This window comes from Stegodyphus dumicola, chromosome 1, assembly GCF_044657685.1.
Source record: "Stegodyphus dumicola isolate Sdum_Otavi_A_Nest chromosome 1, ASM4465768v1".
Lineage (NCBI taxonomy): Eukaryota > Metazoa > Arthropoda > Arachnida > Araneae > Eresidae > Stegodyphus > Stegodyphus dumicola.
Genome location: NC_140768.1, coordinates 218,505,122 through 218,577,210, shown reverse-complemented (window position 1 = coordinate 218,577,210; position 72,089 = coordinate 218,505,122). Strand labels below are relative to the sequence as shown.

Sequence of the window (72,089 nt, the reverse complement as noted above, 5' to 3'; positions counted from 1 at the left end):
AGGCTTCGTCACCATAAACAGCACATAAATTTTTATGAGCTTGCGATGTGTTTTTCCCTTTGCGGAAATAAAAAAGTAAAATATGACAAAAATGTTCCTTTTGATTTTCCATTTTTCAACGAACGCCAAATGAAAACTACGCAACCGATCAAAAACTTTTTTTACTGATTGACAGCTGAATTGCCAACTATCAAATAACAAAACGTGTTTTACATTTGTACTACGTCTGCAACCCTAAAAATTCAACTGAAACCATCTATGAGTGAAATCTGAAATTACTTAGTTGCCAACCTGATATATATGTGTTATTTTCCTATCTTTGTGAAGTCCTTCATTTTGTCTACATCTATTGAATGGTTGAATTATAAAGTAATAGACTATCTTGAAAACAGATCACATACTTTCTCTTCTCAGGGGCCCATTAGTGCTCAAGTGGTAAAGTCACCGAACACTGATAATTCAAATCCAAGTGAACGGGCTGGCTGCATGGGTTTTTTTGTGGTTTCCTATTTCCCCAGAAAGTCTTCCAGGAAGGCATCCCTCCCCTTAGGCAGGTAGCCCTTGCATAGTTTTCCATAATCAAATAATACCAAAGAAAAATTCTCTTTCAAGAATATAAATTTCTGTAACATTTTGAATATTTTATATATATGATAAATTAAACCAGAAACTGCAAATTTCAGACACACAACTTCAGCAGTAGCCATATATAGAAGAGAAATGTTTTAAAAAGACAAAGAATTGTCTTTATATAGTAAAACCAGAAATTACTTAAACTTACAATGTAACTGAATAGTAAATGGCAACACATTCGGTGAAATATAAACTCTGTATTTTATATGATTTATTCTGATAAGTTTTCGTGGATTTTTTTTTTTTATTTTATATATTTATTTTTTGTTCAGTATTACAAGCAGGCCATCATTTTTCATCAACTGTAAAAAGCAAGAAAATTTGGAATTTTTCCCATTATGCATTTTAATTGGGTTTTTTCATAAATAACATCTAGTAATAAATAAAAGTAGTTGATAGATAGCACATGCATATACACACAGTATTTTTCCATTATGCACACACATGCCAAAATGCATGGCAGATGTTAACGGAAAAGTAACAAATGTTTAAACTCCCTTATGCACATATGAAAATTTTGAAGATAAAAGGTTCATTTTGCAGTAGTGCTCAGGATATTGTTTAGGTCCAAATGCCAACTATTTGGAAGCAAATAAGTTTCCTGTAAATTCTACTGAAGAATGGGAATTTAAAAAATATTAATTATATAAAAATTTGTCAGTTTAATTCTTAGCACTGTGTTATGAGTTTCACATAAAGCTTTGCTATATCAATTTAAACCACAGCTTTCTAAAATTAGAGGTGCTGAAGCCATATGGAAGACTGTCAGGAAAGAGGAACAAAAATAAATAAAATGACCAATAGAATAATTAATAAATTAATTATTAAAATAATTAAAGTTTAAAGTAAATAAAGAATTAAAATTAAAAAAAATATATAAAAAGATAAATTAAAATTTAATAAGCAATTTTGAATACAACTTTATTACAAAAAATAAAAATTTTTTAGGTCAATTTTCTACTGCAACTGTTGTTCAGTTACGAAACAGAAGTGCCGAAGTATTCTTATTTAAAGCTCCAGCACAATTTAAGCTCTGATTTAAACAGAAGAAATAAATGCAAAATGGGCAGAAAGGCCAACAAAATTCTGAAGCTGCTGGATGGCGAAACAAAACTAGCACTACGACTAAAAACAGGTACACCTTTGGTGGGGGGGGGGCCCATCTATTATGTATTTACTGGTTTATTAAAAATTCAGTGTTTGAAGTAGTTATGTCTTTGTCTGCTATTTTTTTTTTTTTTTTTTTAATTTTCTTATGAACAAGACTGAAATTAGATGTCAAATTATAAATTGATACTTTAGTTTCTTTTCTTATCTCTAAACTGTTTTCTATACAGTTTCACTTACATATGTAATAATACTTCAAAACAAATATTTTTAAAACATATTTTTATTTCAAACAAATTTTCGTTTACATCAATTCAACTTTGATTTTATGAACTCTTAAGATATATAATCTAAATGCAAAACTGCCCTACATTTAGTTAATCAGAGTAAGAATAATAAACTGCTTTTCATGAATGCTTAATAAATACATAACAGTAAAAAGTTCTTTTGCCAACTCTGGTGCAGATTCCAAATTATAAGATTGAATATTTATATCAAACAAACTTGCACCTTGCATCATTACTGAATGTAGTTAACGTATACATTTAATTTTCCAGAATGAACTTTGGAATACGTTAGATATCAAGATTATTTTGCAAGAAGCAACAGGCACATTTTTTACACTTAACCACTAGGATTTTCATAACAAGAAAAGTGAAAATTCAATTCTACTTTTCCCAGATTATATACCACAGATTTTCCAGTTATGGAGAAATGTATTCAATTTGATGAATGATAGTATTTAATCTTTAACTTTCTCATGTATGCAATTAGAAATTATCTAGAACTGTGTACAATATGCCTTATAAATGTATTATGTGCTCATCTCCATTATTAATAATTGAATAGATCTGATATATATGCTATGTTAGTGGGGCATACTTCCCATAGCCATTATGAGATAATGTAAAATATAAAATATCATGGTAACGTTCACTTACTTTTCAAAAATAAAACATCATAACACATAATGAGCTGCTAGCAGACTTACCATCTTATTTACTTCTTACTGAGTCCAGAGATTTATAAATATCCTTAACTTTGTGAGAACACTTAATTTACAATAAATATATTTAAACAATATGCTATGTCGAAAAATTATACATTAATTCATATATTTTAATATACTATGTTAATATGCCTAATGCTATAAACAAAATCTTGATATATTTGCTTGTATGAAATAATACATTATGTTTTTGTTCTACTCCCAGTTGAAGGAATAAGAAAGATTTCAATATCAGTACTTTAAACTGGGTTACATTTTAACATAACATTCTATGTTTAGCATAATTTTTGTATACATAGTAAAATATCTCTGTTCAAAGAAAAACAATGTAAAGTATTATTATTCATACATAGTGGTTAGACAAGCATAATCAACGGTAAGAATGTTTTACATGCCGTTTCGTTACGAATTTATTTGAAATTTGATGAAAACGGCTGGTCAGTAGTAAAGTAATTACAAAATACCTATATATGACAATACAGTATTACACTAAAAAAGTTAGCAGAAACCGAATTAAAAAAAGTAAAATCTCAAAATAAAAATTTAACAATGCACTACGCTTTGTTCTGATCCACACGTTGCAAAGCCTACCACGTTTGCTTGGCGTCCTTAACAAAGCCTACAGGTGAAACGCAGAGCGATTACTCGCCAAACCAAATATAACTGCCATTTTAGCAGTGCCATCCAATCAGAGCAAAGCGTATAAGAAAAGGTCTGTAGGCTTTGTGAATATGCTTGTGACGGACTAATTTGCACTAAGGCTACTATAAAGCCACTAAGGCTCTAGTAGCTCTAATTTGCACCAGAAGCTAGACTCTGCGCCGTACCCTTCTGATGTTGGCCAATTATGTTTGACTTGAAAATGACGTCATTTATAGGCGGAGTAATCGTGAATGGCTGACGATATAAACGTGAAAGTGTTCAGATAGTTTTATAGTCTAATCTTACTTTCTTTTATAATCTCAAGTTTTCCATACTATATTAGATTATTATGCCTTCTGAAAGTATCTCCTGGTGCTGCTTGTTTTTGCATTTTGGCGGTTGCTGAATCATTGATTATTTAATCCGAGTTTCAAAAATAATATTTTTACATGTCAACTTTTATATTAACATACATGAAATAATTTATAGGACATCACACTGTTTAAGCATCTGTGCCATATAAAAAAATATCTGTACAATTAGTTATTATTCTATCAGTTTATGAATGCAATTTATACAGAATCACTATCAAACTTCAGTTAAAAAAAAAAAAAAAAAAAAAAAAAGATTTATTGCATAATGAAAGTTTATAAATGATTAATTCTGAACTGCAGTTCAGTGCCACATGAAGTTGCTGTTTTCGTTCTTGAGATAACATAAGGAACTATTTTGTATAAGGAAATAATTTAACTAATTTTAAAGCTATAGGAAAATATGCATTGTTTGTAATAAGGATGACTTTTTGGAGCATTGTATGAATGAACAGCTTAATGAGCTTTTTTGTTAATAAAAAAAGGAAGTAGATGACTGTGAATACATTTACAAGTATGTTTAATTCTAGATAAAATTTTTCTATGAAATTAATAAAAAGTTGGATACACATTATTATTAATAAATGTTAAGTTTTTTTCCCTCACAAATCTGAATAAAGAATTAAAGTTTTGGGATGAAGCATTCGAAATTACCTACAACATTAAGCGCATGCACAAAATTTTCATTATGTATTTTTATTATCTATAAAATATTCAACAAATAATATTTACAGCAAAATTTTTTTTAAAAAAGTAAAATCTTTGTTATTATGTGATTGACAATACATATTACATTAGTCAGATATTATTTTCAAAAGTTTGATTATTTACAAATGTTTTCTTTAATCATAGCACACTTTCATTTAGCAAACAGATTTCCTGGGTGAAATTAGCCCTTAAAAAAACATCTTAAAAGTTCTAAAGCCACTTGAAATAATAATTTAAGCTCTCATAGTTTGTTCTAAATTATTAATATAGAAAGAAAGAAACTTACAGGAGCAGTTAACAGTAAAAGTAATTATTAGATTGTATGATTAAATTTCTTTATCAAACAATAAATACAGTCAAAAGTCGTTAATTCGGACACCCATAATCCGGAACTCAAAGCTAAAATCTTTCTGCGCATGCGCCGCATTGACGCATGCTCATAGGCGTTTTACGCGTGCGCGCAAGACAGTTACGACGGTGCATATGCGTCTGCGCAAGCGCAGAATACGTTTTCGCGTGCGCGTTTAATGTATAACGGACGGTATAAGCTAAATTTATCTAATTATCTATTTCGGTTAATGTTGATGGTTGCGTTGTTCCTTAATCTTCGAATTGGATCCGGCTTATTATTTTTTGCAGACTGTAAGAGCAATTTTATAAAAGTAAGCTTGAACTTTCGATTATGTCAAATAGAATTTCCGATGCTGGAGCTCCCAAAGGATCTAGAAAACGAAAGTATGATTCGATGTCCATCAAACAAAAAACGAATTGCTACAAAAAATGGATAAAGGTATATCCTTTGTTTATCTAACCGTTCCGAAATCTGTTTATCAATTTCACGCTGCTCTGCGCGGGGGGGGGACGTCGCGGCGCGCAATGAACTGGAAGTTGATCTGTCACCACTATCGTTATCTTCAGGGCAGGTGTTTTTATTTTATTCGGCTTATAATTCCTTACTAAATGTAGTATGTATTTAATCTCGATGTACTCCGTCTTTGATATGATTTAAATCAAATTGCTCGTCATTATAAATATCACGAATACAAATCAAATAGTATTCTGGTTGCAATTTTCTAATTTCGGCTACGCACGCGCGCGTTGAAAGAAATGTTTAATAAAGTAAACAAATAAATATTAAACTTCTTTTTTTGTAAATTTTGATACCCTTTAGATCATAATTGCTCATTATTTTATAAATTACGATTTCATATTTTTACTTTTATAATTTCTGCATGCCATCTTACCAGATTTAAACTGATGATCTATAATCCGGAAAAATCGATAATCCGGAATAGCCGAAGTCCCGACGAGTCCGGATTAAAGACTTTTGACTGTAGTAATAAAGTTCACTTATTAGTGATGTTTCTGTATTGAATTGTCATGATAATTTCCTTTGCTAATGACAGGCTGTCCTAATAAAATATCTGTGAACTTTTCAGTTTCATTTGCTGTAGGTTTGTTCAGTTCTCATTTTTTTACAAATTTTTGTTGAGAAAAATATTTTTTGTAGAATAATCTTGTTACTTTTTAGATTTAAATTTAGTGCATATGTATTTTTTGATTTGTGTTGCAATTTTCTGACTACTGTAATAATTTTTGAACAGCATTTAAATGTTGCATGATTTGCTGCTGTTAATGTAGTCTGCAAATTTTTATTTTCATTCCCCAATTTTTGGATTTCATTTACTAGTAATTTAAAAAAAAAATATGATAGTTGATTTCTCAGAAGTGAAGTTTATGTGTGGTTTTTCTAAATTTTGTACTCCTTCTTTTCATGATTGCTCCAGAATAACCTGTTTCACTTCTGTTGTACATTACTGCTGAAAGAATGTGTTTGCACAAATTATTTTGAATACTAAGGTCAATACATTCACAAATATATGCTTGCATGCTAATATTACACTGTGTATACATTTTCAAACAGTGTTTGTTACAATCACGCTCTGATTTTTTTTTTTTTTTTACCTAATAGATTCTTCTTGATGATCTGCTTTTAAATTTAAATATTCTGTCATCAATCTTCTTAGACTGTAAACATTTTTCATCTTTGTGTAGCCTTAAAAGTATTTGAGATTTTTGTTGTAATTTTGCCTTTGTGCTTTTTTTTTTTTTTTTTTTTTTTTTTTTTTTTTTTGTGCCAAGGCAGCAGAATGACCTAATAGGCAATGAAAAACTGTTGAATATTGTGATCACATTGAAACTCAGCAGCAGGCTATCCTTGAAAGGGAGGGAAGACAACAGGGCACAAAATTTTAAGATGTAGTGATTGCTGCTGTGGGTGCCTGTAATGTAGTATATTAGGCATGAGTAACAGTGCTAATGGTACCCTAAACTATAACCATTAGTGATAGACTGATAGGATAATTCATAATGCAAGGGTCATGATATCTGTTATTAAAATGTCACCAGACTAAGATAAGACCATCGTAATGGTAAGGCAAAAATGAGATTTGTCTGAAAAGAATGCTGTGCCATGCTGAAACTTCCCACATAAAGAAGCACTGGCAAAACATACAATCAAAGCAAAACATATTCCATCAAAGTCTATGCTAAGTCATCTAACAGGAAGATTTTAAGATTATTGGATCCTTCATTCATGGTGTTGCATTTTGAATACCAGCAGCATAGAAAGTGAGAAAGGGAAACAGATACATATTATGACGGAAAAAACTTTAATATATTTTAGGAAGGGATTTTTGAAATAAACCCTGATAACTACAAAGAATGAATAACTATTACATTAATATAGAATAAAAAAGATTAAAATCATTACCAGCAATATTTTTCTTTTTGAGGTTATGGAATAAGAACATGACCTAAATTAAAATTGTGCTTGTAGTACTCGTATGTGTTGTAGTACTGTATTGAAATTTTATTTTCGTAAATTTTAATATTTATGCTAGCTGTACATGTCTGTCCACACTTTTTAAACCTTGAGCTTTTAGTTGCCATATTCTTTTCCCTTCAGATTTATAAAATCCACTTCGGCTACCTGTCATAGTTAGAGAAGAATGGATTTTGAATTTTTTCCCCCATGAGCTATTTATTACAAAGGATGTTCTGGTATTTCTTTCCTCATCATGTAACCATTCATAAAAAGCTCTATAAAAAATTAAAAGCAATTGATAATCCATTATTTCTACAAAATTTTAGACAGTAAAAATTTATCTAATAGCAATATGTTGATTTCATAATATGTAATAAACATATATTGTAATTTTGAATCAGCATCTTGTTAAAATATATGTAGTATTATAAAAACCAATTTTAACCTGTATATGTTAAAAAAGAATAGGAAGTCTATAGTTGTTTTTAACATAGTGGGTCATTTAAAAAATTCCGTCATTTTTAGTGGCTGAATTTAAAATTACATCATACAGAAAGCACCCACAATGGATCACTTATGTAATCGCTATCATTCTCACATTTTCTCATCTGGAAATCAGCTTATATGTGACTTAGAAGCCAAATATTGTTCAATATACTGTTTAACATGTTTCAAAATATTTCACAGCTAAGAAATGTTAGAAGTACTGAAATATTTTAATGCAATGTTATTGTGTCTAAGATGTAAGGCAGATGAACTAGAACATGCAAAACAAGTATCCTGTTTTTTTGTTATGTGTTTCAAGAGGCACGTAGGTAATAGTTATCACTCAACAGTAAGAACTTTTCTCTATTTATAAATCCAAGCAGCCACTTGTAGTTAGTTTGATCCAGTTCAAATCCCTGCAAAATTGCTAACTGCACAGTCGTTCATGTAATTTTCTAAATGTGTAATATGAATATACAACCAGCTTCCCTTAAGAGGCCCCCATGATTATATCTCTGTCCTTTATCAGATAGTCGTAATGTGCTTTATCTGATCAATCCAAATTAATCCTGAAAAATGATTTTTGAATATTTCTGAGGGCAATATCTACATTTAACATTATTTCTTTCAGACAACTAACTACCTACACAGAAGAAAAAAATATCTGGGACCATGGGTGGTAATTTTCCAGAGGGTTCATTGTATATGTATACTTTAAAGCTTTGCCAAAGACAGGGGTTATGTCATTAACACACTGCACATACAGCAAAATTACATTCCGCAAAGACCAACTTTTTATGGGAAAAAAATGGGTTAGGTATATTTCAGATTAAGAAAGCATGAATACTTAATACAAACCTTAATATTATTGTAATTAAAAGGCAAAGATGAAACAAATGGTAATTGAAATAATTTCTATTACTGCTTAATAAGTAGGTACATGATACAATTATTTTTTTAAATAGCTGCTGATTTTTGTTTGGGACAATACTTGATACAACTTATTAAATATATTGTGATAAGGAGTGCAGTTTTTGAATTCCTCTCAGTGTTTTTTTCTTTCTTCACTTCGGTCAATCTGTATTCCAAAATCGGACGTTTCCTGTGTCTTTTTTAACAATTTGCTTAACTTCTTGTACATTAAAAGCATTTCATTTTCCCCTCTATTGCTGCTTTCATAGTTCAGCTGCTGTTTAGTTAATAATAAAGTAAAATCATTCACTTCTTAATTTGTTATTTCAGAATTATCATTCTTGACTAGTGTTTCTATTTCTCCTTCCATATATGAATATTCCTTTTGCAGTTTTTATGATTTCCTTGGCTTCATTTTCACTCGATGGAAATCCTTTAAAATTGTTCATTGGCCAGAGCAGAAGCCAGAAAACATTCATGGTCGATGAATTCACTTATTCCCATGGGCCTTCTATCATTTCTATGCAGTGTCTTATGTTGAATTCGCCAACCAGCAGCCGAGCGGTAAAGTCGCTGAACACTGGTAATTCGGTCCGAGGTTCGAAGCCCGCGAATGGACTGGCTGCATGGGCGTTTTCATGGTTTTCCCCATGTGTAACGTGTATACGAGCCAGTTTCCCTTAGAAAACCCTCCACGAAGGCATCCCTTCTCTTAGGCATATAGCCCTTGAGACTTTTCCATAATCACACACTTATGCTGAATTTCTTCCAAACATGCCATTAGTGTGCTTTCTTTCGTCTAGTACTTTATTTGCAAAGATGTAAACATGCCTCTTGTAACACGCTTTGAATGTTCTTATAATTCCTTGATCCATTGTTTGGATTAAGGGAGTTGAGTTTGGTGAAGAGAGGAGAACATTACAGTTCAGGTTTTGTTATTCTATGTAATATCTGACTTTTTTAATGAACGAATTTTCAAACCAGTCAAACTATTGCAATGCTGCCAATATTCCGCAACATGCTGCATGTAATTGGAATTCTCACATTGGACAAATTAAATTGATACAATTAAGATAATGCATATAAGCAAATTTGTGTTCTCAGTGTGTTTACTATAATAACAAGGAAATGGGAAGAATGCATTGAAAGAAAACTTGAGCATTCATTTTTCTTTCATTAAAGATTATTTTGGAAATATGCTAAAGATTAAGATTACTTAAAACTCAGTTTTTAATTACAAATATGAAGGGGGAAAAGTTTGTTAGACAGTAAGTTCTTTAGTCCACTAACTTCACATTTGTAATACTAAAAGGAGAAAGGCATGTATTATAAAAGGACTATTTTTCCAATTTCCAATAAATTGTTTATGAACATATCTGTTCAGTTTGATTCTTTAAAATCCACAAAACATGTTATGTAAACTGAAAGGTAAATATACTGAAAAAAATTTAATGCAGATGACAAAAATCTAAGTATGATCAGTTTTAGGTATTCAAAATAAGTAAACAATCTAAAAGAAAGCAACATATATGAGATAAGAAAATTGTGAAACAATGTAAAATGGTATGTACATTTTAGTGAATGAAAGCAAAAAAAGAATTAATACAATTAAATCTCCTTGCATCATGTCTAGCAGGGAAATTTAATGTATCGATACCAGTTTTTGGTGCTCTTCGGTTATTGGGACCAGATTCAGAAATGTATGGATGTATGTGTTCATGTGCATATGTATGTATGTGTGTGGTATAACTTCATCACTCAATACATAAATTTTAATAACTGTATATATTATATATACAGTATGTATATTTATCAGTATATTTTTCAGTTTCGTTGTCTTAGTTTTTAAAAATTGGGTACTCGTCTATAATTGGGATCAGATTCAGAAATGTATGTATGTGCATTTCAATCAAAAGAAACAATTCAGCAACAATCTAAATAATGCAAACAATAATCTAATAATGCAAACAATCTAAAAGAAAGCAACATATATGAGATAAGAAAATTGTGAAGCAATGTAAACTGGTATGTACATTTTAGTGAATGAAAGCAAAAAAAAAAAAAAAAAAAAAAAAAAAAAAAAAGAATTAATACAATTAAATCTCCTTGCATCATGTCTAGCAGGGAAATTTAATGTATCGATACCAGTTTTTGGTGCTCTTCGGTTATTGGGACCAGATTCAGAAATGTATGGATGTATGTGTTCATGTGCATATGTATGTATGTGTGTGGTATAACTTCATCACTCAATACATAAATTTTAATAACTGTATATATTATATATACAGTATGTATATTTATCAGTATATTTTTCAGTTTCGTTGTCTTAGTTTTTAAAAATTGGGTACTCGTCTATAATTGGGATCAGATTCAGAAATGTATGTATGTGCATTTCTGAATCTGATCCCAATTATAGAGGAGTACCCAATTTTTAAAAATTAAGACAATGAAACTGAAAAATATACAGTGTTATTAAAATTTATGTATTGAGTGATGAATTTATACCATAAACGTAGTTTTCAAGGAGCATAAATATGCAAGAGATGCAAAAAGACTAACTGGTACGTTAATGTTTCAATAATTTTGTAATTTGCAAGTGGAATGTCGGTAAGTCTTTTGGTATTACTGATAATAAAAGATAAAGAGCAAGATTTATAACATTTCTCACATCGTTAAGATCCGAAAAAGTTTAACAACGATTAATTCAAGCATAGCAAAGAAGAAAATAGCACTTTTTCAGTAATTTTATTTTCCTTAAAATGAGAGAAAAAATTAAAGTACTGCGTACTCAAATAAATGTAAGGTGAGGGTGACAATGTCTTCATGGGAATGACAGATCTAAACTTTTACTTATAATTTCATACTTAAGCAGATTGTCTAAATGTTCTCTATAGTTCATTATTGTAGAGAAGCTTCCAAACAACCTTCTTCTCCGCATTTAATGTGATTCAGCTCACTTCAAAATTTGTGCATGTTGCGTAAATGTTTTCTAAGTTGCACCCACGGAGTATTAAAGTATACTCCATAGTTGCACCCTATTTTTAAAACTTTTTTCGCAATACATGCAAAGCACACACTCTTCCGAAGAAGACATGCCGTACGCATTCAATCACTGACAGACAGACAGACAGACAAAGTAGACAGATGTCTTGTTTTGCACCCGCTAAGTCTTTCTGCACCGATTGGCGAAAAATCAAGCATAGGTGCGAAGGAAAGGTATATAGAAAGAGGGGCAATTTCGTATTTGAGGAGAGTAAAAAGGAACTTCGTACATCTTGTACGAGTTAAAAAGGCCAGGAAGAAAAGATGGGACAAAATAAAATTTAAAATAAATGGCCCAAAAACAATAGAGGGAAAAAAAAAAAGGGCCTATAGAAAGAAAAGGAAAAGAAGTAGAAAATATCCTAAATACGATTGTGTCCATGAGTGTAGTTAAAAGGAGAAGAAACTGTCTTCATTTGCAATAAATAGTGTCTCACAGGTGTGTTTGTGTAGTGAGTGTGTTTGGTAATGGTGAATAGATGTGTTACTGGAGAAAAAATAAATATTGACGGTGTTAAAATGCTTCGTATCAAGGTATTTAGCATGGAATATAAAGTAATATGTACGCTTGCATCCTGAGATATCAACAAAGGTCATCAAACAAAAGTATATATTAATTTAACCAAAGTAACTTATGCTACTTTCATTCTCAACATTTTCATACATTTTTCAAAAAGCAGCAGCAGACTAACAACATAGAATCATATACAATACAAGACCACAACCGCACACACCCAAATAAATAAATAAATAAATAAAATAAATATATATATATGTGTGTGCGTAAATTACTGAGTATATGTATTAAAAACACAAATTAAACAGTATTTATTAATTTAACTATCATAATTTATTACAAGATTAATTATTTTACTATCATAATTTATTACTAGTTAAAAAATGTTAATATAACACAATGAGGCACACTGTTATTTATATAAGCTCATAGTTCTAAAAATTCATTTAAGGCGGTGAAGAATAAACCATCCCTTACATATGGACATTTAACAGATAGCAAAGAACAGTATGAGAAAAAATCGGTGAGGTATAATATTATTTAAAGGCGAAACTATATTCAAGCGATCTAGAAAGAAAAGAGAATCCAGAAGATCCGAGAGGGAAATAGCGCGATGCCCAAATTATCCCTCTCATCCCCAAATTTTCCCTCTCTCGAGATTCCTTAAGGGCTTTGTAAGTGTTGACAGACGTGAACTGATAACGCTGGCGTCTGTTTCGAGTTGATACACAAAGGAAGCCACAAGCAATGGCAATTTCAAGTATTTTTTAATGCTTTAAACTGATGAAAAATTAAGATTTATTGATTTAAAGGCACTTATTTATAGAAATTTGATTTAGTTTAGATGAAAGAAAAGTACTTATCTTAAAATTCCAGGCTTTTGGAGTATATCCTTACATTGTCCGCTGTTTTATTCTCGTCAACATCGGAGCCGAAATTCATTGGAATGATATAGGTTTTGTAGGAGAAAAATAAACATTTTTCAAAGAAATTTAATTGATAATCACCAAGAGGAAAGGAAAAATTTTCACTTTTTTACGGAGCGCAGCGATTGTGCTGCCGCTTGCCTCGGTGATCACACAGCCCTCCCGAAATAAACAAAAAACGCATTCAATCACTACCAAAACATACAACTGTCAGATAGATAGTCAACAGTTAAAATGGACCATCGCGTCAAAGAATATGTTCAACTTTCTTTGATCGCGACACGTAACAGAAGACCACGCCCACAAGCTGATATCATCGAGAAGTCTAATTTAATTGGCTAGCTATATGAGGGTACAGCGCGGAGTCTAGCTTCTCGTCTAATTTGCAGCTCACTGCAGTTGCCACAATATGATTGCTAACATTAAATAGATTCATTACGAAATGCAGAAATTATTATAAATTTATCAGGCTAATAGTTTTTAATATGATCTGTTCAGAAATATTGATTTTACCTTACCCTTTAAATAAATTTGGATCTTAGTATACATTCCATTGAAATGTGTCATTTTCTACAGCTTTGACATCTATTGGCAAAAGTTTTGTTTAATGGAAGTTCATTGGCTGCGGATAGATTAACTGTTGTAGCATGTGACGTAATTTTATTTTCTGCTAGCATTGCCGGCATTGCGCGCCAAGTTTGAGAAGTTTGATTTTCACATTAAATGAATTATGAAACAAGTGTCTGGTAGAACTTTTATTTTTTTCTTGAAAATTAGTGTTAGTAAGGTAGTGAAGCAGTAGTTGGCTGTTTTAGTTACTCAAGACGCTGAGTTAATTATAAACTGCCCTTGATAGGTAACTTTTTATTGAAGTATTAATCTAAATATTAAAACTTAGTATTTCACTAGAATGACGCTACTCTTTGACTTACTTTTATATATGTAAAACGAAAATGTTTTTATGTATGTAATTAATCATGTTCCTTAATTTCTTTTAGATAAGAACATAAGAGAATGAACTGCTACTTACAATTATGAGATTTAGTTATATGTCTTTAAAATGAATATGTTTAAACTACTGTTAGTTTCGCCTATTTTCTGTCTTTGTTGCATTGAGATATCTTTGTGATGTCCGTAACTTAGTCAGAATTTTTTTTAAACAAAGTGTCACATTTTTCATACTTGAGATTATGAAATTTTCTTAGAGTATATTATTGATTTTGGGTGGCTATCATATTCACACTGATTATCAGGTGTAAAATTCACTTAATTTCCTCAATCACTTTTTGATATTTATTGCAGTGAAATACATTAGGTTTAATTTGCAATAAATTTTGAGCTTGCATTTTATACATTTCCTTAGATTAATATTATGATGCAAGTGTGTCTTTAAAAAAAAAAAAAAAAAAAAAATACAAACAATATTAACATTAAAAATTCTTCTTGGCTATGTACTTATCAAATGATATTAGTGTTTTTTTATGAACAATGCAAGAAGAGACATTGTATTTGAGATACTTTCTTTTATTATTGCATAATCCATCTACTTTCATGAGTTAGAATTCCTTTTGAAGATCAATGTTGAATACATGCTTTTGGCTATTTAATATTTTCAATTAGTGACCATAAAACATTGTGCCACCAATGGGTGAGTGGTAAAGACTCTGAACACTGATAGTTTAGTCCGAAGTTTGAATCCCGCTAATGGGCTGGCTGCACGGGCGTTTTCATGTTTTTTCCCATGTATAACGTGTATACGAGCCAGTTTCCATGAAGGCATCCCTCCCCTTAAACAGATAGCCTTCAAGGCTGTGCCATAATATCATAAACCATACCAAACCGCAAAATATTAGTGCAATAGTTATAGTCTTTGGCAGATGAACATGTCGATACCGTCAGTGATATGTATTTTTGGACCTACCAACGAAGAAGTTCATTTAAACAACATTTATTAACTATATTTGTATAATTACTTATTTAATGTAAGAAAGAAAAATAGCATAAGAAAACAATATTTTTAGCAAGAGTTCATACATACTAAGTGACAGAAAATCTAAAGATTGGTAAAAGTTATACTGGGTACGAGTTCGAGACTTTTTTTTTTTTTTTTTAAATGTCACCAAGCTATCAGTATTTATTGTAAGTTGGCAAATGTCATCAACATAATCAAAATAAAACACACTTTATCAATTATAAGGTATCATTAACTCTTATTTGATAATTAAAATATTAATTTTAATTATTAATAAGGGTTAATGACGCATTAAAAAATAAAATACTTATCTTCAGGATATATACTACCTTCAGTGGAATTCCTTAATTTAGATTTTCTACTTCATTGTGTTAATGTTTAAACTAATTATTATTTTATTCATTAAATGAACACTGGTTTATTATTTCATGTATCAGTTTTTCGAATTTTACAGGCTCTAAAGGTATTATAAAGACAAATGAATTCTACATTTCCGTAAGACAATCATTAAAATGAACATCTACAATTATAGATGTAGCACATTTGCTATCATTCTCAATTGTTTTTTTTTTTTTTTTTTTAAAAAGATTAGTTCTTAACAGCATTCAGCAGCTGCTATGAACAGTGAATCTTGGTTCAGGAATGTAATTCATTAGGCCACTCGTTATCCCAGATGTAAACCAAAAACTGTTTTTCCACTTAGAAATTATTGTAAAATGGATAAAATTGTGGCTAATCTTTGGAATATGGTAACAGGAAGTTTGGCGACATTTTGGTAGGCGATAAAGGTAGGACTCTGGGAATAATGTGAGAAGTACTCAGTTCCGATTACGCATTATTTTGTGTGAGGGAAATGAGAGATCATGAGATATGTCATGTGACATTTATGGACAAATTACAGTTCTTTAATCGGAAAAGGGGGGGAAATTTGGAAAAATATCTGCAGTACTTTATAGCATTTTGTATTAGCTTCATTGTGTGTTGTGTGAAAGAGTGTTGATTAATTTTTGGATCCCATGGCCCTATCTAAAGTGAATTCTAAATTTTTATTGTGTTTATCTGATAATCCAAAAGAATTGCTTGAATGGTGTATGAGTGTAGGTTTAATTGCAGATAAGTATGAATGTCCAACATGTGGGAATGAAATGAGATTGTGTGAAAGGAAGGATATTACAGATAAGTTTGAATGGCGGTGCAAGAAATCTGGTAAAAATGGACATTTTGTGAAACGGAGTGTAAGGAAGGGTACGTGGTTTGCTGAAAGTCGTTTGAGTATGGGTGAAATTTTATTAATTTCTTACTAGTGGGAGAATAGACTGCCAGTTGACTACTGGATTTCGGATTTAGAAATTAGCAGTAGTACTGCAGCCGATTGAACTTAGGTAAGTTAGTATTTTTAATCATTTGAGGATATTATTTTATGCATTGTTCTAAATGTAAGGAATAAATAAATTAATATGGTATTATTGGAAAATTGTTATTAGCAATGAATTAGTTTAAAGTAATTAGGATTTTAAGCTAATTTTGATTAATTTAATGTATGTGCTTATTTATATTTTAAGTAGTGTTTTTTAATTTAATTATATTTTAATTTAATGATCGTGATTTTGTGAGTTATATGTTTGTAGCATTTTGGAATACGTTTGAGTAGAAATAAATGCGCATGGAAATAATTTAAATATTTGACACTAAGTATTTGGAACCATTTTTAATGTTTGCATTATAAATTGGCAGGTGACGTTTATAATAGATAATTTAGAGGGAAAAGTTTTTGGATATTTTATTTATTTTATACGTGCAAATGTTCATTCTTGGAAAGAGTATATACTTTTTCACGATCAGGTAATTTCATATATGTGCTTTTTACCGACTTTAATGATTCACAAAATTTTCCTGCATTTTCGTGCAAATTTTTCTAATTTATGAGGAAAAAGCAGTGTACATGGATAAAGTCAAGAGTGTGCGCAATGCCATTTTTGTGCAATTCTGGGATTTTTTTTAAGTAAAAATAAGTCTATGTGTACATGGTTACTGTGTATATGCGATTCTGAAAAACGCGGCAAGGAGTTTACGATTCTGCACTTTCTCCCAATTTTGCAGTTAATATTCGTCATGATTAAGCAGTTTTGTTCGATAAAATTTCTAGCATAAGCGTAATTCGGCTAGCAGATTGTTGGAAAAAGTGTTGAGTAAATACAAAGAAAAGAAACATGTCTTTACTTCGTGAAGACAAAATGGCGCCGAAAAAAAAGTAGAAGGTTGCTGTAGCAGAGTTGGTCGCCAAAAAATCGCCACGTTACCATAATCAAAAGATTAACCAAAATTACATCTAAACCCTAGACCAGTGCTCTCAAACTCAAACTTCACATATGCCAAATTCTCGACCAAAACATACCTAAACATAATAATAATGCACACAAAAACAAAATTCAAATTTATTTCTTATCTGAAATCTAATGGTTGATATCTGAAAGAAATATTTGTTGATTACCCTTTGTAATTTAAACACGCTGACAGCTAATATTAAATTTTAAGACTGATGTTTATTTCAATCATTAACTTACTTTAAATCAAACTAAAAGTAAATTATGAAAATGTTTTGGGTTTTTAGAGAAAAATTTTCAAGTGGGAAAAAATTTAAGAATAAATAATTATAACCTTGTCTCTTCCTCTTATTCAGTAAATTTTTCTTCGGCACAAAAATAAAAGTACACATGTATATAAATAATTATAAACTTCTTAATTCCTATCTACAGCTTGACACTTCACTGCATATTGATACTGATAAAGTTTGTAAAAAATTTACTAGAAATTATCTTCATCACATATTGAAGATGCTCATCGGTCAGTTGAATTCTTATTAATTTTCTATTGTAAGGAAAAAATGTTCATGTATAAATGTATTACCAAACAAAGCAATTATTCTTAGTGCAAAAATTCGAAACTGATGATATTTATTTTTTGACAAGTATGGATAGAAATTAATCAAATCCATATCTTTGAATAAAATTTATATTGCATTGTAAAGTAAATCTTTATAGATTTCTCATGCGTTATTCATATTTATTTTTAATGGTAATGAAAATAATGTAAACTTAGATTTCAAATATCTAAAATCTTGATGAAATCTTTACATCACATTTGTAACAAATACATAATTGAAATGTCTTCACAGGCTGCATAAAATTGCTTTAAGTGCCACAGAAAAGAATACATCAGGTCTGAAAAGAATTTTTAGATGTTCAAAATGAATTAAAGACTTGAAATTATTTATAAATGTTAAAACTATATCCTGTGATGGAATTATACTGGAAGTCCAGAAACTTGTAAAAGTGCTACGGCATTGTATAATGATTTTCTAGAGATCTAGTAAGCTGGTGATTTAAGAAAACAACTATATTAATATCAAGCACTACAGGAACCAAGCTATCTGTGATGTAGCTACATTGGACCTACAGCAGAAGTGAATGATCTGGGGAGTAATTTCTTATAAAAGCAGGAGCACATTTGTTATCCTAAATACCTTGACACTACTATCTACTATAATACGCGATAGCAAAATTTTACATTGGACTGGTGATGCACCCATTGTGCTTCCATTATTGAGCAATATCGAGGAACATTTTCCAATAGTATGGATAACAATTCCAATGTTATCTACAAGGCATGGACTGTTGGTGATCTGACTAAGTGCAACAGGCTCTGAATATCATCCCACAAAATGATACATGGCACCTGTACGACACAATGCATTTCCATACTTTCATTTAACATCGGAGTGATTATGTTAGTTATTAATGTACCATCATTTCACATAACATTGATAAATTAAATATGTTACCCAGATAAATGCTTTGGCTGTATTTCATTTGTCTGAAATGATTTCTTGGTGTTGCAACTTCTTTTTGCATCACTGTACATATTATTAAAGGGTTACGGCAAACTTATAAATGAAGTTAAATGTACATACAGTGAAAATGTTTGAATTGATCAGTAATATATAAATATAAAACAAAAAAATCTGAAATGTTTCAGATTTTAAATTACGTCCAAGGGGCATTTTTTTAACGTTTTGTGTGTTACCTTTATTTATTAAATATCATGTTCTTTGCACTTAAACCATAAAATTTAGTTTAATAGCAATGTCACAAAATAATTTTAAAATGAGCATATCTTTAGAATTTCCGATACATAATTCGACGCGCTGGAGATAAAAAGGTACCCCCCAGTACAGTGTTGCCTTTGTTGCTTGCTTTTAAATCGTTGAGTTTGTTACTCAAAAATTTGTTAAAGTTTTACAAAATTTGAAATCAATAATAAAACAAATTTTGGATTTCAGATGCCCATATTCGCAGTAGTATTACGTCATTCAAAATTGGATGGCTCTAAATACCATTGTTTTATCACAATGCGAGAAATATACACACATTTATGCAGATTTTTCATTATTTAATTTCTTCAAATATAATGCAGGATTGTAACATTTTGTGGCAACAGTTTCAAAAGTGAACCGACATTTATACGAGTCCGATGCAAAATGCCAAAACGAAAGTAATAGTCTTTCGGGACTCAAATCTCTTTGGACTAATAATAACAAATAAGTAAATTTCTCCCTGCTGAGTTTCTCTACCACTGAAGAAACTTGCCAACCCAGCTGAGAATACTTTCTAAAATCTTACCTTATCCTGATGTTACTTGCAGTTCCTTCGTATGGTAGATGGGAATATGCTCTTTCTGAATTCTTTAATATCCAATTTCTGTAAGAACAATTTTGGTTTTTTAATGTAGAAATATGTTTAATTTTTTATCATAAGAAAGGGATCTTGAATTCCATATTCAATTTTTCCTTGCATATGAATTATTTTGAGTAACTAAAATTAAAGCTGATTTTTATTTCTTTGTAAGAAAGTTTTTTCAGAATGACTCCTTTCACATATACTGGATGAGGATAAAAGCTTTATCATTTTCAGAGATTTAAATTTTGACTGGATTTGATGTACATGTCACTATTGTATTATTTTAATATATTAGATAAGTGCTCAGTGATGGTTACGTGATGTACACAAACATCGTTTATTCTACATTGTTACTCTACTAATCTATATTGCTGTTATGATTAACAATAATAATAGATACAATTACATATATAACAACTATGATGACAGGAATTTTCAACCAATGAAATACGTAGGCAAACAACATGCAAATTATATATACATATAAATTGTATAGTCTTTTCAGGATACAAAAGGGGTGGAATTTGGTGCAAATTAATGAAAGTCTCTAGGGATAAATCACAAAATTCAGTGAGTATTTAACAGCCAAAGATTTTCGCTTACAGTCCCAAAGAACCTGTCGATAACGATGTACTAAGTTATATTTATTTTCAAACAGCCAAGCTTTGTAAGTATAAATAGAAAAACGGAATTGCTACAAGAGATCAAGATCTTGATTTAAGTTGGTAGTATAATTTGGTATGTTATATGCACATAGAATTTTTTTTTAAATTTGGTTATCTATTATCATGGTTGGTTTGGTTTATTTATTTAATTATTGTAAAGCACATGGGATTATCTGCATAAGATGCCTTCAAGGAGGACTTTCTATGGGAAATTGGCTTATCTCTGCTACAATTGGGGAAAAACACCTATATATCCAGCTCATTCCCTGCTATTCGAACCCTGGTCAAGCTATCACTATTCAGTGATAGTAGGTAACCAATGGCATCACACAGCTATTGGTGGCTATCTGCTATACGTAACATGGTTTAAATTTGAAAATGGATTGTTCTTAAATGATGGAATCTGTCTCGAAATTTCAAAAGAATTCAGAAAAATTAGAGAATTATTTTAATGTTGTAAAATCATGAAAAATCCCTTAAAATTTGCTCTTCAATAAAGCGAGTCTGTGTAAGAATTCAAAAAACAGATAATAAATTTCTTTTAGGTATTCTGTCTGCTTTGTCAACTCTTTGATTATAATTGTGAAAATTTTCAGTTATCTGATATCAACAGAAATATCCATTTTGACTAATTCTTTTTTTGGCATGTAAAATACTCTTTATTACAAAGCGGAGTGTGAAATGGGTTCATTTCATCAGCGACTGAGTAATAAAGTTGCTGAACACAGGTAGTTCAGTTCAAGGTTCGAATCCCACAAATAAGTTGGCTGTATGGACATTTTTGTAGTTTTCCTCATGTGTAACATGTATACAAGCCAGTTTCCCTTAGAAAGTCCTCTATGAAGGCATACCTACCCTTAGGCAGATACCCCTTGAGTTCTTTACAGTCATCAAATAATCCAAAACAAACCGAGTAAAAATGGATTTTTTTTTTTCATGATATCTGTAACTACTTATGTATGGCGTATCACATGTAACTCAAAAATGACTAGCCAGAAAACATTGAAATTTTGCATACTATAACAGAGCTGTGCACCCCTCTTTTTTGTTGCAATCATGAGTGTCGTACTTGTCGGGATGGCAGAGACGTGACACAATACGTGATTGTAAATTTGCCAATTTTATTATCCAAAAACATGACTTTTATGTACAAAATATTTACATGTTGATAGATTATGATTTAAAAAATAACTCCGTTGAAACTCGGGTGTTCCTAACACCTTACAAATTAAATCAGCCACACTGAAAAAATAGAAGCTCGAACTCAGACGTAAATGCCATACCACACGCCCTGCAGACAACTCTCGTCTTGTTGGAATCTTGCCATAAAGGAGGCAGCTGATTGGCTAACCACAGCCAGATACTTGATAGTGAGCATCACAAGTGTGTGTATATATATATTATATACCAACTCTCCTTACCTTGCTTTTATTTTCACAATCGTGGGTCGTAGACATATACTTCCAACTAGAGTAGTGTTTTAAATTACAAAAATATTAACATTTTCATATTTCAGATTAAAAAAATTTTTTTTCGACAGATAATGAAATTTAACTTTTTAATGTGGTATTCCTGTTCCTATACTAAAGGAAAGTTTTATACGCATCATGAAAAAATAAAAGTAAAAGAAGTTTGAATCCCATACGACAAAAATTGACCTAGATTTTTAATTTCAAAATTTGAAATTTTTGATGTCCTTTTCAACTTGCCTTGACAGCTTGGTTAATTAAGTTATAATTCGAGAAAATAAGTTTAAAATGAAGTTTAGCAAAAATGTATATAATTTAATAGACCAAGGAAGTCATATAGTGTCCATATCATATTTTTTTCATTATTGATTTCGGTCCAAGTTAGAAGTGATTTTCCGTCTCTCGATGAACTGAAATATGCAAATCACATACAGTAGCATAATAACAAAAAGTTAATAGATGGAAATTAGTAATAGTTTCAGAATACGTTTTTAAACTTCATTAATTTTATTCCAAATAAAACTTTGAAATTTTGAATTGAAACTATTTCTCCCTATAGCTTTTAAACATTATTTTGGACTGGATTATTTTAGTTACAGCGAAGCATTTATGAAGGATATTTGTCTAAGGGAAGGAATGCTTTCCTGGGAGACTTTCCAAAGGGAACTGTTATATATGTAAGTGTAACTGTATCTATTATTATCTTTAACCATAACTGTTGAGCAATGTAGAATAAACGATGTTTGTGTACATCTTGTAATCATCACTGAGCACGTACCCAACACATATAAAATACAACACATGGCGCAGCCCGTCGTTGATTAAAAAAGAAAATCTTTTTTCAAAAACCATGCAGCCTCGGTAAAGATGTTCTAAACAAAAACATCATGGGAAGTTGTTTACTGTGAAATCGAAACTTATATCGCTGGTAAGTGAGTTGTTTATTTTTATTGGAAGTGGCTAAAAATACGTATATATAAACTATTTAAAGTCCTAAATTAAATATGGATGGATTAAAGCCACCAAGTAATCTAAGTTTCGAAGGAAATTTAAGCGAAAATTGGAAGAAATGGAAACAAAAATTCCAAATTTATATGTTAGCGTCTGGTGGTATTACTAAATCACCTGAAATTAAAGTAGCTATTTTATTGCATATAATTGGTGAAGAAGCACTTGAAAAATTTAATACTTTTAATTTAAGTGAAGAAGATAAGAAGGATGTTGACAAAGTAATTGAAGCTTTCGAAAATTTTTGCATACCGAAAGCAAACGAAAGTGTTGATAGACATATATTTTTCTGTCGAACACAACATGTAGGTGAATCGTTTGATGATTTCTTAACCGATTTAAAGAAATTAAGTAGCAACTGTGGATTTGCAGAATTAAAAGATAGTTTAATAAGGGATAGAATAGTAAGTGGAATTCTAAATAAAAATCTCAAAGATAGATTATTAAGGGAAGATCAGTTAACATTGGAGAAATGTATAAAAATGTGTAAAGCTTCTGAATTAGCAGAACTTCAGCTGAAAACTCTAACTGAAGAAAATAAAATAGAAGCTATCAAACGTAATAAATTTCGACCTTCAGAGGAAAAAAGTCAGCCTTGTAAGAAAGACTATCATGTAAAACAAAGTACTAAATCTTCTTCAAACTATCAAGGAAATAAGTACAATAATCCAAAACCATGTAGAAAATGTGGAACTTTTCATAAGTTATACAACTGTCCTGCTTATAATAAGATATGCTTGTACTGTAAAAAGAAAAATCACTTTTCTAAAATGTGCACTTTTAAAAATGTTAATGTTGTACAGAATAATTTAGAGCATGAGTTACATAATAATGGTAATGAATATATTTTAGGGTCAGTAGAAGATATAAATCCATTTTCTAAAAATAAAACCGAATGGTTTGAAAAACTAAAAGTAAACATATCTAAATATTTATTTGTTAAGTTGGATACTGGAGCTCAGTGTAATGTGCTACCATTGCCTAAATTTAAACAATTAAATTTAAGAGAGAAATGTTTGACTAAATCAAAAGTCACTTTAAATAATTACAATGGTACTACAATTGATGTAGTTGGAAAATGTAAATTATTATGTGAAACATCGAAAGGGGACAAGGATGAAATAGAATTTCAAGTCGTAGCATGTGATAAAACTGTTCCAGCTATTTTAGGTTTACCTACATTGCAAAAATTAAACCTAATACAAAGGATTTGTACAGTAAATCCTGATTCTAATGAAAAGTTACCAGAACTTTTAAAAGGATATCAAGATTTGTTTAAAGGAACTGGGAATTTAACTGGATATACATATCATATTAAATTAAAACCAGGAGCTGTTGGTAAAATAGAACCATGTAGGAAAATTCCACTTAGCTTATTAAATCCATTAAAAAAGGAATTAGCAAGAATGGAAAAAGATGGTATTATAAAGAAAGTTAACCAACCAACAGAATTCGTGAATTCATTAGTGGTACTAAGGAAAAAGGGTGGAAATTTAAGAGTGTGTTTAGATCCTCAGCACCTTAACCAAAATATACTGAGAGAACATTATCACACACCAACCTTTGAAGAAATTTCATCTCAAATGACAAATGCAAAGGTCTTTAGTATTTTAGATGCAAACAAAGCATTTTGGCAAATTAAACTGTCAGATTCAAGTTGTGAATTTACTACATTTAACACTCCGTTTGGTAGATATTGTTTTTTGAGGTTGCCATATGGACTGAGTTCATCACCAGAAGTTTTCCACAGAAGTTTTTCTGAAATTTTTAGTGATTTAGAAGGAGTTCAAATATATATAGATGACTTATTAGTTTGGGGTAAAGATAAAAAAGAACATGATTCAAGATTAAAGAAGTTGTTGGACAGAACCAGAGAAATGAATGTTAAATTTAATTTAAATAAATGTAAATTTGGGCTGAATGAAGTGAAATATATGGGACGTATATTTTCTAAAGATGGTTTAAAACCAGATGAAGACAAAATTAAGGCTATTCTAGATATAAAACCACCAAAAAAGGTGAAAGAATTAGAAACTTTCCTAGGAATGATTACATATGTTTCTAGATTTATACCTAATGTATCAGAATTGACATCATGTTTAAGAGATTTGTTGAAAAAACAAGTTATCTGGAACTGGAATGCAACACATGAAAAAGCATTCAGAAGACTAAAAGATGTCTTGGTAAATAAACCAATTTTACAGTATTATGATATAAACATGCCAGTAGTTTTATCTGTAGATGCATCTTAAGAAGGACTAGGAGCAGTCTTACTGCAGAATAATTTACCAGTGGCATATGCATCTAAGGCATTAACAGATACACAGAAGAATTATGCTCAAATTGAAAAGGAAACTTTAGCTATTGTATTTGCGTGTGAGAAATTTCACCAGTATATATTTGGAAAAAATATTACTGTGGAAAGTGATCATAAACCACTGGAATCAATTTTTAAAAAGCCATTAAATAAATGCCCTGTAAGACTACAAAGAATGCGTATAAGATTACAGCCATATCAGTTTGAGATAAAATATAAACCAGGAAAAGAACTTTTTATAGCGGATGCATTATCAAGATCATTCACTGATAAAGGATCTGATTTCTTTGAAGGAGAAATAGAAGCTCATGTTGGATTAGTTGTAGAATGTATACCAATGTCTAATGGTAAAATGGAAGTTTTTCAACTGGAAACAGAAAAAGATGAAGAACTACAAGTTTTAAGAAAATTAATTAAAACTGGATGGCCAGATGAAAAATGTATGGTTCCAGAACTGGCAAAACCATATTTTAACTTCAGAGAAGAACTATCAGAAGCAAATGGATTAATATTTAAAAATTCCTGTGTTGTTGTACCAAGAAGTTTACGAAAAGATATGTTAAGCAGAATTCATTATGGTCATTTAGGAGTAGTAAAATGCAAGATCAAAGCAAGAGAAATATTATATTGGCCAGGAATGTCCAAAGAAATTGAAGATTTGGTACTGAATTGTCAAACATGTTTAAGTTTACAAAAAGCTAATACTAAAGAACTAATGATATCTAAAGAAATACCTAATGGTCCATGGGAAGTATTGGGAACAAACCTCTTTTACTTTCAAGGAAGGGATTATCTAATAGTTATAGATTATTTTAGCAAATATGTTGAAATTGGACATTTGGAAGATTTGTCAAGTGTAGCAGTGATAAAGCAATTGAAATCAATTTTTGCAAGACATGGTATTCCGAAAATAGTATATTCGGATAATGGTCCACAATATAATTGCAGGAAATATAAAGATTTTGCAAAAAGATGGAATTTTGAAACCAGAACTTCAAGTCCAAAATACCCACAGTCTAATGGAATGGTTGAAAGACATATTCAAACTGTCAAGCGAATGTTAGAAAAAGCTGTAGTTAACAACAAGGATCCATATTTAGTTTTACTGGAATATCGTAACTCTCCTATTTCAGATGAAATTAAGTCACCTTCAGAATTGATGTTTGGAAGAAAAGTAAATGGATTGATGCCTATAAAAGAGAATTTCATCCAAGCTAAACGATATGAAGACCATAAACAACACTTACTGAAGAGACAAACCTTACAAAAAAGTTATTATGATAGGAATGCAAGACCATTAAAACCACTGAAAACAGGACATCATGTTTACATAAAAGAGAAAGGGAAAAAACTAAATGAAAAAGGGAAAATTGTAGAAGAAGCAGAAAGACCACGTTCATATAGAATTATAAGAACAGATGGAAGAATTGTAGTTGAATTAGTTCCTTTAAGAAGGTCTCTTCTGTAGAAAGGAACAGAAGAGACCTTCTTAAAGGAACTAATCAGGAAGAGTTTGCAATACAAAACAACTATGAGAATGAAGTTACAGATGAACCCAAGATACATGAAAATAGTAGGAGCACTTCAAATTTAGATGTGCCTGTAAGTCATTCAAAATATAACAGAAGTGTTGTGTCACCAATTAGTAAAAGAGGTATAGTATCATCAAATTTTTCAAATGGACATAACTACATCACTCGATCTGGTAGGACTGTTAAGAAACCTTATTATTTAAAAGAATATGTTTAATTTTACTACTATTATTATTTTTTTATAAAAAAGGGGAGATGTTATATATGTAACTGTAACTGTATCTATTATTATCTTTAACCATAACTGTAGAATAGTAGATGAGCAATGTAGAATAAACGATGTTTGTGTACATCTTGTAATCATCACTGAGCACGTACCCAACACATATAAAATACAACACAGGAACTGTCTCATATCCATGTTATGCATAGGGAAAGTCATGAAACCTCCCATTAAGATTTGAACCCTGATTAATCTAGCAATTTTCAGTTAATTTTACCATTTTGCCGCTAATGGGTCTTAAAATTTGTTTTAATACATGTATATGAAAGTTTTTGCTTTTTCCTAATCATTTGAATGACCGTGTAGTACAAATAAGGCGATAGAAGGTTCTCAAAATATATGTATTGAAATTCAGCAAAATTGTCTTAAAATTGCAAAAGATGAAACTGTGATAAATAATGAGATGAAACTGTGATAAATAATTTCTGTCATGAATTAATGTATCATAATAAATTTCATTTTAATATCATCACACAGCCGGTAGTTCTTATGGGTTGAAGTAGCTGTTGAATGACGTCAGATTTCAGTTGGTTGCAGAATAAAGAAAACACTGCCGTTTATTTAAATATATTCATGTGATGTAACAATGTCACACATGCCTAATGCAACTTTAGTATTTGTTTCGCCAGTTTTAGAATTCAATAAACTTTCTCTAAGAGGAACTACTTATTAGAAATGACTCCGCATGGCATTATTTACATGAAATGATAATTAAGCATGTGGGAAAAAACATGACTTTCAGGATACGAGTAGTCAAAGGTAAGAAGGTGATTTAGTTTTATTATAACAAAGTATGCTAGGGCAATCGACGTAAAAGGAGGGATGCCTTGAGGGCCTTTGAAGAGAAGCTGGAACATATTCTTGCTACACATGGAGAAAACAACCAAAACTCCAGTGCAGCCATCCGTTTGCCAAGATTTGAAGCCGGGTGAGTGACGAATACCTGTTTATCTACGGGAAGTAACATGCACAAACTGAAGATCAGTTTCTCCTTTGAAAATGATCGTTGGCGCCCTTATGTATTTCATTTCAGTTACTGATTAATTAATTAAACAGGTTTTTAAATTAATTTTCAGAACATTTATGAAAAACTGGGACTTTGGATAAATGTCCGCACTTTTAAGGTAAAATGTTATAAAGCTGTCCATACGTTTATGAAAAACGGTGGTATTGGCCTCAAAACAGTTAGTAATGCAGGAAATAAAAGAAATTAACTTTAATATAATTTTTATGAGATGATGTATCACTAGTAATTTTTGAAGTCTGTTAAATAACTCTATGAACAATATTTTGACTCTGATATTTTTGTTTATATTTTTCTAACTGCAGCTTCTGAGTAATATTGCACAAGCTTCAAGCAGATGTAATTGTTATCTTTACTCTATAGGTTTTTTTTTATTTATTATCTATGTTTTGTAACAGTTTATGTTTCATAGAATGGCAACATACTATGATGTTGTTCTTTTTAGAGAGTTAGTGTAACTTTTGTTTTCCTCATTTGAGAGTATGAATAAAGGAATTATTTAATTATTGTAGAGTCATAAACAACTAAAGAGATATAGATAGTTATTTTCGAATAATAAATAGTTCTTGAGGTAACAAATTGGTGAGAATTTTTTGACCATTTGGCGTCTGCTGACTGGACTGTTATCTGTAAGTAGAATTCTTTCGTTTATTTATAATGGATGTTTTGAAGTGCAAACGATCTCAATTTAGGAGATTGTTTACAAAAGCTTTAAATGATTTTGAGAAGAATGAAAATGATTTATCTTTAGACGGAAAAATTTCGATAGTTGAGGACAAAGCGAAACCTATGATTGAAATAGAACAGACTTATACAGAAGAATTGATTAAAATTGAAAAAGATGAAACTGTGATAAATAATGAGTTTGATGAGTCAGCATGCTATATTGATAAGTGGAGAATAGTAGAAAGCAAATTAGTTTCGCTTCCAGCTGAAAAGAAAAACGGTTCTGTTGTTAATGAAAGCTTAACTCAAAATGCTACTATACGTTATCCTAAGCTTAAACTTCCGATTTTCGATGGGAATATTAAAAGCTGGTTAGGATTTTGGGGCCAGTTTAAAAAGATCGATAATGATCCCAATTTAGATGATCATGATAAATTTGCATATTTACTGCAGTCTATGGAAAAAGGGTCATCTGCTGAAGAGTTAAGCAAAAGCTTTCCGCCCGGTGGCAAAAGTTATAGTAAAGCTTTAGAACAATTGCAATCGCGTTATAGAAGTCTATGTTAGAGATCTACTTTTGTTAGTATTATTAAAAAACTCTCAACAGAAATTTTCATTACGAAAACTCTATGATAACTTAGAATCAAAACTAAGAGCGTTAGAAGTTCTGGGTGTTGCTAGAGATAAATATGCGGCGATGTTATATCCTCTAGTCGAATTGTCACTGCCGGATGATACATTAAGAGCATGGCAAAGATTCCGAGTTATTAATCGCAGTCAGAGAGAATCTGAAAGTAGTGAGCAAAAAGAGAAAAATGCGTCAACACATCGCATGGATTTAGATGTTTTGCTTTCATTTTTGCTCGATGAAATTGAAGGTGAAGAGAGAGTATCTATAGCTACTCAGTGCTTTACCTAACATCAGACACCTAAGCCTGGGAATGCTAAACACTTTGGTTTCAAAAACCGTGGAGAATTTTCTTAAACACCTTCTGCTTCTACTCTAATAGCAACATCTGAACCAAATTCAACTGGATGTATTTTTTGTGCTGGAAATCATGCATCTGGTGATTGCGTTAAAGCAAGAAAGATGACATCTGAGGAAAGGCAAAAAGCAGTTCTAAATAGTCGCAGCTGCTTTTTATGTTTAGACAGGAAACATGTAATAGCTAAATGTAAAAAACGAATATCGTGTGTGATTTGTGGGAAGAAACACCACACACTTTTATGTAGAAATATCCAAGCTGAATCAAAATCTCCAGTTCCTGTTAACATGAATAAGGATGAAAATACGGATGCAGTACCTGAACGAGATGAAACCCTCGCCAATTTGGCGAGAACAACAAATGAACAAAAAAAAAAAAAAAAAAAAAAAAAAAAAAAAAAAAAAAAAAAAAAACAAAATGAAAAATTTTGCAAACTTTAACGGTTACATTGAAAGGGCGAGATAGAAAGCGCCAGGCCCGTGCTATTATCGATTCAGCTTCACAGAGATCTTATATTTTAAAAAGCACTGCAGATGAAATGAAATTTGAGAGTACATCTAAAGAAATATTGAGCCATTCATTATTTGGCGGGTCATGTACTGATGTCATAAACCACGATGTTTTTACAGTGTTCTTGTCTAAAACGGATGGAACTTATCATTGTAACTTCAAAGCTCTTAGTCAAGAAATTATTTGTGGAAGTATACCACCAGTTGCTAATGGCGAGTGGATTCAAGAGCTTAAAGAAAACAATATATCCGTATGCGACGATAGTAATGGACCAATAGAAATACTTATTGGCGCTGACATTGCAGGCAAGTTGATGACCGGAGGATTTAAATTGCTTACTTCAGGCCTTGCTGCTATAGAAACAAAACTTGGTTGGACTCTTTTCGGGAAAAATGGTATGCGTGAGATCTCGGACAATTCCTCACTGCTCGTCACATCCATGTTGAATAAGGAAATATTGATATCCGATCTATGGTCTCTAGATTCACTTGGAATTCTAGATCCATCAGAGAAGAAAAGTAAACTGGAACTTCAAGAAGAAGCAAGAGATCATTTCCTGTCTACTATAAAGATGAACGAAGAGGGGCGTTTTCAAGTCAGCTTGCCATGGCTTGATAACCATCTACCGTTAAAAGATAACTATGACTTAGCTGTAAAGAGATTAGCTTCTACAGTAAAACGACTAAAAGCTGAGAAACTTTATGATGCTTATGGAGAAGTTTTTAGTGAATGGGAACAAGAAGGCATCATAGAAGAAGTACCAAAAAGCGAAATTGATGCAACATGCCATTATCTACCACATCGACACGTAGTAAAAGAAAACAGTACTACACGAATCAGGCCAGTGTTTGATGCCTTGGCCAAACAAAAAGGATCCCCTAGTCTCAATGATTGTCTAGAAAAAGGTCAGAACCTTATCGAACTGATTCCTTCAATTCTTCATAGATTCCGAATGAACAAAATAGGAGTTTCTGCAGATATACGAAAAGCATTCTTACAAATAAGTCTCAACCCTAAGGATAAAGACTATCTAAGATTCTTATGGTATAAAACTGATGGAAAACTGAAGTATTACAGGCATTGTAGGGTAGTATTTGGAGTTACAAGCAGCCCTTTCTTGCTAGTTTCTGTAATTCACCATCTTCTAGAATCCACTTTGAAACAACTAAATAGAAACCCAAAGTATAAAGTGGATATTATTGAGCAATTGAAGAATAGTTTTTATGTAGATAATTGTTTAGCGAGTGTGAAAAATGATTTAGAATTGCAACAATTCATACAAGTTGCTTCAGATACTTTAGCTACAAGAAAGCTAGCATTACGTGGTTGGGAATATAGTGACCCAACAGATGATTCCTCTAGTACCACAAATGTATTAGGAATGATTTGGGAACGATGTGGAGATTACCTTTGCCTTAATATTACTAACATCACCTACAGTCTACCAGAAATTTTGTCTAAAAGAGAGATTTTAGCTACTACACACAAAATATTCGACCCTTTAGGAATAGCTTGCCCCGTAACTCTTGTGCCGAAACTTTTACTTCAGCACCTATGGGAAGTTAAGTTATCTTGGAACCAAGAAGTTGATTCAAATTCAAAATCACAATTTTGTAGATGGTTGAATGATTTGCAGTGTCTCGAAAGAATGAGAATACCAAGATGGTTAAACTGTGATCATGAGATTGAAAATATCTCACTTCATTTCTTCAGTGATGCGAGCAAACTTGCATATTCAGCTATGGCTTTTGTTTGACTACAAACAAGAGATTCGGTTCAAGTTCATTTGGTGCAAGCTAAGGCGAGAGTTGTACCGAGCGGAAGGAAAAAGACAACAATAGCTCGATTGGAACTTCTTGGAGCTACAATATGTGCACGTTTAGCATCCAGCATAATACCTGAATTTCAAGCTGATGATATTTATTTTTGGACAGATTCGCATACTGTGCTAGCTTGGATACAGAGAAATGAAGTATGGGACGTATTTGTTCACAACAGAATTAAGGAAATAAAGCAACTGACTTCTATAGAATCCTGGAGGCACGTACCAGGATCACTGAATCCTGCTGATTTGCCCAGTAGAGGATGCTCTGCTTCTTATTTAATTAAATACAGATGGTGGGAAGGACCTAAATGGCTATATTTATCACCTGAAAAATGGCCAAAAGAAGATTTTAGTGTTGATGAAGAAGAAATAGCTCTTGAGAAAAAGAAAAGGATTATTTCGTCCTTAATAAATCTTAATGCTAGTGAAATAGTTGCTACTAGATTCTCAAGTTATCGTAAGACAATCAGACTGGTAGCGTGGATGTGTCGTTTTGTTTACAACTGTAAACATCAAAACAAGAAAAAGGATGAACTTACTGTATCTGAGTTAAATGAAGCAGAGAATATCTTGATTCGTTTAATACAAAATGAGTTCTTTAATGGAACAGAAGATAAACAGATTTTAAGTCTTAATCCATTCATTGATTGTGGGATCATCAGAACTAAAACAGCAATATTTCAAAGAGAAGATACATCTGAGTTCAGAACTCCTGCTATTTTGCCAAGTGATCATTCTCTTATAAGAAGTGCAAAATGGAGAAGTCATAAGAGCTGTACAAAATCTTTATCCTTTGGAATTATCGACTGCCGAGGAACTTCCATCGAAATTCAGCGGAAGCCAACCATGCGAAAATACTTCGGTAGAGCAAACTCCAGTTGAGGATGTACCTGAAGAAACAAATAGAATAATCCATACCCATTTAAAATCGCCCACGATAACCAAATCAGGAAGGACAATTAGAGTTCCTCATCGATTGGACTTGTGAGAACAATGTTTAATTTTTTATTATTTTGCAATACTCAATCCCGTATTTCATATTGCAAGGTGGGAGGATGAACAATATTTTGACTCTAATATTTTTGTTTATATTTTTCTAACTGCAGTTTCTGAGTAATATTGCACAAGCTTCAAGCAGATGTAATCGTTATCTTTACTCTATAGGTTTTTTTCATTTATTATCTATTCATATTATTATCTATGTTTTGTAACAGTTTATGTTTCATAGAATGGCAACATACTATGATGTTGTTTTTTTAGAGAGTTAGTGTAACTTTTGTTTTCCTCATTTGAGAGTATGAATAAAGGAATTATTTAATTATTGTAGAGTCATAAACAACTAAAGAGATATAGATAGTTATTTTCGAATTATAAATAGTTCTTGAGGTAACAAATTGGTGAGAATTTTTTGAACACTCTACATAAAATATTGGGCAATGGAAATTTGGAGTAGCTTATATAACTAAAAAAATATTCTGCATTGGCTATAGACAAGATAAAAAAAAATTCTTAGTTGATGTTCTCTTTTAAAAAAAAAGATTATTTATATTTTGTTTCACTAGATAAATGGTCACTCAAGTTAATAAAACTAGCTTTAAAACTGCATTCAAGATTCAATGAAGAAAATTATTAAAATATGTACAGGCTCTTGATTAGCCGGGTGTGCATTATCTGGTTTGCAGATTACAGCAGTATTGCCAGATCGTGCGATTTTGCGCAAATTTGCGAATTTTTGTGATATCCATCATTTAATTTGCTATTTTTGCGACTTTTATAGTTTTTTTGATACATCGCAAAATGCTTTAATTTTAAAATAATTTATCAATTAAATAAAATTTATATTAAAAAAATAGTGCATTTAGTCTTAAATAGAAGTTGACATCTGACAATCTTATTTAGATGTGGGCTTTCCTTTTCAAGGCTGAAGGCTGCACAGCCTGACACCGGTATAACGAGAAAAGGAAAGTGAAAAAAGTAAAAAGAAAGAGAAAAAATGCTTCTGGACCTCTCACCACCCTCCCTCGTCTCCCGTGGGTAGGGTACGAACTGTGCCAAATTTGATCGAAAATCCTCGTCCCCCACTTTTCTAATACACGAACTGCGCAACGTTTCCTGTCCCCTATTTCTTTCTCAAGAAGATTGGGTGCTACAAAAAGTCATTTATCGCCATTAATGGGACATTCTATTGACACTGCAAGCCTTTATTTTCGCTTATCAATATTGTAAAAATTGTGCATGCAAAACAAATATTAAAGTCTGGCTTATTCTAAAGTAAAAATAAATTTTTTTACACTCATTTTAAAGTTTTATGATGCTTAAAGGAATGATGAGCCAGATCTTTTTTATTCTCTGTAAGAATTAAACTTTCCAAATTGTAGATTTTACTTGCTGATATATATATCAGTTTTGAATAGTAAAATTGATAGATTAATGACATACACAAAACTGATACATAATCAACGTATCAAATATCGGATTTGTAGCTCACCTTAAATAAGTTTCTTGTATAGATAAATATTAACAAATCTTAGATAGCAGAATGGTTTTAACTTTCAAATTTATCATTTTAGGTAAACAGTTCTAATTTAATTAAAAAAATTCTCTTCATTAAATCTAAAAATTGGACTTCTCAAGTCATTCTAAATTCACATTAATATTATTGCAATATATTCCCATATTAAGCTTTCCATTTTTAATCATTGAAGTTGTTTTAAGGTTATTTAACTTTGTTACAAATTCAATATTTTAATACTAAAAACGTTTAAATATTTATTCTGTTTTTTACCTGATGTACTTTGGCATACATTTAATTTCTAATACACATTTAATTAGTAAATTAATAATTATGAGCATCAGTAAAATTTTCATAATTAACCAAAAAAAAAAAAAAAAAAAAATCAAACTCCCTCATATTCATATCATGGGATTTTCAGTTCCCTTTTAATGCATTCCTTTTTCACATATTGTTGCACTGTACTCAAGTTTTCATGTATGTAGAATTTATATAGTTTGTATTGTATTTATGCCAATTTATATTTAAATGATAATTTTTACAAATTCTTGCATCACAACTCTAGTTAATAGAAGATGTTTCTAACACCTTGGCAAAGCCTAATCTTCAGCATGTAGCTTATTTTACAACCTAGTTTCAGGCTGAATTATTTGTAAAATTAATTACTTAAAATTTAATGAAGTAAAAATACTTTTTTAACTTATTCTTTAAAAATATTGCAAAAATTTTTACCTTTACCTTAGCATATCTTTTTACAAATCCCTCTAATAAGAAAAAATAAGGAAAGAAATTAACTCGGTTTCTGTGATTGATACCTCGGTGCAAATTGTATATGTAACATTTTTCCAAAAGTATAGAATTTATATTTATATCAATAAATTAAGGATTATTACTCCATCTAATCTTCTTAACATGTTTATTCCAGAATTTCCTTTTCACACTGTAGCGCTTAACTTTATGAGTTTTTTTATAATAATTCAATTTCTCTAGCCATGGCAACTTGCATACCTTCTGACAAGTAGTTATATTTTTAACCACTGTATTTTAATTCCTGTTGACCATCAGTACATTATTCACTTATTTCAGAAGTGCAACTTTTATTTTATACTGAAATCTACGTAAAATAGCATTAAAACTTCAGTTATGCGGAGCTCCTGACCGATTGCTTGTTTTAGATTGAATGAAATTAAGCTTAATATTACTGTTAATTAGCTTGTTATTAATTTAATTATACTTTTCTAATTAATTATATGTTCAGATATTTCCAAGTACATTACTCAAACTTTTGCATCCCAATTTTTAATTTTTGGTTAAAAAAATAAACTTTTATTTATTGAGAGGCCTGATTATATTAATTTGCAGTATTGTTTATCTAATTCCTTTCTTCTAGATAAATTTTAGAAAAAACTTCTTAGCATAATAATTTTAATTTATTTACAATTTATACGTCAGTGTTCCAAATGCATAGTAATGTTGTTATAATAGATTTCATGCTAAGCCTTTTTTTTAAATTTAACTAAACTTAATTTCTGCGAACATTTACATCAGGGAAATTTTCTGATTTAAATTTTCCAGATTGTTTGAGAATCTTGGAGCAAGATAACCAACGTACCTCGGTATAGTAGGACAAACCCGAATATTCACTATCTAACTCACTTAAGAAAGCAGTGAATTGACGCTGATTTAAACCTCGAGATCTTATAAAATTTATAACTTTTTTTATATATGACAAAACATTCTCCATATTTATTACTTTCGTGCATAGAACTTCTTGATGTATAATACAATGCATATGATGAATGTTTGAACCGTGAATTTCACTAAGTTTTTTTCTTAGTAATGCTACGAAGCCCTTCTTTTCCCGGTCATTGATGGAGCGCCATCTGTAGCTACAGAATTTAATTTTGCCAAAGGTAGATTGTATTTCTGCAGAAGTCCAAAAACACAAGTAAATATATCTTCTCCTGTGGTAGTACCATGCATCGGTATTAGTTCCAGTAATTCCTCAAAAATGTTAAAATTCTTGTCACAAGAACGAAGAAACACTGCTAATTGAGCTTTGCCACTAATGTTCGTGCTCTCGTCACAGGCAATGGAGAAACTTTCGAAACTAGATGATTTTGCTTTGATCTGATCACTTAAATTCGCGGCTAAATCAATAACTCTTTCCGCAACTGTATTTCGAGACAATGAAATTGATTGAAAAGCCTTCACATTTCCAGGACAAACAATTTCTCCAGCTTTCATTAGGCATTCTTTAATGAAATCACCGTCAGTAAAAGGCTTCGAATGTTTAGCTATCAACACGGACAAGACGTAGCTTGCATGTACCGCCGCTTCACTTTCTTGCAATACTTTACTAAACATGGACTGTTGCTTTTTCACTCCTAACTTGAGCTCTTTCAACTTTTCTTCTCTCATTAATCCTTCGTAATTGTTATATTTCGATTTGTGTTGTTCGTAATGACGTTTAATATTATATAACTTTGGTACATTAATAGTATTATTACATATCAAGCAGATTATTTTATCTTTTATTTTACAGCAAAAATATTCTAATTCTCATTTTACTTGGAATATTCCATGTTCGTCAGCGATTTTTCGTTTAATTTTACTACCACTTGGTTTTGATATAGACAGACAGACAAAGCAGACAGATGTCTTGTTTTGCATCCGCTAAGTCTTTCTGCACCGATAGGCGAAAAATCAAGCGTAGGTGCGAAGGAAAGGTATTTAGAAAGGGGGCAATTTCGTATTTGAGAAGAGTAAAAAGGCACTTCGTACATTTTGTACGAGTTCAAAAGGCCAGAAAGAAAAGATGGGACAAAATAGAATTTAAAATAAATGGCCCAAAAAAGGGAAAAAAAAGGGCTTATAAAAGAAAAGGAAAAGAAGTAGAAAATATCCTAAAATACAATTGTGTCCATGAGTGTAGTTAAGGAGTTCATATGGTAATGTGTACGCCCTTATCTTGAGTCCTAACTAGAAAAGACATATATCATCACAGATATGTACATAATATTTTAACTAAAGTAACATTAAATATTACCGTTCCCAAAAAATTCATGTATATTTAAAAAAAAAGTATTTGACAAAATCATAAATCCATACACAGTGTGAGAGCATTTCAGCAAAAATAAATTATACAGTTTATTTTTCTTAAATATTAGTTAAATATAAAATTAATTTAACCGTTGCAATTTATTCTAGTACAAATTTAACAAATTCCGTCACGCTGTATTTATATTTGCTCATAATTCTAAGTTTGAGATCTGAAAAAAAAGTCGAGGATCTTAGTTACAAAAATCACAATCTATGCTCATCGATGGTCAAGAGATCCCCATTTTCCCTGTCAAGAAATTCCTAAGCACGAAAGGAAGGGCCTCCGAAGGGTATGAATTGCTGATAAGAACGGATTACTGATAAGGAATGTGGCGTCTCTATGGAATAGTTACGAAGAAAAGAACCACATCACTTGCTACTATTACTAACTATTGTATAATGTTAGAATCTTATGAAAATAATAAATAAAGAAATTTAATGGCACTTTAGTGATAGAGAATAAGATATTGTATAGAGAACATAATGTTACTGATCTGAATATTCCGTGTCAGGGTTTCTTTTGGATTTCTCGTGTTGATAGTGAACAGCGAACAAGTGAAGCAAAGAATTTGAAGTTTCGAAGAAGCAATGTTTCCTTTTTCAATTTGATGGATGAGACATTGCATAGGAAAGATGCATTAAACTTTTTTTTAGAGAGTTGAAAACACTTCTTGAAACACTTATTTAAAAATTTTGGAGCTATGTTTAGACACTGCATCCTTCGTGATCGCAGCGCCAGTCCCTTTAGACAAAGTAGACAGATGTCTTGTTTTGCACCCGCTAAGTCTTTCTGCACCGATGGGCGAAAAATCAAGCATATGTGCGAAGGAAAGGTATATAAAAAGGGGGCAATTTCGTATTTGAGGAGAGTAAAAAGGAACTTCATACATTTTTTACGAGTTCAAAAGGCCAGAAACAAAAGATGGGACAAAATAAAATTTAAAATAAATGGCCAAAAAATAATAGAGGGGAAAAAAAGGGCCTATAAAAGAAAAGGAAAAGAAGTAGAAAATATCCTAAAATAGGATTGTGTCCATGAGTGTAGTTAAGGAGTTCATATGGTAATGTGTATGCCCTTACCTTGAGTCCTAACTAGAAAAGACATATATCATGACAGAGATGTACATAATATTTTAACTAAAGTAACATTAAATATTACCGTTCCCAAAAAATTCATGTATATTTCAGAAAAACAGTAATTGACAAAATCATAAATCCATACACAGTGTGAGAGCATTTCAGCAAAAATAAATTATACAGTTTATTTTTCTTAAATATTGTATAAATATAAAATTAATTTATTAATTTAACCTTTGTAATTTATTCTAGTACAAGTTAAAAAATTCCGTCACACTGTATTTGTATTTGCTAATAATTATAAGTTTGAGACCTGAAAAAAAAGTCTGGGATCTTAGTTACAAAAATCACAATCTATACTCATCGATGGTCAAGAGATCCCCATTTTTCTTTCACAAGAAATTCCTAAGCACGAAAAGGGGGGGCCTCCGAAGGGTGTGAGTTGCTGATAAGAACGGACTACTGATAAGGAATGTGGCGTCTCTACGGAATAAGTAGAAACCTATTCCGTAGAGACACCACATTCCTTAGCATGAAAAAGAACCACATGACCTGCTACTATTACCAACAATTGTATAATGCTAGAATCTTATGAAAAATAATAAATAAAGAAATTTAATGGCACTCTAGTGATAGAGAAACAGATATTGTATAGAGAACAGAATGTTACTTATCTGAATATTCCGTGTCAGAGCCTCTTCTGGATTTCTCGTGTTGATAGTGAACAGCTAACAAAACACCTAAAGTTTCGAAGAAGCGAAGTTTCCTTTTTCAATTTGATGAATGAGACATTGCATAGGAAAGGTGCATTAAACTTTTTTAGAGAGTTGAAAACATTTACTGATTTATTACTTATTTAAAAAATTTCGGAGCTATGTTTAGACACTGCCTACAGCTTTCGTGATCGCAGCGCCAGTCCCTTTCTGCCTTTACAAAGGGCTGGAATAAACACGATTAACGTTAAAAAGTTAACAAAAATTTATTTTTTCCACAAGCGATAAATCAAAATGCTGAAATATTTCTTCAAAAATATTCTAACAATATCACAAAATGTCAAACATTTAGCAAAAATCAATTCAAAACAGAGAAACTAATTCTATCTCACAGCGAAATCGCTACAAATCAATCACAGCATTAAGTAAACAAACAGTTCGCTAGAACTACAGCTATTACTGAGATGAGTTGTTTGTTCTCGGCTTTTATAAGCTTTATAATTAATTTCTCGAATATACTGGAAACATCTATAAATATCTGGATTTTTGTGGATGGCAACAGCAATTACGAGATATTTATTTATTAGGTATTAAATGCACGCGCTGTTCTATTTTTAACCTTCCAACGCAGCTGTCTTTTCAAAAATCGTCTGCGTTGCTAAGGCAACATGAAGCAAATCTAATTACAATTCTAAATAAAAAAAAAACTAAAATAAATAACTATGAAATCCGTAACAATATGAATTAAGTAATAATTAATAATAAAGCAAAGTGCATGCACATGCATGCACCAATATATCGTACAAAACTATGATTGGAAAACTGAGACCATGAGTTCGGCTATCGGGGGATGCGTACAAGTTCTGAGTGCACGTGTCCCAAGGTCCGTACAGTGAAAAGGTTCGCGCATTCGGAAACTGAGGCATAGAGCGCATGCGTCAAGTCTCAACGTATGACGTCACAGGGCGACCAGACGAGGCCTACGTGATATACGAGTCTAAGGGAAACGCCAAGTCATTGCTTTCGAATGCTGAACTCCTGTGAAGTCCTCTGTCAGTGAGAATATTTTCTTCAAGGTTAGTAAAATTTCAGTACTTTTGTTTTATTTTAATGTTTTGTAATATTCACTTCTGTTTTATACTATCAAATATTTTATCTTCAGTACTAATTGTAAAATAACAAGCTTAAGTTCAGAGCTTGTTTATAGACGAATTTTGTATATCTATTTGTGCCAAAACAGCTTAAATTACAGAATAAAGATTACAAAAATGTGTATATATGTGAAATTACAAATTTTTTTTTTAAAAACAAAATATAAATATGTCTAGTATTTCCGCGCATTAGTTGTTAAAAAATTATCAGTAAAGACATAAAGTAAGAAATTTACTTTTCACAAAGACCAAAAGGTGAAATTCGTAATTAATAAATTTCAAATAATTCTTTAAATGCAAAAAAGAATTTTAAAAAGTTTATAAAAAAGTATTTAAAAATGGTTTTAAAAAATGTTTAAAAGGTTACATATATACATATTAATGTAATATAACATAGTTTTCTATATCAAAAGGTTAAAATATTTACTGAATATTTTTATATTATATTATGGAATGCTTACAGTGCAGAAAAACGATTCTGAAATTCTTTCTTTTGTTCAATTTTACTAGATGCCTGGAATGCGATGTGCCGTTGCTCTTTGCAACAACAGTTTAGAAAAAACTAAAAATTTATCTGAGCGCATAGTTTATCATAAATTTCCAAGTGATCCTACATTAAGAAGGAAGTGGATAAATCTTTGCCGTCGAGAAGATAAATGGAATGCAAACTCTTCTAGGATATGTTCTGCCCATTTTACTGCGTATAAACTGAAAGAAGATCCAAATTGTATTTCGTCGTGGATACAACATCTGTCTCATGGAGGACTAATTCAACCCTCTGAAGAGTGGAAAACGCAGGTCCATAAAATGGAAGAACAATTTTTAATTTTCAACGGTTCCACTTTAAGGGAGAAAATATTATAAAGGATTTTGTCAAAACCCTTAAACAGCAGTTTTACGACACAGATGAAAACTTACTTAAGTCCTTTGCTAGAATTCGAACTTTCATACGATTAAGGACTTTAAATCAAAAATTAGTTAATAAAAAATATTCGAAAGCACAAAAAAGAAGACTAAATTCAGTCGACGAAAACTGTGACATAACGCGGAAAAGAAAAAATAAATTGAAGAAAATAATTTCGTAATATCAAAAAATTATTTCTTTAACTGAATATAAATCGAGCTATCTTTTGTTTTGTTATCTTAGGTGCGCTATTTTTTTAGCCTAACCATTGTAAGGAATACTTAAAATTTTTCTTCAAGCAAAGCTTAGCTTCGGAAAAAATGGTGTATCCAGTATATCTGTTGAAAGAAATATTTTTTATTAAACAGAACTGATCCAAATTACGTAACTAGACTAAATTTTAGATGCAAATACCTGGTTACTTTTGGAAAGAAAAATATATTTTGTATTACGTATTATCTGATATATATATATATATTTTTAAACATTCATCTCATAATATTTGTATATATTATATATATATATAAATGCATATATCTTAGTGTAAAATATTATATGTATATATATAATACATCTTCATAATGTAAAATAAATAAATAAAAATATTTTTGATTCTGAAAAAGCGAATTGTGACATAAAAAAATCTGCAACTACAAAAATCTATTTTGTTTTTTTACAATAGCATTTGCGAATTCATGTGCCAGTTCCTTATTCAGTATGATATTTGAATTAGCTTAGATTATGTTTAGAATTTAATAAATATAGCCACTAAACTTATGCAATTTACAGCACATAATTTGGGTTCTGAACTTAATTTGCCCTCGGTTTAAATTATTCAAAGTTTATTTTTATAAGATATCTTTATATACTGTCTTAAAAATTATACGCTCAAGTATAAAATATGTCAAAGAAATAAGGGTATGTACAATGCAAATTTATTTTTCAGGTTAGTGTTCATTCATTGATTTGCGTATTTATTCGATACGTTTAGTTTTAAATATATATTTCAAAAGTCGTATGTATGTCGATAAAAAATGTTTATTAGATATTTATACATGTTAAATTATGATTTATAATTAAATTAGTAAATTAATAATTATGAGCATCAGTAGAATTTTCATAATTAACAAAAAAAAAAAAAAAAAATTAAACTCCCTCATATTCATATCCTGGGATTTTCAGTTCCCTTTTAATGCATTCCTTTTTCACATATTGTTGCACTGTACTCAAGTTTTCATGTATGTAAAATTTATATAATTTGTATTGTATTTATGCCAATTTATATTTAAATGATCATTTTTACAAATTCTTTCTTCATAACTCTAGTTAATAGAAGATGTTTCTAACACCTTGGCAAAGCTAATCTTCAGCATGTAGCTTATTTTCTATCCTAGTTTCAGGCTGAATTATTTGTAAAATTAGTTACTTGAAATTATTTGTTAACAAAGATGGTCGCTTAAATCACGCTAATAATATTTCTAACTGTTGTAATTTATAATGCAGCGAGTTCATACGATTTATAATATAATTCATTTATAATTTTTTTCAGCAGTATTGAAATTAATAGCAGATACTGATAATGCTATACATTTAGATTACAATGATTTAGATTGCAATTGCCTTCTTCACTCATGCTTTTATGCTACTTCCTAATATTTCATAATGGCATATAGGTAAGTTTAGCTTATTCATTAAACATGTAAATCTCTAATTCTGCCCACTTTTGTTCTTACGTGTGCTGTATCTTCTATTTTCTTTAATATATTGTTCAGCCTAATTTCAAAAGGTCTTAGGATCAAGCGGAAAAGTCACTAAACATTGGTAGTTCGACCCGAGTTTCTAGTCCCAGTGATCCCCTAGCTCTTTCTTTTTACTTCCTTCTACGAAGTAAAAAAGGAGTATTGTGATCGCGAAAAGTTTCAGGCAGCATATTTCAACGAAAATATTCATTTTGACCGTTATCGAATGCAATTTAACGATGTTTTTGCGTGATATCTGTACGTAAGGACAGAATAAAATACGCTTTTCCTTCAAAAAATTATAAAACTGCTTTAAAATTAATTCTGAAGATAATTTTTCGTGGCGTCTGTACGAACGTATGTACGTACGTGTCTCGCATAACTCAAAAACGAGTAGCCTCAGAACGTTGAAATTTTGTATATAGGACTGCTATAACATGTAGATGTGCACCTCGTATTTTGGTTGCGATCGGCCTCACCAAACGTATATAAATATATTTATATATATATATCCACTCTGTTACCCGGCTCAGTGATCTCAGTTTCTTTACTCTTATATGTTTGTAAATTGTACATTTTTTGCTTTAAAAAATGATTGCATTATGTTGTTTTTATCTTCCAGTTAAGGTTTTTATGCCTTTAGGAAATCTGTGTGCAATATTTTTAGAATTATCAACAATTTTAAAGTTGTCTTAAGTGCCGCTAAGCCTCTTTTTAATGGCGGCCATTGATGTTTACATTTGAAACAGTAGACTAGTGGATTTGTTGCCAATCTAGACAAACTTTGCTTCGCAACAACAAAGATAACGTATTCATTTATTATTGCCAATTAAATCATGCTTAATTCTTTCTGGAATTTTTTCGAGGAAATAAGTGTTTAAGATTTACTTCGTAATTTCTAATATAGATATTTTGAATTTTTATGTATTTTTGCCTTGTCGCGAAGTGAAAACTAAATTAATTTGAACAATACTCAATCGTCTGTGAAAAACTTTCTTTTTTGTTTTGTTTGCTTAATTTCCTTTATTCGTCATTCTAGCTTTATTATAGTATTTGAATAGAACTTGTGGCAACGATTAGATAATTCTATTCTTTAAATGATATAAATTTTGTGCGTTATGAGTTATAATATGAACGAAATCTATAAGTTAACTGTTATATAATTATTATATAAGTTAACTGTTAAGTGAATCTAGCGCCAGAGTGTCGCTATGGTAAACAAATACTAGAGTGAATTTTAAAGAATGCATTTATTCTATTGTGGTTTATGCGCTGTCGGCGAAGTAGATTTATTTTAATCCAGTAAGATTAAATGAAATGCAAGGAAAAATGCGTATAATTTAATATTCCAATACAAGGAAGTAATGTGTACACATCAGATTTTTTTGTACTTATTTACTGTGCAAAAATGTATAGTAAAAATTTCAGTTCATGAAGTAAAAATACTTTTAAAATTTACTCTTTAAAAATATTGCAAAAATTTTCACCTTAGCGTATCTTTTTACAAATCCCTCTGATAACGCAGTGGCGTAGCTGGGGTGGGGCAAGGGGGGACATCTGTCCCCGGGCGCAGCATCCAAGGGACGCCAAACTAATGCTACGAAATTTTTTAATGAAATGTTTTTCCATTCTTGGCACACAGAAAGGGGCGCAAATTCTTCAGTTGTCCCCGGGCGCGGGAAATTCTAGCTACGCCCCTGCTGATAAGAAAAAGTAAGGAAAGAAATTAACTTGGTTTCGTTGATTGATACCTCAGTGCAAATTATGTGTAACTTTCTCCAAAAGCATAGGGTTTATATGGATATCAATAAATTATGAATTATTTCTCATCTAATTTTCTTAACATTTTTATTCCAGAATTTTCCTTTCACACTGTAGTGTTTAACTTTATGCGTTTTGTATAATAATTTACATTTGTTTATAATTTTACGCGAATGAAAGTGATTATTTAATTGTATTAGCTTTGCTGAAAGATAAACGAGAAAACAAAATTCTGTCACTTGCGGTCAAGAGAGTGTTCGATGTAATAATTCTTATATATTTTCTTTAATAGTTTTTATTTAATTTCTTTCATTTATGCATTACTACATAGTTCTTTTCAAAAAATATTTTTCTATGCCGCTATGTCCGTATTTCAGTTTCAAGGAATGCGTGCTCCGTGTAGGGTATATAATGATTAATAAACTTATGATATGAAAGAGATCTAAATTCTCTTCTCATTTCTACTGTATTTTTTAAATTTCAACCCCTAAGAAATTTACTCTAGAAATCGTTTTCATGATTTAATATTTTATACTTATTTATTTATTTTATTCATACTTTAGCATTTTCTTTAAGTTTATTCTTTGTCATGCTAACCTGTTTTTAAATATTTTCTCAATACATTTGTAATTTAAAATTATTACATTTATTATGATATTTCACATTAATTTGTTTGAATACAATGGATTGCAATAATTAACTTACAATTTTTGGGTAAGATGGAAACACATCTTAGGTATTCTAATCGTGAAATCATTCCATACCTGCGCTTGTTAAGTAAATCCTCGATTCTTTCTTTCCTGTTTGCGTAATTCCTGTTTGTTAGTTTTTTATGATGCTTCACACCATTTATTGCAGCGTATATATCTATCTGAATTTGACGAATTACATCTGTGAAGACAAATATATTAGGATGGGAATGATAAAAATTCGCTCTGAATTTTGAATGAAATGCTTCACATGCATTAGTTGTTCTTTCCGATGAAATATCAGCGCAAGCCCAAAATATCGGGAGAAATTTTGCATCCTCATCTAGGTAGTTCTCGGTTATGTAATCAGTAAAGCGTGTGATGTTTGCATCCCGTGGTTGCTCTGACATCAGATCTTCAACGAAGCTATCCGAAACTTCAGTAGCATCCAAAAAGGGTAATCCAAATACCAGTCGAAGCCATCTGCCAATTTCTGAATTACCATTCCGATATTGTTGCTGCAATCGGCACTGTTGAAGTTTTCGTCACCAAGCTTGAGTCAAGTGGAATCTACATCATGTAATAGAACATTCAGGTCACATTTTTCTCACAGCTTCATGGATTGCATATTCAAAATCTGCCACCGCAGTTTCTGCCTGAAAATTCAAATGCAAGTTAGAACAGAGTTATTTCAGTTTTTGAAACATACTTTCGTATATTGCCGTAGGCTTTCCTGGTAGCAAAAAACATACAAGTGGGATATAATGTCCATTTTCCACTGTATGAAACTTAAACATCTGAAAGAAAAATTTTGGGCAAAATGTGAAAGTGCCATCAACAAAAAAACTTTTTTTGTCACATAAGATCCTTAAATTTGAATCTGTTGAAAAACAAACTATATTATTTTTATCGTCATTAATCTGAAGAAGATTTTTATGTCGATAAGATATCACTTGCATTACATTTAATGCAGAATGCACATCAGAAATAAATTTTGGAAGTGGAGGTAGGACTTTCCTTCTCTGTCGGTACATATTTCTCCGAATACAGTGAACATCACGGCTGCTAACAATATCTGAATGATGAGCTGCAACATTAGTCAGTTCTTTCCTGATTAATTTTTGAGGTTTTTCAGATGTATCTTCCTCTACTGCTGTTTTCTGTTTAACACCGTTTGAAACAACTTGTCTAGAAATAGTCTTGCAACGCTCATGATTGTGACACAGATAAGATTTTGATAACACGCTATTTATCTTATCAAGATAAAGTGTTGCTTTGCATTTTCTACTTGTACAACGCCATTTTTGGTACTCTGCTTTTCCACAGTCCACATAAAATTTATATCCTGAAAAAAGAACGAGAATTTTTCCTCTCTGACTGCGAATAAACTCCATCATAGGTAAATATGCTTAAATAACGCCAATTTTAATTCAAGGTTGAATTTATAACAGAAGCAGGTACTTACGTATTATCGCAACCAGGTTGGCGCTATTTGTAAGTTTGAGTAAAAAAAGTATGAATAGAAAGAAAATGTACATTTATTAATTACAGATAATTTTTAATACAGTTTTTTATATTATTTTGTTTTAAAATATAAAATAGCAATTAAACCCTTCCGGTTTCGAATTTCAATAAGTTGCAGAATTATTTTTTCGGCGGAAATCTTTTGGCTATTGCTTTTAGCACTGATTGAAAACCGTATTCGCCATAACCATGTACACGTCGACTTATTTTTACTTAAAAAAACATCCCAGAATTGCACAAAAATGGCATTGCGCACACTCTTGACTTTATCCATGTACACTGCTATTTTCTCATAAATTACAAAAATTTGCACGAAAATGCAGGAAAATTTTGTGAATATCCACATGCTCTTTTTACAAAACTACGTATAACACGTAGGGTTGCCGTAAGTAGGGTCGTCAAATTTGGCAATTTACGCGAATTTTGGCCTGGTTGCGTTAATACCCAGAAGCAAATATATTTTTCACCAAGATAGTCAAAGAATCGTTCGGAACTGATTGAAAATTTAGCTATCTAAGGAATATATACTGACTTCCGGTTGTAGGGGTGAAAAAGGTCAGAGCCAATAGTTGTGCTCATGACGAATGCCTTGTAGCCCCACATGTTGTTACAAAGATGAATTTATTGCCTGCAAGAGTATTACGAAACCTTCTGCAAGTCCTCTGAAAATTTCTTTTGTGTTACAGAGCAATTAACAAAAGTAAATCTAAAGCGATGTATAAAAGAAATTAAACAAAAAAGAAACGATTTTTCACAGACAATTCAGCATCAATTAATTCAGTTCTTAGCTCACAACAAGGCAAAAATACTTAAAAACTCAAAATATCTGTGTGAGAACACAGAATTCTCACAGTAAACACTGTGGCATTATCGATTCTTGAATCGTTATCGCGCCCTACCACGTGCGTCGAAGTGAATAAAAACTGGAAGGACTGGTTTTGTCTTTTTTTTTCTGCCTGTCGTCGTGTTAACGTGTGTGTGGGCCTTCGGGCCACACACAGCTCTCGCCATCGTCCACTGAAAAACATCATGTAATTGAGCTGATATTCCTTTGCATAAGTTGGAGGAGAAAACATGTTCTTGTTCGAAGAAAGCTGCATAAATGAATATAAGAACTCAGGTAAACTTTACTGGTTATGCTGCGAGGTAAAAATTGTTCCTGTGCTGTGATCCAACGTGTATAATCCTGACAACTGGATTTTTCGAAGTGACGACCATGTGCGCCAAATTCAAGCCTATCTACAAGAAATCTTCTCTCTTCTCTCGCGAATAATTGCACCGCCTATTAATTAAGCTTCTTGCAAAATGCTGATAAGTAATGTGCCATCGATGCTTTAGGATTAAGAATTACAGTATATCGTAAGAAGTGAACGCTGTGAGAGTCCCGCAGGACTAACGAGTAGGACATGCCGAAAGGCATTCATGAATGTAGTTTTTTTTTTTTTTTTTTTTTTTTTTTGTAACGTATATAATCTAGGCTAATCAAGAAAAGTGTGTTTTGTGATTTAATAAATGTATATTTAAAAGAGAGCTACTGTCTCATGCATGCCTTATTGGGTAAGTCATTTTATTCTTATGATTAAAGATCATGCAATGTACTAACCACTAAATTTTAGTTTAACTATTTACGCGGAAATAATTCGCATTTGATACTCTTAGTATCGTTACTTTTATACGATCACGGCCAACAACACCACATTAATGGTTCCGTGACCCCCCCCCCCAAAAAAAAATGAATTTAAGTTTTAACTGTTTGATTTCAGGTAGAGAACCATTTTATGCTTATGCCTAAAAATATGTGATTTCAGTGTGAATACTATTGATAATTGCTTAAATATTTTGAATTTTGTGATTATGTCTGATATCAAATAGGTGAATATTAGTAGTGATGGATAAAATTTTAAATTTTGTGATTATCTGATATGAATCATTGAGAAAGATTAAGCTGAAAATTGCATATGTAAAAAAAAATAGAATTCCATATGACTGTTTTCTGCTAATGTGAAATAATTTAATGATAAAAAATAGATATGTGAAAATGGTAATATCAATTCAAGATTGGTCAGTATTTAAGAAATTATTCCTGAATGGTACAACTCTGATATACGCCCTAATTTCACCAAATGTGGCGATATGTGTTCTGCGCTGGTTTTTGGCGCGATTGCGTGTTGTATGGCAACCCTGTTGACGTTGAAGAATCTTTCGCTGGAGCTCGTTGATTAGCGTCTGTGTCTGAGAAGATGGGAGGGAAAGATAAAATGGTAGACGTTGTTGAATTGAAGTTCGGGAAAAGGAAATATTGTGGTCATCATGTTGAGGGGTTGAGGGGTAGTGGGTATTTGGAGGTGGGGAAAGAGGGTCTGGGAGATTATTTTTAATGGCTGTGCATGATAGATGTAGGGATTTATGATTTTATTTGTGAACCATAGTATGAATTTTCTGGAGTGTGTCTGGCTGTCATGTAAATACGATAGTGATTACGTGGCGGCATGTTAAAGGCGGTATGAAATTGGTATTTCTGCTGCTCGAAAAAGCATTAATTTATGGTAAGTGCATTTTATTTTATTCTTGTTCTTATTTTGTTCATTGAATGTTATGTTCATTGGTTATTTAGTATGAATTTCTGTCGTTATTGTTGTTTTTGAAACAGAACGCTGTGTACATGGTATTAAATTTATTGTTATTATGTTATTTTATAAAAGAGAGGTGTGCGTAGATCGTAGATTCGTTCCTTGCCTAAATTGTGCAATTCGTAGATGTTTTTTGAAGTTTAAACAGGATGTTGTGTACATGGTATTCTTTGAAATTTATTGTTGTTATGTTAATTTATTAAAGCGAGGTGTGCGTAGTTCGTAGATTCGTTCTTTGCCTAAATTGTGCAATTCGTAGATGTTTTTTTAAGTTTAAACAGGATGCTGTGTACATGGATTCTTGTCAAATATTTTTGGTTAAAAACTTTACGTTTTTGCTATCTAAATTTTTTGTTTTTGTTTCAGATTTTTAGCTTAAATCGTGTGTTCAAAGCGTAGTTTTTGCATGTGCGAAAACCGCGTTTTTGGCACATTTTAGGCTTAAAGTTCGAAATATAGACAAAAAAATTTAGATAGTAATATGGCAGCGTGAAGTTTCTCGCCAAAAATGTTTGACGAGAAATTTGGCGACTTGAGGGCGCATATCAGAGTCGTTCCATCATATTGTGTGGTAATGAGTATGTAATAACTTGTATCCATGTGAAAAATTTCGATAAGTTACAATAGTTTATTTATGAATGTACTATATATTAGGAGTAATAATAATAGTAATTTATAGTGGTACTAAAGGACAGTAAATTGATTTAGAATGGCTAAGAAAAATAATGTAATGAACATGAGTCTGGCTACTGCTCTGCCTACTTTTTCAGGGGAGCATGACGAAAATATAACATTTTTTCTAGATCAGTTATGCCAAATGGCAAGTTTAGAAAACTGGAATGAGAACAGAAAAAGTTTGGTGTTAAAAATTCAGTTGAGAGGTAAAGCATTAAAATTTGTAATTGATAATGAATCGTGTAAAGATATGTCATTTGATGATTTAAAAGCATTACTAAGTAAAAAGTTTGCAAAATCTCAGTCATTTGACACAATTCAAAATAACTTTAACTCAATTAGACAGACCCCAAATCAGTCAGTCGAGGACTTAGCGGAAAAAGTGAATACTTATGCTACAAAATATTTTGGGTGCTATCCTAGTTCGAGTGAAGAGGTACATAACCTCACTCAAAAGGCAATGCTTGCTAAATTCTTAGCTCTCAAACCAGATTTAAGACTGGAGGTTACAAAACTAGGACCTGTTGATTTTGCTACTGCTGTTAAACAGGCAAAGAACATAGAAAAAGCATTGGAGGATTCTGGTAATAGCTCACAGACACATGATTTTTCACCTGAATTAAATACATTAATTATGCAACAAATGCAAAGTAATTAGAGCCGTTGAGGATTTGTCAAAAAAATTTAATGAAATCTTACCTAATGGTAGTGTAAACAATGTAACTAGACTAGAAAATAATGCTACACAAAGTAGTAATAATAGAGAGTCTTGTCATATTTGCCAACAGAATCATTGGACTACAGAGTGTCCTTATTTTCCTTCAAACAATAATTTTCAGTACTATACACAGGCTAGAAACAACCACAGAAGAAATTTTTATTGGGGTAACTTTATCAATAGAAGGAATAGATATAATAGTCAGTATGCTTTCATGCGAGGAAATAGATCACAGAACAGTAATAGAAATAGGCCACAATACAGATACACAAAGTATTACTCAAGTGCCCATAAAAGAATTTGGGGGAAACAAGACAAAATTAAGAAAATAAGGAATTCAAAGAGGCCAAATACACATGAAAGATTCCGACACAAAATTAAAGAAGGTAATGAACAAAAATTGGTAGCTTCTTGCCAGACTAATAGTATCACAGAATTACCAGTAATACAAATCAAATTTGGCGACTTTGTGGTAGAAGCATTACTCGATACAGGTGCAAATTTAAGCTTAATACAGCCAGACACCTTGCAAGTAATAAAAAGTTATACAAAGATTCATTACTTAAGCAGATCTGTAAGAATACATACGCTAAATAATGCTACTATCCCATATTTATCTGCTGTAAACATAAAATTTCGTTTAGGAAATAAATGGCTTGCCAACCAATTTTTTGTTACACAACATAATTGGAACACAAATTATCAAATGATTTTAGGGTATGATTTCATTCAAAAAAATAAGATACTTATAGATGCAGATAAAAGTCAGTTAATCATTAATAACACATATTTTGATCTTCTGGACAAAAGAAAAAATTGTACTAACATTAATGCAAAAAAGATAGACAAGAATAGTAGACCAGAGGAGTCGGGTATTGTAAGAGTAGTATTAAATACCAGAATTGCGCCAAATACAGCAGAGATAGTAAAGTTAAGCATTCCAATTAACATGCAGAAAGAAAAGCAAATAATGTTCTCACCAGATAGGCGAAAAGTGGGCAAGATAGGTATGGCTGATTCAATTCATAAGTGACAGGCAAAATATATTCACCATAATTGAAAACAATTCCAATTCCACAATTATTCTAAGAAAGGGTGAAAAGATTGGTAAGGTATATAAAGTCGAAGAAAAACAATTTGAAAAACCTAGAGAGCAACAAAATTTGCAGATTAACCATATAACTTTAAAAGAAATTAAAAAATTAAGAAAGGAGGAATTAAGCCCAGATGATTTTGATTTAAGTCATTTAGAAGCAGGGGAAAAAAAAAAAAAAAAGATAATTGAAATGCTCATGAAAAATTCAGCTGTGTTTTCAAAATCTTACACCGCTCTGGGTGAGATTGATGCTGTCGTGCCACAATTTAATTTGTTACATAACTTTCCAATTCAAACTAGACCATACACTATGCCTCGCATTGCTAAAAAATATGCCCAAGAGGAGATAGCCAAATTGTTAGAAACAGGTATTATAGAGCCATCGACATCGAATTACAGTTTTCCAGTAATTTTTGTCAAAAAGAAAGCACCACCTAATATTGATTCTAGCAAATTAAAATTTAGAATGGCAGTAGATTATAGATTGCTAAATTGCATAACTGAATCATATCAAATATGTCTACCTAAGATTTCAGATATTTTGCATAATATAAGCAGGTAAAAGTTATTATTGTGTGCTAGATCTGAAGTCAGCATTTTTTTTTTCAAATAAAGTTAGACCAGAAAGATAAAGAAAAATTAGCCTTTTGCACAAAACTTGGCAATTTTCAACCAACTCGGTTACCTTTTGGTGCAAAAAATTCATCTGCTTATTTCCATACTCTAATATCAAAATGTTTAGGTGAATTGCAGGGTCCAAATTTACAATATTTTCTAGATGACATAATTGTTGCAGCTAACAGTATAAATGAACTAGTAATTATTTTACAAAAGGTGTTTGACAAGTTAAAAAAATTTAATTTAACGTTAGACCCAGCCAAATTGCAGTTATGTAAACAAGAGATTACGTATTTAGGTTTTTCGGTTAATAAGAATGGTTTTGCTCCTTCAGAGGAGAATATTCAGAAATTAGCCAAATTTCCTAGGCCAAGAGATGTGAAAGAGGTTCAAACATTCATAGGCATGGTAAATTATTTTCGACACTTAATTTTTAATTATGCAGAAATTGTCAAGCCAATAGTAAATTTAACAAGAAAGAATATACTATTCGTGTGGAACGAGAGATGCCAAAATGCATTAGATAAAATACAAGAATTAATTTTAGAAAAACCCACAATAAAAAACATAGAAAATGATAAACCTTTATATTTAGTAACCGATGCTTCTAGATCAGCCATTTGTGGCATATTAATGCAAAAAAAAAAAAAAATGATGATAAGTTTTTCCCAGTACAATTTTACTCAAAAATTTTAACACCTGCTGAGGCTAGATATCCTTCAATTAGGAGAGAACTTTATGCAATCTTCAGATCAGTAAAGCAATTTCACGAACATCTGTATGGGAAAAAAATTATAATATTAACGGATGCTAAACCTCTGACTTTCCATATTAGTCTTGACAAACAGCCAGATATTGTAGCACGCTGGTTGTTATATTTACAGGAATTTCAATACACGATGGAGCATATTCCTGGTTTAAAAAACCCAGCAGATTACTTGTCAAGAGTTTCAGAGGATGTAGTGGTAAACAATGTAAATATATTTAGGACCAATGATAATTTGTCTATTCAAAATATAATTAGTAAACAACAAAGTGATCCAGACATAAAATCAATTATAAAAAAATTACAGGATAACCACAAAGAAAGTGTAGAACAATATTTTATTGATAGTCATACAGATGTAGTAATGATAAAATTAAAACCTGTAAATGCTAGAAAGACAGAAGTATCCAGAATAGAATTCTAATTCCTAAGGCATTAATTAAAGATGTATTACAGACAGTTCATGCGCCTCACTTTGGTATTCAAAAGACATATGAGTTTGTAAAGGCAAAGTATTATTGAAAAGGTATGTACACCGATACTAAAAGTTTTGTAGAAAATTGTTCAGATTGCTTACAAAATAAGTCTAGACCTCACAACACTCTGCCACGTCTAATTCCTAAGAAAGATCTTGCTCCTGGAGAGGTGATAGCTATAGACATAGTTGGTAAACTACCAAGATCCATAGATAATAAGTTTTATGTACTCACTATCATTGATCATTATTCCAGATATTTGGAAACAGTTCCGTTAAACAACTGCACTTCTCAATCCATCATAAAATCTTTAAATGATTACTTTGCCAGATTCGGCATTCCAAAAATTTTGTTATCAGACAACGGTTCCTATTTTCGTTCCACAGAATTTAATCAATTTTTAAAATCGCTTAAAATAGAACACAGAATTCAATTTATTATCCACAGTCCAATGGGTTGATTGAAAGAGTTCACAGGGTAATGAAAGAATCAATTGCAGCAATATGAAACAAAATATTTGAATGGCCACAAAAAGTACTGATGTTTAAAATGTATTATAATAATGCTAAACATTTTGTAACTCAATTTTTCACCAGTAGAACTACTTTTTGGTAGAATATTAAATACTCCCATAGATAGCAATGATCATCTTAAATTAGCAGATTTCCAGGAATATTCCAAAAGACTAAAGGAACAACTGAGTAGAGATAAGCAACAAGTAAAATTAAATGAGGATGAATACTTTAATTGAACAAAAAAATATTTGAAAGGGAGAAAAATTCCAGAATTGAAATCAGGGGATAAAGTTTTTATGCAGGAATTTACTGATCGAAGGGTGCTACATCCAAAATACAAGGGGCCATATGAGATCATTAAAAAGCTACGAAATGATAATTATATAATACAATTAGATAATAAAACCACTAAAGTTCACGTAAGTAAATTGTTTTTACAAAAGCCTTCAAGAATAGATTCAACACAAAATGAGAATTAGGAGTGTAACACAATTGTAAATTGTAGATCAGCAAATCAAAAAAAAAAAAAAAAAGTGTAAAGACGTTGTGGTTATGATAAGAATGTAGCATGTGTACAAGCTAGATAATGAATGATGATCATGTGTGGTATGGGTCAGTTTAGTGTAATAAAGAGCTAATTGCACGATTTTTGGTAGAGTTGGCTGGTCCATATACCAGAAGAATTGAATTGTACTGTACAGGGTCTCATTGATTACTAGGTAGCAGATTAAAAAAGAAAGAAAGAGTGTGGTTCAAATCTCCTTGTCTTACTGCTGAATGAAATTGAATGTATGTAATTTAGTAGAGGATCTAATACAAATGTAGCTTGTAACAATGTCATGACATATTGGTATATGAAATGTATATGTGAAATGAATATGATCAAATGATAAAAGTAGATAAGTAATGAAATAGTGAATGTGATTCTAAGATGTAAAGAATGAGATAATGTAAACAAAAGTAAACAATGGTTAAGAGGAGTAACATCAAATTGATAATGCAATAGCATTAGTAGTTGATAAATTGATTTTATCACATGTGAGTTATAAATTATATATGTCAAAATTTCTTTTATGGAATCACATCTGTGGTGATATTTTAGGTAAGAGTAGACATGCATGAGTACGTAAAAGAATAATACTAATTTAGGAATGTAAAAATTGTGTATCACAAAGTGTTTAAAGTGCAGTGTTTTTTTTTTTCAAGCAGTGTGAAAAATTAATGTGAAATATGTGTGTATAGTGCATATGAGAGCTCAACTGTGTGCATGTAATGTGGAATGTTTATATAGTGCCAACGAAATGATAAAGTGCAGTGCCTTTGCAAGTGATGTGAAGATTGGTGTGAAATGTGTATGTAGTGCAGACGAAAGTTCAAGTATGTCCAGCAGAGAGGGATTGCATTTGTCCAGTGATCGGACAAAATTTTTTTCTTCGGCCGGAGGGAATGTGAGAACACAGAATTCTCACATTAAACACTGTGGCATTATCGATTCTTGAATCGTTATCGGGCCCTACCACGTGCGTCGAAGTGGATAAAAACTGGAAGGACTGGTTTTGTCGTCTTTTTTTTTTTTTTTTTTTTTCTGCCTGTCGTCGTGTTAACGTGTGTGTGGGCCTCCGGGCCACACACAGCTCTCGCCATCGTCCACTGAAAAACATCATGTAATCGAGCTGATATTCCTTTGCATAAGTTGGAGGAGAAAACATGTTCTTGTTCGAAGAAAGCTGCATAAATGAATATAAGAACTCAGGTAAACTTTACTGGTTATGCTGCGAGGTAAAAATTGTTCCTGTGCTGTGATCCAACGTGTATAATCCTGATAACTGGATTTTTCGAAGTGATGACCATGTGCTTCAAATTCAAGCCTATCTACAAGAAATCTTCTCTCTTCTCTCGCGAATAATTGCACCGCCTATTAATTAAGCTTCTTGCAAGATGCTGATAAGTAATGTGCCATTGATGCTTTAGGATTAAGAATTACAGTATACCGTAAGAAATGAACGCTGTGAGAGTCCCGTAGGACATGCCGAAAGGCATTCATGAATGTAGGTTTTTTTTTTTTTTTTTTTTTTTTTTTTTTTTTTTTTTTTTGTAACGTATATAATCTAGGCTAATCAAGAAAAGTGTGTTTTGTGATTTAATAAATGTATATTTAAAAGAGAGCTACTGTCTCATGCATGCCTTATTGGGTAAGTCATTTTATTCTTATGATTAAAGATCATGCAATGTACTAACCACTAAATTTTAGTTTAACTATTTACGCGGAATTAATTCGCATTTGATACTCTTAGTATCGTTACTTTTATACGATCACGGCCAACAACACCACAATCTGTATTAAAAATTACGAAGTAATTCTTAAACACTTATTTCCTGGAATAAATTCCAGAAAGGATTAAGCATGACGTAATTCGCAATAATAATAAAAGAAGGCGTTATCTTTGTTGTTGCCGAAGCTTAGTTTCTCTAGATTGGCAACAAATCCACTATTCATTTAGAAAAAATATATTTCTTTATTTTTATTTTCCTCTTGGCTACAGTTGGCTTCGAAAAATAAAATTGTAACCCTGTAGGCAATGGGGGAAAGAAATTTTGATCGGCGCAGTTGGACTATAGCAGGACGAGGAAGGGATTTTCATCAGCGCAGTTGGAGTACACCCAATCTAACAACACTGAATAAATTATCGTTAATTACTTAGCAGTAAACATTTCATTTTTTTCTTCGTCGATATGTTATTTTATTATTATATATTATTATTTGCCGATATATTTATTGGCCGAGCCGCAAAAATATTTATTGTGGGCCGCGAGTTTGACATCATTGCCTTAAAGCAAAACAATTGCTTTTCTTCGCAGAATCACTTTAAAACTTTTTTGGGGCCAGTGATTTTTAAGTTTGAAATATTTGAAATTGTATTAATTTTTTGTACATTTCATTTTGTTATAGTTCTGTTAGTAGTAAAACTTAACCAGTATAAGGAAATCTGTTTAAATATTTTTTATCATGTTAATGTTTGAGGTTAATCATTGGTATCTGGCAAAAAACACTTTCACCAAAGACTGAATTATTTAGTAGACTATCACAAAGCACTCGAGGGCTATTTGCTTGAGAGCAAAGATGTATTCGGAGAGTATTTCCTAAGGAAAACGGGTTTATAACCAAGTTATACATAAGCGAATCCACGAAACCTTGCACACAGCAACCCGTACACCAGGATTTCGATCCGGAACGAACTACTAGCATTCAGCGACTTAACCGCTCTACTTTTGGTGAGCCTACAAATGAATTTATTTGTGCCAAACATATATATTCGTATTTTGAAATTGAGCTTCTATAACTTTGATTTTATACGCATTTCTAATATTTTTACAACAAAAATTTTAACAAAAATGTACACTGATACAATAAATATATTTTCATGTTGAAAAGTATTATATAAAATTGTGAATCCTTCATTTAGTGGATAAAAAAAATTACTATGAAAACTTTTAAAAGTAAATAATTTAAATGCCAGGATTAAAAATTTAATTACGTATGAATTGAATAAATTCTAATAAAATTTTAAAAAGTTGTTTATACAATATACTTTTATTTAAAATGGATATGATAATTAACGAGCTCAAACAAAAAAAAATTATATATATATATACAGCTTTATAGAAAAAGGAAATTAAACAATTTTTTTCACAAAATCCATCTACGATTTCATACCGCGGATAATAAAGCATGGGCACACTCGATAATAAGAAATCAATTCTGGAATAAATTCTTAATAAGTAATTATTTGTGCATTGTTAGCAAGTGCGCCACGTGATTTTTTCGTGATGCAAAATTGTAGATGAATTTTGTAAAATGAATTGTTACTCCTTTCCCATAAAACTGTATGGTAATTTTAAAAAGCATGTATTGAAAATCATTTTAATTCCTTTCGATATAGGTTTGTTGTATTTCATTAAAGGTTTCTTCCCAAAGGAAAGGATGTCTTTGTGGAGGACTTTGTGCATGTTACACATGGAGAAAGCCACAAAAAAATAAATGCAGACAGCCCATTGGTCAGGATTTGAGCCTCAGACTGAATTACCAGTGTTCATTGACTTTATTGCTTTGCCACTGGTAAGTCCCAAAAATTTCAACGTGTTGGCATCTGTGAGAATTGGTTAAAAATGTTTGTCGGCTCTAATTATGGCTCATACTGTTCTCTTCATAAATAAAAGCATTTTATAGCAAATAAAATATGTATGGGGGACAGTCCATATGGTTGATACTTGATTTGTACAGTTAATGTATCTTACTCTATAAAATGGCAGTTAAATATAAAGCATTTAAGTCTATCTGTATTCAGATAAGTATGCAATACTTGGTTATTGTTAAATTCAAACATAAGTTGGACATAATATTGAAACATGGAATGCAAATAATCAGAAAGTATCCAAATGTAAAATATGACATCAGTTATTAATTTTTCAAGAAGTGAGAAAAATGCAATTGTATTCATTCAAGAAAAAGGCATTTTGTATCTTAATAGGAAAGGTACTTGTATAACAAACATGAGAATGTTATGAAGAACATTCTCATGATTGAAATGTCCTTCTGTACGCACAGAAAAATTGAATGAAAAAGGATTTAGAGGTTACTATAGGTTACTCTGAAGCTTCTTTATTTATAGTAGATGGCAGCTCAACACAAACCAGTCCATATATTTTAGCTATGTTTAGTTTTTTAAGACCCTCATTTTTCAAAGAAATCTTCCAGATTTTTTTAGGTATAAAAGGAATTGTTTGAAAAGAAATATCTATGCTATTTTTTGGCTGTACGCTAATCTCCTTATTCTATATTAGTTTTAATTTTTTACCTTGAAATCTTGTCTAAAATCGAACGGCGAACCCGAGGTGTGCCCAGACGGGGCACACCAAAACTCTAGGACAACTGAGAGACTGTATTCTTTGTTTCTCCGTATCTCATCGGTCAATTCATTGACAGCAGAGTCCACATCTGTGTTTCATTTCCTGTTTTTCTTCCCCTTCCCCTTCCCTTTTTTTTTTTTTTTTGAGGGGACGTTTGGTTATTAACTACGCTTTCGTTCAGAGTTTCGCTAGCGCTACGTTTAGTAGTTTTGAGTTGTAGACGTTTATTTAATTTTATTTTACAGTTTATAATTTCTTTTAATTGTAGATATAATATTAGTTTATTTTTTCGGATTTTTAATTATTTTCCAAACGGATCGGAGAGGACTGACCATTTCTGAAGCACTGAAAGTGCTACACGAATTGCTTCAGATAGTGAATCTGATACGGATCCCGGTACATGTGCAAAACATACAATGTTGTTTTCAAAGGTAGTGTCACTTTCTTCGAAAAGTACTACCATGGAAAAAAAATTGATTAAAGCGTAAATATGAAATGTAAATATCATATACCCAAGTTACCTTTTTTTTCATTCATAGGCATGTAATCATAATATAAAAAAAAAGATCTTTTTAAGGCGGTGTAGAGTAGCAGGTCTTCCCGTAGCACACCCTAGGTAATGATAAATCTGCTACGGTATTAGCTAGGTAATGATAAATCTGCTACGGTAGAATCTAGTGTTTTTTAATTGTAGGCAAAATCTCTTACTCTTTTACGCGCTTCCCAGCAATGCTCGTTTCAGCATTCTTTTCGAAGCTCTATTCAAACAGTGTGCCCGCTTCGGGCACAGCCACAGAATTAAAACGATAAGTGCTATCTTCACAAAAATTTACTTGTGCACTTCTCTAGGCCTAATTAGATTGCCTACCTTTTTTTAGCGACATTCCAACGTTAAAAGGTAGCGTGTCGGAAAGGGTTAAACACTATGGTAAGTGTGCAACCAATAAATAAATAAATATTTTTGATAATTTAAAATTTCTTTTTAAAGGCTTGTTAATTTGAATGTCATTCTCATTTATTATTTTGTTCAGACCTGAAGTGCATATTTTATATATTTATGATGCATCCTTGTGGAAAACTAAGTACCATAATTTGATTTTATATTTAAAAATTTCAGGCGCATATACATCGAAATTCTCCTTCTGCAAGTTAACAATATGAATTCTGAGGAGGTTATTGAAAAATTATCAGATGAGGTTAGTTTGGAAGAAAAACAAGAAAAGCTGCTTTTAAAAGTAAAAAGTTCTATGAAGAGATTACATGCAATTTGGAATGAACTTGGTATTGATGGCGCACAAAAACTACAACGTGTTGAAGTAGTCTGCATGCATGTTGAAAACTTGTATCAGGAAATGATTGATGAAGAGACTGCCCTTTGTGAAGATATAAAAAAGCGTATACAAAATTATAGGGAAAAAGTACTTGAACTCTCCAATTTATTAAATATCCCTGTAACTGAAGAACTGGATGAATCTTTAATTCAGAAAGAAGAAAATTTACGAGAAGAATTTAATAATTTGTCCAAGTTAAAGAGCGACAGAATGAAAACTTATGAAGATCTTCGTACGGTAGAAGTAAAATATTGCAAAACTTTATGTATATCGCCTTTAAATTTTACTTCTGATGTCATCATCCCTTCTGAAGAAAATTTGTATGAACTTCAGCAACACATCGCGATGTTGAAACTAGAAAAAAATAAACGTTTCAAGAAATTATATACAATAAAGAAGGAATTAACAACTATTTTAGAAACAACAGAACTTGTACCTGAAACTTCATTGGAAAAAAATATAATTTCTGCTAATGAAGATAATATAACCCTATCAAATGAAATCCTGGACGCCATGGATGAAGCCATTTGTAAGGCAAGATGTAAAAAAGCAGAACTTGAAAGTTTACAAAACGTTTTACTGGATAAGCTAGCTAATCTTTGGCACAGGTTGGGAGTAAATGATACAGAAAAGCTAAGTTTGTTTTCTAAACATTCTAATGCACGTATATCAACCATTGAAGCTATTAAAAAAGAATTGGAAAAATGTGAAGAAATAAAGAATCAAAACAAGCAAAACTATATTGAAAGCATTAGAAAAGAGTTAAAAACCTTATGGGATAAATGCTTTATATCTGAAACGCAAAGACAGTCATTTCTTTTTAACCTGAATGAATATGATGAAGATATTTTAGAAGCATATGATAATGAAGCTGAGAAATGGAGAAGTTATCATAAAAGAACTGAGCAAATTATAAATAAAATTAATAAAAGACAGCAACTGTGGGAACTTATGATAACTTTTGAAAATAAGGCATCGGATCCCAGCAGGTATAAAAACAGAAGAGGGAATCTTTTACAAGAAGAAAGAGAAAGAAAAAAAGTACAGAAAAATCTTCCAACTTTAGAAAATGAAATAATTACAGATATTAATAATTATGAATCTTTGACGGGTGAACTATTTTTATATTTTGGTGAGGATTTCCGGTGTTTTGTAAACAAGCAGTGGGAAAATAGAATAATTCAAAAAGAAAATGAAAAAGCTATGAGGCAATCACATTTAAAACAGTTAGATAATAAAATGACTTCAACACCAAAGCAAAAGAAAATTTTTTGCAGCATTACTCCAAAATCAGCCCCAAGTAAACTATTCAGACCAAGAGGAGGTGTACCAATATATTGCTCTCCTACAGCTGGTATTTCTAAAAAGGTTACAAATACAATTGAAAAATTGAAAGTTAAAAAAAGCAGACATTCCAGTAGCAAGAAATATAAAAATGATATTAGTGAAAATATGCCGAAATTAGAATATTCTGAAGAAATTTCTTCTGAGAAAGTTGAAGAAATTAAACTGACAGAAGAAAATCAAGGAATTGTAAATTTGTCAGACGAAACAACGTTTACAAACTTTGCTGCTGAATTAAACAAAACATCAAGAAAATGCCATCGTAGTTCAATATTATATTCGAGAAAAATAGTAGGAACTCGAATATCTCGAAAAAACTGCAGCCACGACAAAAAGAAAATGTGAAGAAGTTTAAAAGCATTTAGGTTATTTTAAAATGATTTTGTATTCAACTTGTGCAATAGAAATAAAGAAGATAAACTTCGTTAATATAAAATATTGTTTTCACTAAATCAGTAATTACAGAAATCACCTGGAAGAATATAAGATTACTTAAAATTTTCTTCACTCTCCTAAAAAAATTCCTTATTCCTAAGTAAAAATTCTTTAGTTTTTTTAAAGAATTGACGAGTCAATATATATATATTAAATACAAACTGAAGACTGCTGCTTATGGTGAAATCGTTACTTATGTATTTTAATTATTTATTTTTTCTGTAGGAAAATGAAGAAAAATTCGAAGGAAAAGTGAATAATTATTTTGATACCATTAATGTCAAATAAAAATTAAATATTACTAAAGAGTAAATAATTTAAAAAATTACACTTTCAATTCAATTTATAGGCTTATCTTCATATCATTTATAGGTTAACTGACGAGTAGCTAATGCAGTTAACATATTTAAATCTTTAACTTCGCTGTTTACATTTTATCAATAGAATGTAATTCCTGTTCATAATTTTTCATACTATGTTAAACGCTATATGGAAGAATTAAATTTTTTTAAAGCATTAAATTTAGCTGATTTAGTTTATCATTAAAAATAAACTGTGCTTAAACTTGTATTTTCCTCATATTTTTTCTTAACATATAAAATTATGTAATATTCACAAATATATGAATTTTCTTCAGAAATAAAAATTATCTAACTACTCTGGTAATACCGAAAATCGCAAATAATGAAATCTAATCTATTTACTGGCCTTAACATTCAATAAAGATTATATTATTCAGAGGCAAATTGTTGGATTTTTTACCATTAATAAAAATCATTTTCCAAATTCGAAGTATTTTTTGTTGGTAAAAAGATTTTTTGGAATGTATCTTTTTTAAAATGAAATTTTGATTTCAATAATTGTCTTTATTGTTTATGAAAGCTGATGCATATTTTCTCAATGTTGGAATTCAGATAAGGGCTCCCTACGTGTACATTATGAAAAAAAAAATGTAACTTCAATAAACCCAGAAAAAACTTTTTTCATCACATAGTATACCAACACAAATGAGATGCAACTTAGCATGCATAAATATCTTTTATATAATTGTAATCAGAATTTTCTATTCAGTTTCCTTCACATTTATTTGAAGTTCTTTCAGTTATTTTAAGTACTCATTATACTATTACAAGTTCCTTGTATGACTTCAAATTTAAGTTTCCATGTTTAGCAACTTTGAGTAGGTCTGTTTATTGCCTGTTTTGTCATTAGTTATTCTTTCACAGCATTTGGTTTAAGTGAAATTATCGCTTTTGTTTTTGTATGGTTTGCTTGGGAGGAGATTATTTCTAAGCTAGCCAGTAAGTTATGTAAAATAATTAGACTGGTCATAAAGTTAGATTAAATTTCATGTTTAGAATTATTAATGACCATATGGTCTTTAATAACCCTATCTATCTGTTATCTAAAATTTATGGATGATTTCGTAAGCCAGATACAAATTTAAAACAAAATGATCTTTCCATTCATCAAGTAGATCTAATTCAGAACATTCAGAAATGAACTATGGGAAGTGCATTGAGAAGGAGTGTTTGGCATGATCATGCACCACTACTGGGTTAAGGACACTGAGACAAGTGATAATTCCATAATCACTTACAGGAGATCTTATTCTGAATTAAACATAATGTTCAGGGAATTTTAAACAATCTTTAAATTTGCTTTCACTGTTACTCACTAATGTTGAACTTAAGACCATACGACACCTCCCAAATATATTTTGCTTATAGGTTTATGATTTAGTGCATTGCTAGAATCAATTTGAACCAGCTTATTTTCAAATTGGTTTTAAATATTTGCATGAAGTAACAGCTCCTTTAACAAAAACTAAGAACATATTTATATTCAGTTGAAACCAATGAATAAAGTAGGTGCGATCTGAAATCATCAAATTGAAATTCATTATACAGGCAGCTTATTTGCTCCAGTACTTATCCTAAAAAACAGCAGAGGAATTCTTTTGGTGACTAATATTGCAAATATTCGCTCCACCATCCATTCTATGTACTTTTAAACAAGAATGAAAATAAAGAATTAATGCATTCCACAGCTCAATAATAATTTTTTTTTTTTTTTTTCTTTTTTTGAAAGAGCACGAAGTGGAGTTATCTTCAAAATTATGTGATCCTGGCATCAAGAAACGTGCATCAATGGGCATGATGTATGATTTTATTTTAAAATATTAAAAAATAATGATAAGCATTCCAAGTTTTTATATGGTGTATCCACAAATTGTATCTGTTGATTATCTAACTAAATAATGATCTGTTCTCTTAAATTTCTGCTAAACTGACTGGCCTGATCTGATTTCATAATCCAATATAGTGTTTAAAACATATTGTAGGGATTATTTTAATTATCTAATAGTTATTTTTAATTTTGAAACCATTTCCTTTAAATACTTGTTTCCAACTTTAAAAATTGTGTTCTCCGAATAAACAATTAAAATACAACTTCAAATCTTTAGAACAGCCATTTTCATTTATTTTTAACAATAACAATGGTAAAGAAAAAATTGGTAACTACGGTAATGCTTTGCGGCTGCACAGATAGTCTCGCAGACAATGTGCATTGCAGCACAAATACAAAAATTTTAAACACCCGCCTACAACTCCCTACCAGAATGAGTTTTCAGTATCACATTTTATGTAAATGAGGTAAGAACCAGTATTTAATGGGAAGTTCAGTCACTTTTGTAGAACAGCTCAGAAGTTCTCAGTGGAGCATGTTCTGCATTCGGGCCACGTCGTTGCTTTAACCATAAGTAAATCAATGAAGTGAAACACCATTACAACTAATCAGTGTATACAAAAATATTTGCCGTAAAGACTGTTTAAGATTATAAATAATTCAAAATTCCTGTGAATTCAAAACATCTATTTGTAATATAAATAATCCAATGTTTTAAATGATCGTATAATACTCAATAAATTGTTCAAAAGAAGGGCTATCTCACAGGGTTGATCTAATGTTACATAGTAATTCTTTAAAAATATTTTCCAAAATTATTAATGCAGAAAATTCAGCAGAAATATCAACTTACTAATCAATCACCAATTATTAAAATTACTGTAATAATTATAATCACAATAGAAAATCACTAACATAATAATAAAAAATAATGGTGTTTACAAATAAAAATATCAGATCGTTAAGTACTAAAATCTGAAAGGAAGAGAACGCGAAATGCTTAACATATTATTTGAGACCAGCAAGATATGTTTGAGCAATAATTTGAGATTTGAGAAGTGTTGATAATTGCTGCTTAAATACAGGACATTTACTGAAATTTGCATGATGAACCGTATCAAATGAAGCTCCCGACTGCTTATTTTATCTAATACAATTGATACACATTGGACCATCCGGGCAGTTAGGAACCATATGAGATTTTGAACAATGTGCTCAAAAGCGCTGTTCTGAAGATTGCCTAATAGTGTGGCCATAAGATTGACAGGCATAGCATCTTATTACGCGATGATATTGTCGAAAATAATAAGAATAAAAAACCACATAAATTTTATCTGGAGAGCCCATTGCCTCCAGATCATGTTGATTAATTCTCAATACCATGTTTTTGGAAGATCCTAATCTCGTTTTGTAACTGAAGACAAACTGAACCGGAGACGACGGAGGTCTTGATAATCAGTGCACATCGTCAATAGTCACAATTTCTGGAAGACCGAAGGTTATCATGGAGCGAGTAGCTATTAGTGGTTAACGAATGTGAAGAGTCCTGAAAATTCTTTAAAATATGCAACTGAGCTGCTGTAGCACAAGTAATACAAAGTTCCTTTCTCCTGTTGAAACGCAAATCAACTACTGTAACTCTAGTTTTTACAGGATTAAATAGAGAAGCAAGAGAATCTCTCAAAGCAGTAAAGGTAGTATGTTCTTTTGAAAATATAAACAAAGTTTTGCCTAATGTAGGTGAGGAATCGAATCTTGGAGATCGAGAGTCTATTGACGAAGGTAATTCCGAACTCCAATCCAGGTGGAAGATCTTTCTGTGACATTTTATCTTTTCAACTAAGCGAATCTGTCTGAATCTGACTATCAGCAACTAAAGGTAAGTTGGAAGGAGAGCCAGTTAATATATTTACTTGAATCTGTCTTAGTGCACAGATGATCAATAGATAAGCTTGACCAGTCTATATTTATATTCACATCTTGCAAGTCCGGAGTACATGTTGTTTGCACATCCACTCGCTCCTCGAGCACTGGTAGTTGTTTATGTAACGGATCCGTAATTGTAGAGACGCTTACAGAAGATAAACCCATCCAATTCGTATTCACCTGAGAATCCTGTGTTACTGGAGCAAATTTAGAATCATCCTCCAGGAAACTACGGCACTGGTCAAGTCTATCAGTCAGTTGAGAAATCCTCTCACTCTCATCGATCTTCGTCTGCAATTCAGATATAAGCCGATGTTGGGTTTTGACAGTCTTCTGTTGAGAAAGGAGCAATAACTCCTTTTTCTTAAAAGATTTCAATATAGTTCTCAACTTTTTAACTTCTGTTTTTGGAAACTTCCGTGGTATCTAGCTGTGATGAAAGCTGTTTCCGAAGTGCATTCAAAGTAGGATCAGAATCCGAGACAGTTAACTGTGCTGAAGAATTATTTTCTGCCATTTTAGATGCAATTCTGCCAAGGAAGACTTGAAAAAGTCCTCTATTCCCGATATCTGAATAATTGACCAAGTTGTAAAATGGGCTTTCCTGCAGGGATAGTACTATTGCTAAGAAATACTTTTAGAGGCAATGTAAGAACCCCATAGATACAGAATTACTATGTTAAAGTGAATGAAAACATTAGTTACCAGCAATATACAAATTTAATTTTCAAAATTAAAATATTGTTTTTAGAACAATTTTGAAATAATATTTCCTAATAAAACACCATAGAGGAGTATTATAAAAATAATTACAAAGTGATATTTCAAAGGTTTCAACAAGAAGCAAAGAGATGGTCGATGAAGGGGTGAGAGAGTACTTTCAAATATACAAGTGACTTTGTGCGTTTGGAGCAATGTTGCCAAATCGTGCTATTTTTCGCAAATTTGCGACTTTTGTCAAACTTGTGCTACTAAAATTTTAGTATTTGCGAAATTTTTGCGAATTTTCATTTCCTTATGCTACTTTTTGCGATTTCAGAGATTTTTTTAATATATCTTAAAATGCTTATATGTTAAAATAATGCATCAATTAAAATATTTACATTAAAAAAAGTTTATTTAGGCTTAAATAGAAATTGGCATCTTCCAATGCTATTTACATTAGGGCTTTCCTTTTCAAAGCTGCACATGATAGCGAGAAGAGGGTAGGAAAAAGCGGAAAAAAGTGGGAAAGAAAGGGAAAAAAAAAAAACTGCTTCGGTACCTCTCACCATCTCTTCCTCGTCCCCCCGTGCGCAAGTCAACATTGGCCGGCCAATTTTAGAAACTTTATAAGACACGAATATGTTTATAATTGGAAAAACTATTCTATTGGTATCTACAAAAGTCCAATATATCATTGTTTACACTCTTATTAAAATCGTATTAAAAAAAGTTAAAATTTTCATGCAATTTTTTTTTTTTTTAACTTATGAACCAAAGATTCTATTCTATTATTGATAGATAAGTCAATTCCGTATAAACAATAGCAATAAAAGAAAAAAATATTGAAAAAGGATGTAAAACAGAGAATTATGTACCTTAATACTTATATTCATGATTTTAGTGCTCTACAAATATTGTTTTTATGTGAGTCTACCCCCTTCAGTTCTACAGTGATAACGAATAGAACTTGCAGCTTGCGGCCGTATATTGGGTACCCAAACAGAGAAAGAAATGAAACTCATTCTCCTGATTATAATATTGTTATGAACTAAGCAACGGAAATGACTGAAAAATCAAAGCAACTGGATTTTTCTAAATAACAACACAAATAAATTTAGCAGTTAAAGAACAAGGCTTTCTTAAGTAATCAGAATCAGAAATAAGTCTTTCACACAGAACGGAAAACTCACTGAAAAGCATTCCTCAATTAAAATATTCACAATCAAGCAAAAACACGAGAAACAATGAATTAAAAAAATTAATTGCCAACTCAAAAAACTTAAAACAAAAGCTCTGACAATCCAAACGTGAGGAATATCTTACAAATTAACCGAAACCTAAATGAAGTGAGACTTAATTAAAAAATCTGATGTGTACACCACATGACTTCCTTGTACGGAATATTAAATTATACGCATTGTTAAGTTAGAATATAGCGCCACCTATTGGATAGGGAGAGAAACTCTCACTTGGCCATCTGGATTCGGCTAAGCAACATGCCAGAGCATGTATTAGATCTGAATAGTTAATTACTGTAAATAAATTAGTTAGTTCTTTTGCTATACAGTCCACTTATTAGTTTAGAATCATAGTACACGCATTTTTTCTTGCATTTTATTTAAACTTATTAGATTGAATTAAACCCACTTCGCCGAAAGCGCATAAACCACAATAGAATAAATGAATTCTTTAAAATTCACTTTGTTTACCATAGCGACACTCTGGCACTAGGTTTACTTAACAGTATTATATTTCATTCATATTATAATTCAGAATGCACAAAATGTATATCGTTTAAAGAATTATCTAATCGTTGCCACATGTTCTATTCAAATACTATAATAAAGCTAGAACTATGTATAAAAGAAATTAAGCAAACAAAACAAAACAGAAACAGTTTTTCACAGACGATTGAGTATTTCTCAATTAATTCAGTTCTCACTTCGCGAGAAGGCAAAAATACATAAAAACTCAAAATATCTATATTAAAAATTACGAAGTAAATCTCAAACGCTTATTTTCTCGAAAAAATTCCAGAAAGAATTAAGCATGATTTAATTGGCAATAATAAATGAATGCGTTATCTTTGTTGTTGCGAAGCTAAGTTTCTGTAGATTGGCAACAAATCCACTAGTCTCCTGTTCAAATGTAAACATCAATGGCCGCCATTAAAAACAGGCTTAGAGGCAATTAAACAACTTTAAAATTGCTGATAATTCTAAAAATATTGCACACAGATTTACTAAAGGCATAAAATCCTTAACCGGAAGATAAAAACAACATAACTCAATCATTTTTAAAGCAAAAAATGTACAATTTACAAACATATAAGAGTAAAGAAACTGAGATCACTGAGCCGGGTAGTAGAGTGGATATATATATAAATATATTTATATACGTTTGGTGCTGCCGATTGCAACCAAAATACGAGGTGCACATCTACATGTTATAGCAGTCCTATATACAAAATTTCAACGTTCTGAGGCTACTCGTTTTTGCGTTATGCGAGATACGTACGTACATACGTTCGTACAGACGCCACGAAAAATTCCCTTCAGAATTAGTTTTAAAGCAGTTTTATAAATTTTTTGAAGGAAAAGAGTATTTTATTCTGTCCTTACGTACAGATATGACGAAAAAACATCGTTAAATTGCATTCGATAGCGGTCAAAATGGATATTTTCGTTGAAATATGCTGCCTGAAACTTTTCGCGATTACAATACTTCCTTTTTACTTCGTACAAGGAAGTAAAACGAAATGGATATTTAAGCAGTTGAAAATTAACAATATAGTTTCGTTCAAAAGCTAAGATACCTAATTAAAACGACTAAAAATCGAATACAGTATGTAACTTAGTAAATTTGTGATAACGTCAGAGGTCATATGAGCCGGCGTAACTATGACGTCAAAAAATCATGTGATCTCTGACGTCATTTGCGACTTTTTGTGTCTCCTTTGCTACTTTCGCCGAAAAATATTTGGCAACACTAGTTTGGAGCGTGGCTGTTAGCGGAACGCACCGATGCACTTTAAAGCACATCGACTACATCTCTAACGTCCTCGATTTCAGTTTCAACTGGGAGGCCTCTAATTACAGTTTTGATTGACCGATCCTGCTGTAGATCTAAAGTCTTAAGAGGTTATCGAATACGGCTACAGTTCCTGTTAGATGGGACTTTTCTGAGAAACGAGATTTTGATAGCACTGGTTTAAACGGGAGGATTCCTAGAAAAAAGAGCCCCGTCTATCTAGGGAAACGATGTTGCGGCTACGCAGGATTTTTTCAAACCTCACGGAGAATGTCTCGGCTGGATCACTGTCCCTGGTAGAGACAACCAATCAGACGAAAATTCTGCTTCTGAAGCATCACGTGATCCCAATCTGAGCGATAATCGATTACTGTTTGGCGTTCAAGGTCTTTGTATTAAATGAGTAACCTAGCTACGTGGGTTTTCTGAAATTGTGCGGGTTCTGAGAATTATCCCTTTCGCCGTCAAGTCTCGCGTAGTCAAAACATAATGTGATTGAGGTTTTATACTGGATGCCAGCCTTTTTCATCCAGCGGGTAACCTCCTGGAACTCAAGTGCGGTTTGAACGAACAATTTTAGGTAGGGTCCAGTGAGTCTCTCTTAATATTCGGGGTAATCTCACTCAAAAATGGCATTTGCGTCTTCTACTGCTTGTTTGATCTCACGTGAATAGCAGGAATATTATTTCGTTGCTGCGGGGGGGGGACGCTCCTCACATGCTCGCCAGAATCATTACTCGTTTCTCCTCTGTTTACCTCCTGGTTGCCAGGGGAAATCAAAACCTCAGCGTTGGAATTTGGCTCTTCAAAGACTCTTTTATTGCCTCGAACTTGGTTCTACTAGGTTTCGCCTTTGACGTTTCACTAGATGATTTTGAAGGAGTAGATTTAGCGGCCATATTGGATACATTTACATTACTAACATTTGAAGTTACATTTTCACAATCATTTACAATTTCAATATCTTTACTTAGGTCAATAATCAGAGGTTTACCTTGCTTCCTCGAAGCTGGGGTAATAAATCCCTCGTTATCAATTTGCTGGTCTTTGTGCTTTCGCGCGGAATTTGGCTTACCAACAGAAATATTCTGAAAGTCTGAAACCAGCAGGGTCGAGTTGCTCGAAGACGGCGTCGTTGAGGCCCGCTTCATCCATAGCTTTTATCGTTATAGGTCCTCATATTGTTGTTTCAGTTCGTAGAACGTCGCAATTAATCCAGATCTGTCGTCACATTGCACAGGGGAAACTTCATTCTGTTTTTGATCATTAATAACATTAGTTTTGACCGAAATATCCGTTAAAGTTTCGTTCAAATCCCAAAATTCCGTCGAATTTGGCTGAGTCGGCGGGAGCGTGTTTGTGACACGGGCAACCTCGGCGG

General features: G+C 31.4%; 1 protein-coding gene across 6 annotated transcripts; it reads left to right on the top strand.

Moving 5' to 3' along the window:
• Positions 1-13,590: 13,590 nt before the first annotated feature.
• Positions 13,591-63,731, top strand: LOC118180108 (protein regulator of cytokinesis 1-like). Of its 6 annotated transcripts, none has more exons than XM_085825662.1 (4): positions 13,591-14,036; positions 43,185-43,305; positions 58,816-58,956; positions 60,865-63,731. In XM_085825662.1, the coding sequence occupies exons 2-4, from the start codon at positions 43,295-43,297 to the stop codon at positions 62,765-62,767; spliced, it is 2,055 nt and encodes a 684-aa protein (XP_085681788.1). In that variant the 5' UTR covers positions 13,591-14,036; positions 43,185-43,294; the 3' UTR covers positions 62,768-63,731. The 6 variants fall into 6 exon arrangements, with proteins under 6 accessions (XP_085681788.1, XP_085681780.1, XP_085681799.1 ...); XM_085825654.1 differs by having other exon boundaries at positions 43,182-43,305; XM_085825673.1 differs by having other exon boundaries at positions 43,182-43,305; positions 58,802-58,956.
• Positions 63,732-72,089: the final 8,358 nt, after the last annotated feature.

Bases quoted from the DNA above. Each gene is read 5' to 3' on its own strand.
- LOC118180108 (XM_085825662.1), top strand. The intron at 58,957-60,864 runs GTAAGTCCCAAA...TAAAAATTTCAG, and splicing joins ACTTTATTGCTTTGCCACTG to GCGCATATACATCGAAATTC.